Genomic DNA, 72,089 nt, shown 5'->3' on the forward strand with positions numbered 1-72,089 from the left:
TATTGGTTTTACTAGTTCAGACCTGATTATTTTCAATCTTTACAACCTTTATCAATCTGGTTGACAAAAAGTATATTACCTTCATTATCTTAAAATTTGTATTTATTTGATTACTAGTAAGGTTGAAAATTTTTCATATGGCTATCGGCCATTTATATTTATTTTGAGAATATATACTTCTTTTAATTGTCCACCCATGTACATTGTTCATTCACCCTTTTAAAGAAAGAAGCTTTTGGTCTGAGATGACCGCTGAAAATGGTTCACTATTCACCTGACCCAGAAACCCCCATGAAATCATGCCAATCAGGAGGTTCAAATCTTCATGTTCACTCTAAGAACATTTGTGAAACTACCTGGGCCATCAAGGGCGTGCCTATCCGAAACCACCAAGTGCCTGAAGGGTGTCCCTGCAGGAAGCCATGTGTGCCATTCCGCGCTTACAGTGGAGCTGGTAGGTGGTGTCCAGGCCAAACGGGGGCTGGGTGCAGAGTGCTGGGCATCTTGCTGCACGTGCTGAAGAATGCAGAGAGCAGTGCTGAACTGGGCTGAGGTGTAGATTCTCTGGTCACTGAGCAGTCAGGTGAACAAAGCTCCGAGAGGTGGTGCAGAACCTAAAGCTCACGGGCAGATGAACCCGCACATGAGCGCTCCCTGCCATCGGAGAATGTTCCTAAACCAGAAGAGGAGGCTGCACAGGAGAAAAAGATATCCCAGAAGGAACTGAAGACACAAAAACTTGTGGCCCAGGAGGCAATCCAGTATATATATTAAAAAAAAAGTCAATAAGTTTTTATCTTCTTATTACCAAAGTATTCCTTGTTCCGTCAAAACATCTGAACCAGTTGAAAAAGTCATCCAGGATCTCGTACCCCAGAATAACCAGTGTCAATGGTTTTGAGTTAGGACTTTTCCTATGTATGTGTGTGCATATGCAGATGCATGTATCGTAAACAGATGCTGGTTTTGCACACGCTTATTTGTGAACATCTCAGCTTGCTGATACATAGCTACATCATTATTTGTAATGACCCACTATATGGATGTCCCATTTTCCCAATTCTTTTTTTTTTTAATGTTTTATTGATTTCAGAGAGGAAGAGAGAGGGAGATACAAACATCAATGATGAGAATCATTGATTGGCTGCCTCCTGCAGGCTCCACACTGGTGACCGAGCCCTGAAACCCAGGCATGTACTCTGACTGGGAATCGAACCGTGTCCTCATGGTTCATAGGTCAACACTTAACCACTGAGACACACCAGCTGGACCCATTTTTCCAATTCTTGACCACTTAGGTAGTAAATCTTTATGCCTATGTCTAATTCTTAGTGGAATCGGATTCAAATGACTTGAACATCTTTATCAATATCAACTCTCTGGTATAGTATGTTGTAATGGCTTTCCCAGTTATTTCTTTAAACTTTTGTTTATTCTAGGATAGTATTAAAATTATAAAAATTCATATATTGATTTTCACATATTGAATCAGCCTTGCATTTCAGTTGTATTTTTTTTAACTTTTCCATCTGCTTTCTTTTTTGTTTTTAAAGCTTTATTGCTGAAGCACTTTTTTTTAAATCGTTTTTGTGTCAGGGTAATGTTGGCCTTACAAAATAACTTGGGGTTGAGCCCTGGGAAAAAACTATTATAAAATTATTCACAAGTAACTTTATGGGGTCACTTACCCTTGCTCTTCTCTCCCCCACAACCTGCCCAGTTATGTTCCAGTTCCCAGGGGCTCATCTTTATCATCCTCTGGCCAAAAATCTGGGCTTTGATTACCACACACTGCCATACTCTCCCATGGCTGTGCTCACGTGCATGGCTAAGCAGGGAGTTCACCTCTGGAGGGTAAACTGTCTGATAGTTCACTTGTGACCTTCTCCAATCTCTCTGCCACTAAATACGTTCGAGTCCTCACACTGCTGCTCAAAGCATTTTATCCAGATTTGACAGTTGCATTCAGAGACAGGGAAGAGGGTGCTTGCTTCATCTGATCCAGAGCTGTGACTCACAAACTGGGTCTCAGTCAGTAATTCAGCTGCAGCTCCCTTTCCACTTCACCATAAATGAAGCCCTCTCCATTTCATCTCTTTTGATGTACACTAAGATTTCAAAAATTTAAGCACCTATACAACTAAGAATCTTGCCATCTAGAAAGTCTTATTTTCCTTTTAGCCCATCTTTGTTCTCTTCAACTCCCACAGCCTTTTCTTCTCTTTCTCTTAGTCCAACCAAAGAGCAGACAGGAAGACAGGCAGGCTGCTCCGATGTTAGATCTTCAGGAGAGAGATTTTGGTCTCTACTCTGAAAGAAAGGATGCCCTTCAGGCTGTAGCTTATTTGACTTTCAGGCCTCCTCCTGACATTTCTCTGCAAACAATCAATGAAGGAAGTGCAAGTGTTGCTTTATGACCGCCCTTACATTCAATGTGGATAACCTCAAGTGTGCTAGTGCAGGAAGCACAGGATCAGAGACCTGGAAAATTCTGAAACGAAGTAATTTTAGAGATTCTCTGTGCCTCAGTTTAACAGATGTAGTTACACACGCAGATTGGGCGAGTCCACAGGCAAAATGGCCGGCATCTGAGATGTGATACAACTGAATGCCCATAGGCCAACCTGGTAGGAAAATAGGAGCAAAGGAGAAGGCTGTGGTCCACTGTCCAGAAGAGGCTTTGTCTCAAATTTATCCTCCAAGGAGTGGCCATTACACTCAGCTTTAGCTAAGTAACACCATGTAGTAACATGTCCTGTGTCATCAGATCTGCCAATTTTTCAAGAGGTCAAATTAGAATTTTTGTGTTTAAAATCTTTAATATTGGCTCAGAGACTCTAACAGAATTTGGGACAAATAACACCTATCTATATTCTGGATGTAGTACATGCAATATCCTTTCTGACTTCTGGCTCAGGAAAAGGTTAAAATGCAGAGCAAAGGAGATGGGATTCCCTTTATTTTCCCATCCTTACTTAACCATTGGCCTTAGAAAGAGATACAGCTTTGTGAGTTCTTTAGAATAAAGAGGGGTGAAAAAGGTTGATGGATAGGCCAGTAGCGTAGACCAAAATTGGGATACTTAAAATCTATCCGCACGCCATGTCTTGAGCATTTAAATTCTACAGAAAGAGGGTTGGCTAAAAACACAACTGTAGGAGGTACATGGCTTAAAGATTAAAAGCTTAGGCTTTTAAGTCAACAGAACTCTGATGATCTGACCCAATTCAAGAGACTATATTGAACCAATACAGTATTGAAAATTATAAAATTTTTTGGAAATTCTATGCTCAGGCAACAAACATTTGTCAGCAATAACAAAATATAACTACCCAATACTTTTGAATATAGTTTTACTAAAGCATAAGTCATTTCAAAGCAAAAGTAGTTTATGTCAATTCTAACATATAATACATTTAAGTCATAATATGAATTTAAATTTTTATTTGTGTATTTCACTGTAGTGCTGTGACAACAAAATGACACCTGTGTACCAGAGCATAAACACATCAACAGTAAGATGTAACTTATCATTACACCACTGCTAGAATATTTAGCTTTTTGTAGGACACATAAGCATGTAAGATGGCCACACCAAATAATTTTCTGTTTTTTTTTCCTTAGATAATCTTAATTTTTTTATCAGTAATACTTTATCAACCTCACTGTTAATAGAACTGTAAATTCTCTGGGTGATAGGGTATGGGGGCAGGGGAAAGGAATCATTCAATTGTGTTATACTGTAATAGTCGCTAGAGTAATCTCACACACACCAACAAGGAAATGTCATCATAATTAAGGGCTAGTTACTGTTGTTAGTTGCACAATGATAAAGTTCTTTTCAAAATATTGGTTAGCCCACTTATAGTATGAAAAATGCCCTCTCCACTTATGCAGAAGAAAAAAATATTCAGAAAGTTATTTTTGGCCTTGCTATGTCAAAAAGTCAACTGTACAAAGATCTACGTGTCAAACCTAAAATTATAATTTTAAAAGTCTATTAAAAACAAAGATGTCATGCATTTTTATTAATTATGCAGAGGCTTTTAAAACTGTTGCAAGACCATAGTATATATTAGCTTTTATACTGCTAATGCACAACTAACAGCAAACTTGATTAGATTAACAGAAATCTGTCTTAATTACACCTTTATATATCACACTAGAGAGACAAATGCCACAAAATCTGCAGAAACATTCAGTTCTGAGCACTTAAATGGCAGGATAACTTTTTGTGTTATAATCCATCACATATAGAATAACAAAACAAAACAGGAAAAAATTCTGCAGTCTCACATTACAAAAAATATACTGCTGTAAAATATTAAGGAGTAAAGGACATCATCTATAACACAAACAGCTAGTGTCAAAGAACAAAACCTCTAAATAAACATCTCAAAATACACATAGTAACTGAAGTACAAATACTGCATTAAATACAGTGAAGATTTAATAAGACTAGTTAATAAAAGACACAAAAATAGAAGAAACTAGGGCAACCAGTAAATAAAACCAAAATAATGGCGGGGGGGGGGGGGGAGGGATCTGAACCATTGTTTTTCCCCTAGTTGGAGCACAATTTTTGGGGGGTGTCTTTCCATTCATATAACACCTAACACTGTACATGAAGATTTTAATGTCACAGAAAAACTTGGTTCTTCCATGAAATTCTTGATAAATTTTTTAAAGTAGACATTATTATGAATGAAAAACAGCCAACAAATGGGCACCTATTATTTTTAACACTGCAGATTTACAGAAACTTTTTTAAAAGTTATCATAATCTTTTTTGTCTTTTTTCCCCTCAGCTTCAAATCCATCAACTCCATCACTATCCCTTCTTCGTTTCCTGTTGTTGTGGATGTTAAAACGTTGGCTCATTTGGGGTAACGGGTCCATGCCTAGAACTTTGTGTATCTGGCGGAATGCAAGGAGTCTCAATGCAAACTGGAACAAAGAGTCAGAATTTAGAATTAATTAATTAATTAATAATTCTTGTTAGGTTTATACCCCCATATGTAAAAACGCCTCTGCTTAATGAAAGAAATACCTTAAACAAGATTAATTTCATAACTGACACCAATTCATCCACCCAGTCAACAACTGATGAACATTTGGGATGTTTCCACTTTTTGGCTATTATGCATAATGTTGTCATGTACAAGTCTTTCATGGACATGATTTCAGTTCTGATGGGTATAAATCTACAAGTCACACTACTTTTCAAAATGGCTGCTGTTTAGACTATTCTTAACCCCTCTTTATTTTCTTTAGCCAGGATAATATATTTTGGGGTTAAAAAAAAAGGAAAGCTGTAGCAGTTTTTGATTGATCAATTTTTTTCATTCATTCATTCATTCATTCATTCGGTTCACATGTTTTCCTTTTCCATAATTCTTCTAATAGGACTAATAACTGATAATGACAATGATGATAGCCAACGTAAAGCTGGACAGTGAAAGCTGGTAGCAAAAAAATTGTTTCATTGGAAATATGGTGTTGGAGGAGAGCTCGATGGATACTTTGGATCACCAGAAAGACAAATAAGTGTGTCCTACAGCAAAGGAAGCCTGAAACACCACTGGACGCAAAAATGACAAAATGGAAGCTGTCCTACTGTGGGCACATTCTGAGAGAGAGCAGGAAAAGAGAAAGACCAAGTAAGAGATGGGCTGGCTGCATGAAAGAAGCCACAGGCATGAGTCCAGAGGAGCCACGCTGGTCTGGTGAGGACAGGACACTGTGGACATGACCTGGGTCAGAGCTGACTCAATGGCACATAACAAAGCACATTATTACAGTTACACACACTAACTCATTTAATCCTCCCAACAATCCTGCTTGAGGCAGACACTGCTTTTATCCCCATTTTACAGATGAGATGGCAGAGCTGGTATTCAAACCCAGAGGGTCTTGACTCCAGAGCCCACACCTTAATTACTACATGAGACAGCCTTTCCAATGGCAGGACAGGCTAAATTATAACAATAATTACCACAAACCACATCACTTCTGTACAAGCAGATGACATCGTTTCCCTACTGATTTTCATATATAACCTAATACTCAGATTTAACAAGACTGAAAATACTGCTTTATTTTTATATTTATATAATATACTTTAATAAGACATACATATAGTTAAAATAATAAAATTTCAGATTATAATAGTGAAATCTAGTTCAAAATATACTCCCCTTTAAGAACTTAATAAAGAAACAGAAGAATGAATCCTATACCGTATTTCTTCTAAAGGACAGTTATAAAAAAACAAACCCTTAAAGGCAGCGGCCCAATGAAGCTTTGGGATTAAGAACACACCCTTACCTGTGCACTGGATGTGATGTCCTCACGCTGCTGGTCAGTCATTGTGGCCAAGGTATCAAAGGGATCCTTCTCACAAGGATCCAGAAGGCCAGGACTACCTACAGTAATCACCACAGTGGGAAAGAAATATTAGCTTTTTGTAAAAGAAAGAAGAGTTCTGATTCAATTATCAAACATACACATCAAAAATGAAGTAAAACTTACCTTTAAGAATAATCCCTGAAGAAATGCACTCAAACACTCTTCTTAGTGCATCTCCAGGGCTCTGAGGACTAGAAGCACTGCTGATTGCTTTCTCTACTAATAACTCCATAGCCTAAAAATAAAAACATAGAACATGTGTTTAACAGCTTACAGACCAAACAACAGAATGATAAACCACTCGATAAAAATTAAAATTTTAAAGACTGAAAAAGTTACATAGAACAAATCACAAAAACAGAAAATAAAAATTGCATGTAATATAAAAATAAACAAATAATGAAAACAAAACTCATAAGACAATATAAAAATTACATTTTAAAAATATTTTATATATTTTTTAAAAAATTTTATTTACTGATTTGAGAGAGAGAGAGAAAGAGGATGGGAGAGGGAGGGGGAGACAATGAGAGAGAGAGAGAAACAACCTAAGTAAATTGTTCACTTATTTATGTATTCATTGATTGATTCTTATATGTGCCCTGACCAGGAATTGAACCCTCAATTTTGGCATATAGGGACAACGCTCTACCTGGCCAGGGCTACAATTTATTCTTAAGGAAAAAAAAAGTAAAATATATTAATAGGTTTTTTTTGTTTAAATTATTGCTATCCTTTTCTATTAAACAAGGACAGTCCTTAAAAATACTTTAGATATGTAGGGCTCACATACATTTGTTCTTTAATACCTACAGACTGATGATACCAGGGAGTTACAGGAGGCCAATAGAGAGGACTTTTGTTTTTTCTTTACAAATAATGTACATTATCTAAATTCTCATTTACTTCACAACTGAACTTCTATTATCCCGAAGGAAAATACAAATTATGCTTTCACTGTAAATTATATTTGAGACTTAAAATGTAAGCCAATGAACAAAATACAAAAGTTAAAGTATAGGTTTAGAAAGCAGCTAATCCAAGAAGTATTTTGAAGGGCTTATTAGAAAATTTGCTTTCATTTAGATTTTTAACAGTGAGATATAATTCCCATAACATTCCCTCTTAAAGTTTACAATTCAGTAGTTTTTGGTATACTTACAAAGTTGTTCAACCATAACTATCTAATTCCAGGACACATTCATCCCCAACAAAAGAAACTCCTTACCCATTAGTAGTCATTCTCCATTCTCCCTTTCCTCTACCCCCCTGGCAATGACTAAATCACTTTCTATTTCTAAAGATTTCTTTGTTCTGGATAGTTCATACAAATAAAACCATGAAAATGTGGCTTTTTGTGTCTGGCTTTGTTCACTTAGCATAATGTTTCAAGTTCACCCATCGTGTAACTTTTAACTTATGTTTTAAATAAAACTACCAATAACAATTCAGAGAAAGTAAATAAACTAGAAATACAATGAAATCCCTAAAATAATACTGAAGTTACCTTAGTGAGAATCCATTTTTAGTTGTCTGCTTGAAAAGCTCACAGATTTATTAATCAGAGGTAAAAAACTATGTCAAGGTATTCACTCCAAAGCTACTACTCAGGTGTTTTAAATAAGAATTTTAAAATGTTTGGATATGTGAAGACTGTAGTTCCAAACAAATTGGGAATAAATTATAAGAGAGATGGGAATTTAAAGAGACACATTAAAGAGTGTATATTAACAGCAGTAAAAAAAAAAAAAAAAAAATGACTACTGCTGGCAGCAGCAGGAGAGATTGGGAAAAACATTTTTAAGTGAATGTTCAAAATGATACATGTAAATCACAACTAAAAAAAAAATCACGATGTTTAGTTTACCCAGTTCAGAAATAAAAAATATTCAAAACATTTTCAAAAGATTTTCATTTTAAAATTTTAGTATTTTAAGGATTCAACTTCAGTTTTCCAAACAACCTATGACTGTATAATGAATATATCCTTGCCAAACAAATAGAGTATTATTTTAAGATGTCCAACAGACTGTGAAATCCTGAGGGAGGTCAATGTCATATATTTTGAACCCCTCTGCCTATAATAAATGGCCAGGATATAGAAAATACTCAATAAATATTTGTGAAACAGAATACTTTTGGAAAGAATCCTATCTAATAATAGACAAACATGGTAATTGACCGTACCTTCGCCACGCCTCCCATCGGCTAATCAGCACGATATGCAAATTAACCCAACCAAGATGGCGGCCAGCAGCCACGCAGCTGAAGCTAGCAGGAGGCTTGCTTACTCCAGTGATGGAGGAAGCCAAGGTTCCCTGACTGCCGCGGCCCGGCTCTGAACTCCGAAAGCAACAAAGTTTCAATTATAGAAGCTAAACAAACCCCAGATACCTGCTTTCAGCAGGCCGTGGCCACAGAGCTGGAGCGAGCAGGAGCCGGCTCTTAGCTCCAGTGACGGCAACAAAGTTTCAATTATAGAGGGTAAATAAATCCCAGATTAAAAGAAAAAAGGAGAGACTGGGAGCTTCAGTCACCGGCCAGCCTGAAAACGGCCCTCAGCCCCTCACCCAGACTGGCCAGGCACCCCAGTGGGGACCCCCACCCTAAAGGGAGTGTGGCCAGCCTGAAAACAGCCATCAGCCCCTCATCCAGGCTGGCCAGGCACCCCAGTGGGGACCCTCACCCTGAAGGGGGTGTGACCAGCTGCAAACAGCCATCAGCTCCTCACCCAGGCTGGCCAGGCACCCAAGCGGGACCCCCACCCTGATCCGGGACAACCTTCAGGGCAAACCAGCCGGCCCCCACCCGTGCACCAGGCTTCTATCCTATATAGTAAAAGGGTAATATGCAAACTGACCCTAACAGCAGAAAGACTGGGAATGACTGGTCACTATGACACACACTGACCACCAGGGGGAAGACGCTCAATGCAGGAGCTGCCCTCTGGTGGTCAGTGCGCTCCCACATGGGGGAGCTCTGCTCAGCCACAAGCCAGGCTGATGGCTGCCAGCACAGCAGTGGTGGTGGGAGCCTCGCCTGACTCCTCAGCAGCTCTAAGGATGTCCAACTGCAGCTTAGGTCTGCTCCCCGCTGGCAAGTGGACATCCCCCGAGGGCTGCCGGGCTGCCAGAGGGATGTCTGATTGCCAGCTGAGGCCCAATCCACTGGGGAGGAGGCCTAAGCCAGCAGGTGGTCATCCCCTGAGGGGTCCCAGACTGTGAGAGGGCATAGGCCGGGCTGAGGGACCCCCCCCGCCCCCGAATGCACAATTTTTTTATTATACTGTACAGCCCCCTTCAGTGCTCACAGCCCAAGGGTAATGAGGCTGGGCAATGGTTTGAGGCTTCAACTTCCTCTGGCATGGGTCCACTATGAGACACAAATTTTTGTGCACCGGGCCTCTAGTCCTATATAATAAAAGGCTAATATGCAAATAGACTTAACGGCAGAATAACCAGTCGCTATGACACGCACTGGCCACCAGGGGGCAGATGCTCAACACAGGAGCTGTCCCCTGGTGGTCAGTGCACTCCCATAGGGGGAGCACCGCTCAGCCAGAGCCCTGAGCCGTGCTCATGGCTGGCGAGCACAGCGGTGGTGGCAGGAGCCTCTCCCGCCTCCGTAGCAGTGCTAAGGATGTCTGACTGCTGGCTTAAGCCCATTCCTAAGATGTCAGTCAGACATCCCCTGAGGGCTCCCGAGCTGCGAGAGAGTGCAGGCCAGGCTGACGGGAACCCCCCCCCCCCCGCCCCAAGTGCACAAATTTCGTGCACCAGGCCTCTAGTGCAATAAGAATCCTGCTTATATCAGGGTAATAATCCTGCTGATAAAAGGGTAACAAGCAAATTACTTACTGATGCTGTGCTTAAAATATAAAATTGAATAATATATGAAACTCTCAATAAATAACTAAACTTTTACTAAGTACTTTTAGGTAATGTTAAGAGAAAAATAAGTATTAAATAATCACCTATTATCTATATGTCAAGATAGAGAATGTGTTTCAAATAATACTAAGCTTTTTCAAAATCTGCTTATTGACTGATCATAAGAAGTAGGAATTTGTTATTTATACTTGCATATAAAGGTAGATAGAAACTAAGAATCAAGAAAGAAATGAATTATTTAGGGAAAACAATAGTCAATATATTTAAACATACAATGAAACTAAGCCAACAACCTAACTTCTGAAATCATTTGCTATGAAACAAGCAATTTAAAAATATTAATTTTCACCCAGCCAGAGTGGCTCAGTGCTTGAGCATGGGCCCACTAACCAGGAAGTCACAGCTTGATTCCAGGTTGGGGTCCATGACCAGGTAGCGGGCAAGATCCCCAGTAGGGGGGGCGTGTAGGAGGCAGCTGATCAGTGATTCTCATCATTGATCTCTCTCCCTCTCCCTTCCTCTCTAAAATCAATTAAAACATTAAAAAATATATATATTAATTTTCTACAGAACATGGCTATTCTCCATGCAGATACCTACGGTTAGTAAAGCAACAAAAGTACAATATACATGGATTTATAAATTCTGAAATACATGCATTTAAAAGTAAAAGGATAACATCAAAGAAGAAGAATTAAACTACAGAAGTAATATCTAGGCTGTAATGTAAAGGATCTTGGTGGCTTAACGAGAAAAGGTCCCCATAGTAAATAATTTGAAATCAATAACTTCAACATTTGTTTTTAAAAAGTCATGAAATGGTTCTAGGTTTGCCCATTATGCATAATGTTGGCTGTAAGTTTGTCATATATGGCCTTTATTATGTTGAGGAATGATCCCTCTATTACCACTTTGCTGAGAATTTTTATCAAAAATGGGTGTTGCCTGGCCGGCATAGCTCAGTGGTCGAGCATGACCTATGAACCAGGAGGTCACGGTTCAATTCCTGGTCAGGGCACATGCCCAGATTGCAGGCTCCATCCCCAGTGCGGGGCATGCAGGAGGCAGCCAATCAATCAATGATTCTCTCTCATCATTGATGTTTCTCTCCCTCTCCCTTCCTCTCTGAATTCAGTAAGTTTTTTTAAAAATGGGTGTTGAATTTTGTCAAATGCTTTTTCTGCATCTACTGATAAGATCATGTGGTTTTATCTTTGAATTTGTTTATGTGATGTATCACATTTATTGATTTGCGTATATTATACCACCCTTGTATCCCTGAAATAAATCCCACTTGGTCGTGGTGTTTGATCTTTTTAATATATTGATGGATCCGGTTTGCTGATGTTTTGTTGAGGATTTTACTTAGCATCTATGTTTACAAGGGATAGTGACCGGTTAATACTCTTTCTCTGTAGTGTCTTTATCTGGTTTTGGAATTAGTATAATGCTGGCCTTGTAAAAAGAACTTGTAAGTCAGTCAGAGAAAGACAAGTATCACATGATCTCACTCATATGTGAAATCTAAGAAATAAACTAAAGAACAAAATAGATCCAGAGACAGAGAAGCATGGAAAAGACTGACAAATCTCAGAGGGAAGGTGGGAGTGGGTGGGTGGGTGGAGAGACATTAACCAAAGAACTTGTATGCATAACCCATGGACACAGGCAATAGTATGCTGAGGGCGGGGACGAATGTTGGGGGTGTTAGGGTGTGGCTAGAAGGGGTCAATGGGGAAAAAAAAGGGACATCTATAGTACTTTCAATAATAAAGACAAATTTTTAAAATAAATAGATAAATAGAGTAATGAAGCACTTTTCCTTCCCATCCCTAGTAATAATGCTTACGAAGTGGTAGGCACCCTGCTAAACACTTTAAATGCATGATTTCATTAAATTTTCATAACTAGGTAGTATTATATTATAATTTTAAAGATTAGAAAAAGAAAACTTAAATAGTTTGATTCCCGGTCAGGGCACATGCCCAGGTTGTGGGCTCGATCCCTGGTGGGGCCACGTAGGAAGCAGCCAATCAATGATTCTCTCTCATCATTGATGTTTCTCTCTCTCTTTCTCCCTAACCCTTCCTCTCTGAAATCAATAAAAATATATTTTTTAAAAAAAGAAAAAGAAATACTAAAGTTAAAAAAAAAAGCCGCCCTAACCGGTTTGGCTCAGTGGATAGAGCGTTTCCCGGTCAGGGCACATGCCCAGGTTGTGGGCTCGATCCCTGGTGGGGCCACGCAGGAAGCAGCCAATCAATGATTCTCTCTCATCATTGATGTTTCTCTCTCTCTTTCTCCCTAACCCTTCCTCTCTGAAATCAATAAAAATATATTTTTTTAAAAAAAGAAAAAGAAATACTAAAGTTAAAAAAAAAAAAAGTCATACAATTATAAGGTAAAAAGACTAGGACTTGAACCCAGGTCAGTTTGGCTCAACTCCTGTTTTGTGTGTGTGTGTGTGTGTGTGTGTGTGTGTGTGTGTGTTTTAAACTATAACTATATTTCAGTAAATATCCTTATCAAGAGTAAAAAAAAACCCAAAAAACCCACATAAAAATCAGTGAGATTGTGGTGACATAGGTATTTTCATTTGGTAGGAATATAAACTGGTAAAACCTTTTTTAGTACACAACTGGAAAGCGCAAAGGCATACACCAGCAATGTCAGTACTAAAGATTTACAATAGGGCTCTTATACTTAAATGAATGCATTAAAAAATATTCAGTGCGGCTGTTTATCTGTAATGGACTGGAAACAACAGAAATACCTAACACGAGGAATTCTGGTTAAATAATTGTAACAGTAACAATTATCCTCTTCACCATTGTAATTTATTATACACTAAGCACTATTCCGAGCTTTTACATACATTAACTAGTTTTAATCATCATAATCACTGTTAGGAGATAGATATAACTATTATTCCCATTTTAAAAATAAAGATGGTTATATCATTAAAGTAGGATTTTGAGTACCGTTACAACAGGTAATTGTATATACAAAAGCCATTTCTATATTCCAGTTGACATAGAGCAATACTGATACATGCATGACAGACTTCTATTCTTAAATCCATTTGCAGAATGATATATATATATGTATTATATTTATGTATTATATTTATGCACAGCACCTTACTTTATACTCAAAACTTTTTTTAACACTTTAAAATATATATTTTTTATTACTGATTTCAGAGAGGGAGGGAGAGGGAGAGGGGGAGGGAGAGGGAGGGAGAGAGAAACATCGATGTAAGAGACAAACATTGACTGGCTGCCTCCTGCACATCTGCTACCCAGGATCGAGCCCAAAACCCGGGCATGTGCCCTGTCCTGGAATCATGCCAGCAACCTTTCAGTGCACGGGACTGCGCTCAACAAACTGAACCACACCGGCCAGGGCTAAAAATTTTTAACATCTGAGGTCATAATGCTTATCATTAAGAATTTAATGAATTCTGATCACAAATAAATACTGAAATACCCATTTGTCACTGCTTCTACATAGCACTGCTATTACTGGCTAGTTTAATCAAACAAGGAAAAATTAAAACCAGAAAAAGTTATAATAAATATGTTGCAAGATATTTTTCAAATCCTAAGTTAGCAAAACTCTACTATATACAAATCTGAGTTATCTGGCTGAATTGGTTGACTTTTCTAGGAAAAATGTAAGCTACCAAAATTAACTCCAGGAGAGAGAAAAATTGATTAATCACAATAGAAGAAATAAAAACACACAAACTAACCCTAAAAAGATTGGGAACAGATGATATCATGTGAATTTTATAAACTGTAAAGGAACAGATAGCTGTGATACTACTAAAACAGTTTCAGAATTTAGAGAACAAAACTTCCAAATTGTTTTTGTTCTGTTTTTTTAAGAGAGAGGAAGGGAGAAAGAAACATCGATTTGTTGTTTCATGTATTTATGCATATTGGCTGTTTCTTGTATGTGCCCTGACTGGAGATCAAACCTGCTCCCTTGGCGCATTGGGACCACGCTCTTACCAACTGAGCTAGCCGGCCAGGACCCAAATTATTTTTATAGTTAGTTCATTATTGATTCAAAATCTGACCAAGAGGACAAGCATAAAACTACAGACATTGTTTTATGTCACTATAAAATTTCTAAATAGACATCAGCAAACAGAACTTAACAATTTATTAAGGCTGTCATATACTATTTAAGACTCAACTCTGGAATGCAAATGTAGGTAAATATTGAGAACACCTATTTGTATAATATATAATACTAACAGATTAAAGGAGAAAAAACTATGCATTCATGTCAATAAATCTTGTTAATTTATGTAATAAAGTTCAATTTCCATTCCTGATTCAAAATTACTTAACAAACTAGGAAAAAATTGATACTTCTAACATGACAAAGCTAGTATCTCAAGACTGCATCATGCTAAATACAATTAACACACTAGAAGCATTTTCAATACAATTAGGAACATAACATGCATAGGAAAGTATTATTTCTTTCATTCCATATTTGTTGTAGATGAATCGATTAAGTTAGAAAAAGAAGGCAAAATATCACTTTTACATACGATTCCTTTAAAAAAAATTTATTGATGGATTTCAGAAAGGGAGGGAGGGAAGGAGGGAGGGAGGGAGGGAGGAGAAAGAAAGTATGGATTTGTTGACCCAGTTATTTATGCATCATTGGCTGATTCTTTCATGTGCCCGACCGGAGATCAAACCCACAACCTTGGCTTTTTGGGATGATACTCTAACCAACTGAGCTACCTGGCCAGGACCTACATAAGATTCTAAGACTAGAAAATCACAAGGGAATCATATGAAAAGAATTATTACAAATAAAGGAATGCAGTTAGGTGGTGGGTTACAAAATTAATATACAAAAGATAATAGCATATATATATATATATATATATATATATATATATATAATAACTAGAAAATACAACGTGAGAAAAAAACTGATAAAATACTTAGGTACAAAGAAACAACATGCATAGATCCTATTCAAATCTAAATAGGTACATAAAATTAATTTCAATAAGTAGGATATCCCATATTCTTGGCTAAGAATAGTTAATGTTATAAAAATGATATTCCCCAAATTAACCTACTAATTCAATGCAGTCCTACTTAGAAAACATCGTAGAACTTTGAAGAAAATTAACAAAATGGTAAGTCAAGTTCATTTGGAAAAACAAACATATGAGAGCCAAAAAATTCTTCTGTGCAAGATGGTGTTTACAGTGGGGGTTAGAGAATGGAGAGGGAGGAATGTGATGAAGAGGACCATCAGAACTGCAAAACACACTAGGAAGCTTCAATAATTAAGAGTTTAGTATGAAAGAAGACAAACTAAGGAACAAAAGACAGCTGCAGAAACAGGCCCACGAAAACGAAACGTTGGTTTATGACAGGGTTTCTCAACCTCAGTGCTGCTGCTGACCAGTTTGGACAGTGTCTCCAGACATTTGCCAAATGTCCCGTGGAGTGCAAACTGCCTCTGGATGAGAACAACTTGTTTATGATAGTGATGATATTTCAAAGAACAGATGATCATTATTTTAAAACCGCTAAATAATATTGAAATAATTGGCAATTGTCTCGTAAAACATGTAGCTGGATCCATCTTTAATCCATTTGTAATTTTTAATTTTATAAGCAATAGATGTATAATTTATCCTGGTAAAAACCAAACATTATAGTTCTCTATTCTAACCATCCCTTCCTCCCACTCCTCAGAGACAAGAACTAGTAGACTGGAATATATCCTTCTAGGAGCTTTTGCTAGGTATTTATATATACACATACACTTGTAGAAAATAAAATTTGATCGGAAAAAAAAGAAAGTTCTGAAGAAAGCATGTGTGAACTAATTGATGACCTAAACTACATGAGGAGTTGATAAGTAGAATATAAAACCCAGAAGTCATAAAAGATTAAGGAGTCAGAATTTGTAAAAATTAAAAAATTTTTTATATAGCAAAAATTTCATGAAGTTGAAAAGCAAATAAAAAGACAGAGAAAGTAATTTTCCAATACAAATGGGAGCTAATTTCTTAAAGAAAGGATATAAATTATTAAGAAAATGAGTAACAAAGGAAATGGCAGTTAAAGAGAAAAATAATTACAAATGCCAGCAATCATTGAAAGAAATGGACATTAGAAAAGGAAACACGGTGTTTTACTTATTATATTGTTAACTAGAGGCCCAGTGCACAAAAATTTGTGCACTGGGGAGAGACACCCCTCAGCCTGGCCTGCGCCCATTTGCAGTCCAGGACCCCTTGGGGGATGTCCACCTGTCGACTCAGGCCCACTCCCTGGGGGTTCAGGCCTAAGCTTGCAGTCAGACATCCTTCTGGCAGCCAGGGAGCCCTCGGGGGATGTCCGACTAAAGGCTTAGGCCCCCAAGGGATCGGGTCTAAACCATTAGTTGGACATTCTTAGTGCTGCCACAGAGGTGGGAGAGGCTCCTGCCACCACCTCTGCGCTGGCCAGCCATGAGCCAGCTTCTGGCTGAGTGGCAATCCCCATATGGAAGTGCACTGACCACCAGGGGGCAGCTCCTGCATTGAGCGTCTGCCCCCTAGTGGTCAGTGTATGCCATAGTGACCAGTCATTCCCAGTCTTTCTGCTGTTAAGGTCAGTTTGCATATTACCCTTTTACTATATGGGATAGAGGCCTGGTGCACGGGTGGGGGCCGGCTGGTTTGCCCTGAAGGTTGTCCCGGATCAGGGTGGGGGTCCCGCTTGGGTGCCTGGCCAGCCTGGGTGAGGAGCTGATGGCTGTTTGCAGCTGGTCACACCCCCTTCAGGGTGGGGGTCCCCACTGGGGTGCCTGGCCAGTCTGGGTGAGGGGCTGAGGGCCGTTTTCAGGCTGGCAGGCGACTGAAGCTCTCAGCCTCTTTTTTTTTCTTTTATTCTGGGATTTATTTACCTTCTATAGCTGTCACTGGAGCTGAGAGCCTGCTCCAGCTCTGAGGCCCGGCTCCAACTCTGAGGCCGTGGCTGGCTGAAAGCAGGTATCTGGGGTTTGTTTAGCTTCTATAATTGAAACATTGTTGCTTCCAGAGCTCAGAGCTGGGCCGCGGCAGGCGGGGAACCTTGGCTTCCTCCATCACTGGAGCAAGCAAGCCTCATGTTCGCTTCAGCTGCATGGCTGCCGGCCGCCATCTTTGTTGGCAGTTAATTTGCATATCCTGCTGATTAACCAATGGGAAGCGTAGCGCAGGTATGGTCAATTACCATGTTTGTCTATTATTAGACAGGTTTATATAGGATGTCCCTATTTCCCCCCTTTTACCCCCTCTACCCGCTCTTGCCCCCCACTTCTCTCTGGCCATCATCATACTGTTGTCTGTGTCCATGGGTTGTGCATATATTTTCTTTGGCTAATCCCTTCTTTAAATTCACTTCTTTAAATTTTTATTTTCAGATAAGTGCTTATAACTACACTATTATATATTTTCTATTATATCATTTAGAATTAAGATATCTTTTAATTGAACCCTTGTAAATTTTAGCACAATTTAATATATTATGCTAGAAGCAATTAGGAGATTTTTCATGTAATGCAGATACATTTCAATTAATATTTTATTAATTTTTAATTTTTTAATATTTTAATTTGAAATAATCTCATACATGTAAAAGAAAACTATACTACAGCATATTATATGTACCCTTCACCCAATTTCTTAGGTGTTAATAATTTAAACATAACCATTATACAACTAACAAAATTTGGAATATATTTTTCTTATAATCTCTTTAATGTTACTTAATCCATTTACTTTGTTTTTGTTAATCTTCACCCAAGGATATTTTTCCATTGAATTTTAGAGAGAGTGAAGGGAAAGGGAGAGACACATTGATTGGTTGCCTCCTGCACATGCTCTTACAGGGACTGGGGATCAAGCCAGCAACTGAGGTACATGCCCTTGACTGGAATCGAACCTGGGACCCTTCAGTCCACGGGCTAATGCTCTATCCACTGAGCAAAACAGGCTGCAGCTTAATTCATTTACTTTTAATCTATATGTGTCTTTATATTTAAAGTGGGTTTTGTTTTTGATTCACCCTCATAATCTGTCTTTTAATTGGTGCATTTATGCCACTGACTTTCAGAGTGCTTACTGATAGAGTTACTGCCATATCAGGTGGCTTCTGGGGCTTCTGGGGCCGGCCTGCGACCCGGGATCAGATCCGATCACGGGCGGCAGGCAGGCGGCTTCTGGGGTCGCACACGGGGGACTGGATGGCAGCTCGCACTCACGCTGTCCCGCCCTGCCTGCAGTATGCAAATTAGACGCCATCTTTGTTGGCGGTTAATTTGCATATTGTGCTGATTAGCCAATGGGAGGCGTAGTGAAGGTATGGTCAATTACCATGTTTGTCTATTATTAGATAGGATAAGTATGATAACATCCCACAGTTAGTGAGGGTATGAAGGAAACCACCACTTTTGGAAGTTTTAGCACATGTCCTTTCACCTTGGAATTCCAGCCCTAGTAATTTATCACGTGTATAGTACTTAACAAAACTTTGACAAAATGAACATTTAATAGCAAAACACTACAAACCCAAATGTCCACTAAATAGATACCAGTTAAATAAAATATGGCATGGCCATACAAAGGGAATATCATGTAGTCAACACAGAGAATGAGGTGCCCTTCTCAAAAACTCCAAGATGTATTTTGTAAGCATGCTGCAAATAATGAAAATATTATGATCACTCCTGTGAGAGAGAGGGAGGGAGGGAGGGAGGGAGAGGGGTCGGGGGGGAGACTGACTTAAGGTAACCCTGGCTATTCAACTCACAAATCCAATCCAACTGTGGAATCAAAGGGTTCAATTATATTTTTGAATGACTCCCTCTCTATCTCAATTTATTCTACTCAGGAACCAAAGAGGTACACATATCAAAGAGATACTTGTACATATATAAAAATAAAAATGTATGTGATGTATATGCATGTCCTTTATCCCTGGAAGAAATCACAACAAACTGTTAAGATTTAACCTGCCTTAATCGCTTCCTATTTTGTGCCTTTCTGCATTACATGACTGTCCTACCATTACATACATTACTAGAGGCCCAATGCATGACGCTTGTGCAAGGGGCTCGGCCCTCGCAGCAGCCCCGCCCACTGGTCATTCCAGAAGGTCACCCTGGAAGGTCATTCCGCCATCCGGTCTAATTAGCATATTAGCTCTTTATTATAGGATTTCTTAATAATGTATATATCTGAATTTTTAAAATTCCTAACCTTACCCATTATTTCAAAGAAAAATGTCAACAGAACCCTGCAAAGGGAGATTAACAGCTCATTTTTAGTCTTTGTACTGCTGTTATATAAAAGCCAATTAATAACTACTGTCACTGTGAGACCAGCAGAAAAAGGAAAATGCAAAAAAGAAATAAATATTTAAGTATAGATTTTTAAATATTCAATTCTTACTGAAGATTAAAAACCCTAAGACCTCCAGGTTTTTTCACCAGAAGAGGAAACTATATTTAGGAAATGAAAATAAAGTTAAGTATGAGACTGTAAACACTGCAAAAGTATTTCCTAAATGTTCATTTTTGACACCATACAGTTACATGCTACTTACCCAGCTTGGAAAATCAGACCAAGTTGGAACTCGCTGACAAAGGTCCCGGAGAATACGTATGATAATCACACAGGACTGTAGACCATTAGCTCTAGCCTTGAGAGCAACACAAAAACCAATTGAATTAATCTTAGAAATACGGAAATTATCCCTTGATGAAAAAAAGTTAAAATACCGCTGTTCAATGGAAGCTCAGATAAAAATGAAACAAAAATAATCACACTTGAAATTGGATTCAATGAGCTGCCATTTACAGCAGTATTTTATGCCAGGGTTAGTATTTAAAAGCTGGTATTTTAGGTCAAAGTAAACAGATTATACAAGAATAATATTTCTTGATACCCTGTGAACCTTGACCTGTAATCACTTAAATCAATAAACTTAAAAAAAATCTGCCTACATTAGAAATAAAAGAAAAAGTAAAGAGCTAAAAAGTTTGTCTAGGGACTGAAAGGTTAAAGAAATCTGTTTGGTTTCCCTTCTGTGCCTTTGCATGACTGCAAAGTCACTAAACCAAACAGCTACTTCCTCACCTTTCACTCCCTACACGTATTAACTTAGAGAAAGAGGGGGGAGAAGGGATCTTAAAACTATACAGAAAGCTTTAAACACATATTCCATTATGTAAAGCAAAGTTAATCTGCAGCCTTATGGAATATAATATATATACACAAACATGTGATGTTCCTAAACAAGTCAACTTTAAATATAGCTACTAAAAATAAAAATAAAATAACCCAAACTACAAAACACCCCCAAAACCTAAGTTCATTGTCAAATAATAGTAACTGCAATATGCAGATCTTCAAACCCAGCTTTCTATGTCAACATATTTTCTGAAATTTAATTTAAAATAGTGTTGCTTGGGCAATCTTTCAAAATGTTTAAACACAGTTAAACATGTTGTACTGAACTACTCTCTCATAAGGCTACAATAAAAAAGTAAAATGATGTTCCGAACCTGGAACCACTTAGCGTGGCGTAGAGCAGCCAGAGCGTCAAGGCATTTTTGCCTGTCCAAGACGTCCGGTGGGTCTTTCACCATACCCGAGGTTACATCTAAAATGGATTGAATTGGCAAAATGCAGTGAGGAATGGGTGTTTGACCAGGTGAGCAAGACACTTCCTTAAAGTAGCATCAGTGTCACACGAGCCATTTGAGAGTCTATCAGCACTTTAACGTACCCAGGGAATTATTTTCAACAAATTTACATATTCCAACATGACGACCAAACGGAGACTTAAACTCTTAATTTAGAAATATAATAATTTCTGCAAATATAAACCCTACCCACCAAAATAAAATCAAAAGGAAGGATTACTGGACACAGTGCACCAGCACAAAGATGACAAGACAAGAGGGAACACAAAAATCCACCTTAATAAATGAGAATGTACAAAACACTACTGAGTTTGTTCAGTATTTTAAATGGTCATAGGTTATTCTGGGGCTAATATAGCGAAGAATTAATGATAAATATGGAATGACAACCGAGTAATGATCATAGAAAAAAATAAAGAGGCATTAAACTTCTAAGAGTTTAATACTTTCTCTTCCACAAGGAGATTTTTAGTTGTAAGGAATACAAAATGCCTTTTAAAAATTCAAAGTTCCCAAAAGGTGTTCCAAAGAATAACTGGAGAGAAACAATGGGTAACAGAGAAAATGGCAGGAGAAACTAGCATGGTTAAATAGAGTAAGTATAGAAACAGAAGAGATGGACTAAGCAGAGCACTTTGATGATAGCATGTAAGGCCTGAGGTTATAATAATTGATTTTAATCAGATTATTATATTAAAACATGAATGAGCTACATAAAACTTGAGAAGGAAATCTGAACCTAAACCAAGACAAGAGGTTAACTTTACATTCACAAAAGTAGTTGGAGGGCCAGCTTTATATTCACCTAAACATATCTGTAAAATGTGTTTAAATATAACAGTAAATTTGCTGATCAAACTATTCACAAGTAAATAGCAATTAAGCCCATCAAATTCACAACTCTTGATGATTTTTAACAGTATAAATATTTTCTAAATTATAGGGAAATTATATACCAGGCAAATAATCTATTGAATTTAAGTCTTCTGGTAAAAGAGCACCAGAAGGTGCGTTTAGGATATAATCTAATAAATCACTGAGGATACCAAATGGATGAGAGAAAAAGAAGTATGTGATAAAAGCAATAGTGATAAAATAAACGATGATTTTATTTTAAGAGTACCATTGCAACTCTGGGCAAGTTACTTGATTGCATATTTTATATGACCATTCAGAAGTCTTAAGAGATACTTGTCCGTATTTTGAGTAGATAACATATAAGAAAGCGTATTTTAAGTGATAAAGAATTATATTGCCTATTGTTAGTTCTTATTCCTAAAGTAATCAGATGGCACAGATTTCTCAGAAGACAGTTTAGAAGGGAGATCTACTGATAAAGAACACTGTGTCATATCCTAAGAATGAACACTAAGAGGAATCTGGGTACTCAAAAGAAACTATCAAGACAAAAATAGTAGTTACTTTTTAAAATTAATAAACAATCTCAAAACCTGCAAGACCAACTACTGAATCAAGAAATATATTGAACATAAGAAATGGGCTATTCTGAGATAAGAAACACAGGAAAGCATGGCTAACTAAGGAAGGAAAGAAGAAAGGAAAAAAGTACCAAAAAAAGAACAAATCCACCCACTCCTCAAAGCAGGGTTACAGAACATGCTGAAAGACCCTCTTCCCATGTCCCTAATTACTTACATTATTTGCTAAAGCTAGAATGCAAATAGGTGACAGTGTGCAATCTCTTTCTAAAAATGTTTCTAAATTTCTAATGTTAATTCTTAATGTTATAATTTCCTCTAATATGTAAGAAAAATTTTCTTTTTGGATACAAGCATTCAAAACTTTGAAAATTTTAATTACTGATACAATTTCAAAGATGCCAAGACACCTATTGCAATTTAAAAACAAATTAAGAGCTAGAAAGTTTCTGTTAGAGTGTGGATTTTTGCACCCATTTTATACTTCAAGTGGATTAACCCCTTAGATATACTGTACTAAAAGCATACTTGTTGCCTAATACCCAGTTAAAACAAAACAAAAATGGGTTATTTTTTAAAAAATTCTTACCCTACATGAATGTATTTCATAAAATTTAAGGGGTTAATCACTAGTTAGAAAACATGCTGTGTCCACACTATTTTATGATTAAAAGTTAATAGGAATATATTAATTTAAATTAACATGGTTATGTAAAATATATAATCCACCCAACCATTTAAAAACTAGTGTGAACACTGCTCAATTCTAGAAGACACAAAGACAAAACAGAACAGCCACACAGAGGACAATAAATGCCAGGCTCTGCATCCACAATCTCTTCTGAATCAAATGGCAGGTGTGACACTGAGCTTTTGAAAACCTTGGTCAAAAATCCTTCCGATGTCTTGGCAGCAACCCCTGACAGGAATCAATCCCCTCTGCTAGAAGGCTTTGGACCGGGCCTGACAAGCTACAGGTGAAAAAAAACACACACAATACTTGACTTGCTGCAGAAAACACTCTGTAGCAAGGGTTAGAGCATTTTGAACATTTCAAGCCTCAAGTCAATTAAACTTTTACTTAATATTTAACTGTCAAACACTGTGCTGTAAAATAGATCCATCATGCGTTTAACAGTTATTTGGACAATTTAATAATTTCCTTTAAATAATTTTTGGCATTAAATGGGATCATTACGCATTAAAGAGGCTACCACACTATGCGCAAGTCTCAAGTCTCGTGATTTACAATCACTCTTCCGGCAAAGCCTTCCTTAACCCCTGTACTAACTCCCCAAAGCAAGCTAGAGGCTTTACATGATTTTAAGACACAGAGCATTGGGAGCTGCAGTGAGAGAGAATACATACCGTTATTCTGCAGCAAAAAAGAAGCACTCTTCATAATGAAGCTAAAGAAATGGTTTACTGCACTAATCTGCAGCAAGGAACACTCTCTCAATGTTTCTATACTTTTGCACATCCAACTTTTCAGCTCAGTGTCTTGAAGTAAAATCTTTCAATTTTGGATTGATCATTTCTCTCAATATAATATTTATGAAATTCAGAACAATAATTCTAAATCAAGTCTGGGTCAGACAAAAATATAATTTTGTTTCCTTTAAAAGGGATAGGTTATTAAACATTCTACTACAACTATGATACCTTGACTTTAGACTCTTGAAACATAAATGACTTGATACTGCACAAATTAAACAGCCTAAATGTAATTGAACAAAATATGCTCTAAAATAAAGCTAAATGGCTATACAAGTATAATTTCACCCTAAATATAGCACCTTTATTTATAACATAATACATTAGAAGATTTTCCCCCCGAGCCCTCAGAGTCATAGGCTGCATATGAATTGACCAGCTTGACTCAGGAACTGTTTCCAGTAATGTCCACAGCCAGACCTTGAGTGGAAATTCATGCTCATATAAAAGATCCTTTATACAAAATCCATTTATTTTTAAGATGCAAAGCTTATAGAACATACAAGTCCTGATATGGTCTATATACAAAGTATGCAAAATTAGACAAGTCTCCCAATGAAGTTTTAAATGAAATGTTCTTTTTCTGGGTAGTAAAAAGCCCAGTGCCTTAAATAAATTGCTTTGCTGTAAGAAAACAAATTTAAAGTGACAGTAATTGAGAGCCTACTGATGCTATTTTAGACAAATTTTAACATTCAATATATAGTATTCTTTTCTCCTATACATATATCACAAAGAAATACTAGTGTAGACTTTAACTCCATAATCAACAACAACATGAAAGGAAACAAAGTAAATTTTATCTGACCCATAAAACAACAGAACCAACATATGGCAGACACTGACCATGCTTTTTGGCTTAAGCTTTTGAAGCTTTGAAAATGTTACAGAACAGTCCCTAAAGCAACATTGCTGGCACCAGCAGGATTTCATATTCTACAATTGTAAAGTAAATCCTGAACTGTACTAGAACTCACTAACTACACCTACCCCATCTGTTTTTCAATATCTCTAGTATAATAGTGGGGTCAAATGCCCATGTCTACATGCAATAGGATACTCTGCATTTATGCAAGTGCTCCAAACCAAAGAACAACCTCAGAGAACTAGAAATATTTTTACCACAGGACAAGCCAAATCCATGATTACATATATAACAATGCCTCTAAAAATATAACTTATGAGTGTTTAACCAATTTTACTTCTGAAACTCTTGTCTTTTTTGTAAGACAAGGCAAGAACAAGAACTTCTTAAAAGAAGTTAAATTTGTGGCCCCTTACAAGCAACATTTAATTTTTTATGTGTTGCGACTATGCCAGTAAGAATAATTTTGAACTTCTTTTTCCAGAAATCTGAGGTTAGCAAGAAAAGAAAAAAATCAAGAAAATCAGTAATACCATGAGTGTTTTATATAAAAGTACATTACTAAGAAGAACATTTACTTTCTGCAAAATGATCTTAAGTAAAACTGGCTGCTACATTAAATCAAATCCATCAACTTCATATGTAATGCCAGCATGTTGCCTTCTAGGGCTTAATGCCATCTCAAAGAGTAGGTAAATGGAAAAAAAAAAGTTAATAGAAAAATAGAATGTTTAATGGCTTTCCAACCTCCTTCCCTCATGTTCTCTTCTCGAATAATTGGAGATGTTAGGGTGATAGTGACTTGCATTTTGGGTTCCACACATGAATTCAAAATGATTGCCGCTTCAGACACAGCACATTTTATGTCATACTTCTCAGGACTTATAACCTATGTAATGAAGAGTACAATAATTAGCTGGACCTTTTACATTATCAGACAAAGCAGTTTCATCATGGCTCTTTCATTTTCTCACTACCACAACCATTTTATAAGGACTAGATCATATACTACTCCCCTTGGGGAGCCTTGCATTAAATGAAAATAACATTAAATTATTGCTCCACCTTTCTTCTAGAATCGTTTGAATTTCCTTATACCTGCTTCTGTAATATGGGAACAGTAATTCTTATAGGATTGTTAGAGGAATAAATGAATTAACTATATAAACACTTAAAGCAGTACCAGCCTGGTATATACATAGTAAGTGCTATATAAATGTTAACTATGATGATGATGAAGAATTCTATTACTCTTGCTTATCCACTTGTACAATACGTACAGATTGATTTGGAAAAAATATTCTGCTTTTCGCTTAATTATTTAACTGTTAGTTAAGATATAACATTTCCTGCTCTGTGGTTTTACTAAGCACCACAATTAGGATCAAGATGTTTCTTGCAAATTTACATGATTCTTTCAAGGACCTCAAACCTCTTCTTCGCTCTCCTCATTGTTCTAGCAGTCTCAACCGAGTATCGGTAAGAAGTAGGCATTGCCAATTCTGTTGGCTCCTAATACTTAAAGACTCATCCACAATAAGAAATTTCATCTCTGGAACAAGGGTAATACAAAGCAGACAACAGCTGAAGCTCAATCGTGTGCTTCATTATTCCTTGCTATAGTTGCTCTGCTGTGGTCAGGTACTACTTATTCTGACTCATTACAATACAGTGGGGCCTTGACTTACGAGTTTAATTCATTCCGTGACGGAGCTCGTAACTCAAATTACTCGTATGTCAAATCTTAAAGTGAATGAGTGAGACACGTGATGCTGGGCTGATGTTGTGGCGTTCACTGTGACGTTAGCCGCGCCAACTAGCGGTGTGGTATCTGAAGCTGCCTCGTAACCCGAATTTTAGCTCGCAACTCAAAGCAAAAAATCGGCCGAGAGACGGCTCATATCTCGAAAAACTCGTTAGTCGGGACACTCGTAAGTCAAGGCCCCACTGTATCAATAAAATGTCAGTCCTTGGATTTAGAATGCCTAATTAAATTGCAAGGTTTTAAAATAAGTTTTATACATAAAATTATTCAAGGAATCTGTATTTTAAATCTCAGCCTGAGATTCTAACAAGCTAATGTATAAATCTTAAAAAATTCAAACAATTGCTTTTGTAGAGCCAAAAGGGGATATTCTGTCAATTGTGTATTGCCATGATTTAATAAATGGACATTGGAGAAGAATTCCTACTGTTATAATATGGAGAAAACTTAAAATAACTACGATAAACTAGGGAAATTCAAATCGGAAAGCTTATTTTCTTTATTATATTTTATTAAAAACATGCATTCAAGTAAGTAGCCAAGAGGTTCATGATTTTTAAAAAGTTAAGCTTGCTATACGTGGCCTTTGTTTAAAAAAAAATCACTTTCTGTTCTGAACAACTGCCTTCTCTCTGATGATTCAAATCTTAGAAAAAGAACACAAATAGGACATGCAATTTTACATTTTAAAATAAATTCCTAAGATGGCTTCATGCCAGTTACAAGCACTATAAAACATAAAAAGACAAAGTAGAAAATAGCCCTACTAATTCGCACAACCAAGAATAAAATTCAACGTGGAAAGTGAAACCAAAAACTTAAAGGCTGGCTTAGGTTTAAAGCTGAAACAGTAAGTTAGTTCTGCCAAAAACGTTTGAACCAGACAAGGGGTAAAAATGAACATTTCCATAATACTTACAGCAAGCTGTTTGGGCAGGTTTTCTGCGATACGGGTTAATAATGTCTTGGAAGGCTTCTCTGAGCACAGCAAAACAAGGTTGACATTTCTATCTCCTCGGAGAAGTAATCCTTTTGCCAACACTCCCACTCGCAAAACTCCTTTTAAAGCTCTGCAGTAAAATCAAATTATATTATGTCTCTCTTCTCAACGAGAACCATGATAGTCTTTGACCACACAGAGTAAATTAAATAACTTTCTATACTATTAAATTTTCCATCAACTACAGTATAAACACATTCAATATTTGTAGAAGTACCTTTCATCTAGATAAGAAATATAAATAAATGAAGAGTTAAGTTATCATAGGGAGAACTGAAAAACAAAGAACATTAACACTTCTGTGTCACGTTTTACAAATTAGGATAAGAGTCATTTCTAATATCATACAAAAATATTTCCAAATAAAGGGAACATGAAAAGTTAATAGATCATAATGTAAAACTTGAAAGATGTTGCAAAAGCTTGGGTTTATTCAGGCTTTATGGTCAATGCACTAAGGAAAAAAGTTGATAAAACAAATACAATGTAGGACAGACGCAATCCTATATAATAAAAGGCTAATATGCAAATCGACAGACCAGCAGAATAACTGGATGCTATGACATGCACTGACCACCAGGGGGCAGACAGTCAATGCAGGAGTTGCCCCCTGGTGGTCAGTGTGCTCCCACAGGGGGAGCGCTGCTCAGCCAGAAGCCCTGAGCCGGGCTCATGGCTGGCAAGCACAGTGGCGGTGGCGGGAGCCTCTCCCGCCTCCGTGGCAGCACTAAGGATGTTCTACTGCCAGCTTAGGCCTCTCCCCATCAGTCAGACATCCCCTGAGGGCTCCCGGACTGCGAGAGGGTGCAGGCTGGGCTGAGAGACGTCCCCAAGGGCACGAATTTCATGCACCGGGCCTCTAGTAAGTAAATAAAAACTAATAGCATATGAATGCAATTAGAAAACTACAAAGGCAGCTTTGAACACAAACTCAAAATAGTTTTATATAAATTTAAACAAAACGTGTAAATTTAGAAGGCTGGAGATTGTATGGAATTGTGTATTTCTTGTTTTGGCAAAAAAGAGGTGACTACACCAGGCATCTAACACAAGCATGATAAGCATGTAGATCCACACCAGTTTTCAGTCTTTATAACTTTCATTTCAAGTATAAGTCCATGAAAGGAAAAGCAAAAATATACAAAGTAGATAACTCTGAAGACATACCTGTCTTTACCTCCCTCTTTCTTATCATCTCCTTCCTTGTTCTTGCTCTTCTCATGTTCAGACAAACTGTCTGAAACAAGTTTTAAAGCACGTTCAGTGATAGAAACAATTTTCTGAACTGCCTGTAATTCCTCTTCAGTTGGGTAAATGGTTGCATGTTTTGTCATTACATAACGGTCATCAGATGAGTCAGGACGTCGTAAAGGCTACAGAAAAAAAAATTACTTCATTTAAAAAATGTTTCCTGAGCAAAAGTAAATTATTATTTTTAAAATACACATATTTTCATCATATCTTTTCAATAACAAAGTCGATTATGCAAAATGTCCATTTAAAACTATCTTCTCCTTTTTTCTACTTCAGTAAAAACAAAAATGCAAACTATGGAAAGTTATACTACCTAGAATATGTAAGTATATACATGGCCTCAAAACAAAATTATAATACATGCCATCTCAAGTTACAATACTTTTTTTTATATATTTTTATTGATTTTAGAGAGGAAGGGAGAGGGATAGAGAGAAAGAAACATCAATGATGAGAATCATTGATCGGCTGCGTCCTGCACGCCCCCCACTGGGGATCGAGCCTGCAACCAAGGCATGTGCCCTTGGCCGGAATCGAACCTGGGACCCTTCAGTCCGCAGGCCGACACTCCATCCACTGAGCCAAACCGGCTAGGGCAAGTTACAATACTTTTTTACTCAACTTTAAAAACCAGTGATTCAGAATTCTTTTGCTTTTAATAAATGTTTTACTGTTGCTTATTCTGTGTAAAGACAAATGAAAAAGGTTAAAAAGGAGGAATTTGCTGTTTTCTTCCAAGTGCTCTCCAGAAAACAAAACAAGCAAAAAGACCCTCTTGTTTTCTGTAGTCTGAACACTTCTATGAAATGTTCCTCACCCCACCACCCATGTCTCTTCTTTTAGCTAGATTCCACAGAACACACACTCTGAGATTCAGATCTTTCCTCTAATTTTCCTAATTCATCAACTGTAGTGCTAATCTTGAACTAGTTATGTACTGCCCCTTATCCTGCACTCAATTCAGAAGTAGTAGTAGGTTTTAGATGGTCAGGATTAGAAAGAAAAAATATTCTAAACCACTGGTAAGGGAGAGATAATCAGTTCCTGCTGATCTCATCTAAACAACAAAGGCAAGACAATCTCTTATTTGGCAAAGAAGCTCTACTCCCATTTAGCTTACGTTGAAAGAAACGACTCAGAAATTCTATGAAGTTCCTTATACATAAAGACAGGTGCTAAGAACCTGTAATAAGGGGGGAGGGGGGAGGATTCTAAATCAGATGAATTTACATTGTGATTACGAGATTATTAAGTCTAAGAACTAGCTCCCCAAAACTGTTATCCTCCCATGCTGAACAAGTCCTATGTTTTCACCCCACATAAATGAAGTGGACACTCACTGCCGGCCCCTGTGGCTGAGGAGGCATGCCTGGTCGGACTCCGAGAAGGCCTAGCGGACCTGGGGGACCATGAGGATAGCCACCATCAGGCATTCGGCGGCGATCATCCCAATGATGTTGTTCTTCCTCCATTCTTCTCCAGTACATATCCTCTTCATAACGTCTGAAACACAGAGAGTGACATTACAAGCCTATAAGAAAATGACAACCAAGAACTTACATTAATGACATAAAAGGCTATTTAAAAACCCTAATCAGCCTTGCTAACACCTTTTCCCCTCTGATTTCCTTTATATGCTTTCATTTAGAAGTAATACAAGTGAATACAAATGAAAAGAAAAAATGAGAATACAAAGAGAAAGCAAAACAAAATTTCAGTCTAAAGTCAAAGTTGAAAGAACAAGCATCAGGAATCTCCGTTCCTTCCAACCTCGCTCTCTTCTCTTTAAGGGAGAAATTGTTAACTTAAATGCCTGCCTAACGGGTCCAGACCAATAATGTGTGTGAGTGAAAGATCCAAAGCAAACACTTAGGAATTTCTTCATGTATCCAAAGAAATATGCTCTCTCCTTTTATTTTTTATTTTTTTTCCTTAGAGAGAACCTCTTAAGACTACCTTTAATTTTTTCCTCTATGATACAGGTAGAAACAAAGACATTTCTCTACTATGAGGAACAACAATAGTATACGACAATGATAAATGGCAACTCACGTTCTGTCTCATTTTGGGGAATATTACAAGTAATGGAGACTATGGTAAAAGTAGAAAGTGCATGTTCTGGCTAGAGACAACAGTTGTGACTTAGCTCTTATTAATTATTGCCATAAGGTAATATATATAATTCCAAGGCCACCAGGATTTTAATGTTTTTAAAATTTCTTTGATGTTGGTCTTTAAGTGTTAGTTCAGATTTAAAAATACTATGTATACCAAATAAAACACCCATGGGCTGAACTTGGACTGTGGACAGCTAGTAGATAGTCTCTGCTTTAATGGTCAACACTTTCTAACTTCTTTTCATTATCTGATTCTCTTTCACTTCTATCCTCATTTTCAGCTTCAAACTAGGAAATCAGTAACTCCCAAGGGAAATCTAATTTTTATAACAATAAGCTTTTACTAAATTTTTTTTTAATACAGAACATAAGTAGTATGCTTCTCAAGTAGCACTGTAGAAATTACCAATTTTGTCAGATTGAGAATACAGTGCTTTTTAAGTCATCCAACTTAGGACCACACTTTCAATGTTATTTAGGCTTTGAGAGAGAAAAAATAAACAGTTTGAAGGCTCTCAATGCCAAATACTTTTATAATTAGCAACTAATCAGTTTTGAACAGTTATTACAAAAGATGTTTAAGTTAAATAAGGGCAGGGAACTTTATCCATTGTTTACCAATTCACACTCAATGCCAAATACTTCAGGCACATGGTAGGTGCTTAAGTAAATATGTATCAGTGCAGATAAAATAATTGCATAATACAGGAATAAAGAATTTCCAAAGCATGACAAAGGCAGAAACTTCATAAAGAATGTGACTTAGTCCTAGCCGGTTTGGCTCAGTGAATAGAGCGTCAGTCTGCGGACTGAAGAGTCCCTGGTTCAATTCCAGTCAAGGACACATGCCTGGGTTTCGGGCTCAATCCCCAGTAGGGGGTGTGCAAGAGGCAGCCAATCAATGATTCTCTCTCATCATTGTTTTTTCTCTCTCCCCCTCTCCCTTCCTCTCTGAAATCAATAAAAAATAAAAATAAAAGAATGTGACTTACTGGTAGATTTAAATATATTTTAAAAAATCAATACATAAATAAGAACTACTTAAAAGTAACATGTTAATAATGACTTAATATCTATAACGTAAGTGTCTATATGAATCAATAACAGGTAAGTAAAAAACTAAACAGGCAATTTACCACAGAAGAAATTAAGTGGTCAAGCATGAAATAAAAACTCAATTTGCCAGGCATACAAACAATTCAAATTGAAACACAAATGGCTTTCACATTTCACACTCTCATTGGCAGAGATTTTTTTTTTTTTGCAGAGATATTTTTTTAAAGAATCGTTTATTGATTTTTAGAGAGAGAGAAACATCGACGTGAGAGCGCAACATCCATCAGCTGCCTCCTGCACGCCTCCCTACTGGAGATCGACCCTGCAACCTGGGCATGTGCTCTGACTGGGAATCAAACTGGCAACCTCCTGGTGCACAAGACGACATCCAACCAACCGAGCCACCCCAGCCAGGGCTCGCTCATTGGCAGAGATTTTATTTTAATAAGTTCTAGCAGCAGATCTCAAAGTGTGATCCAAGAACCCCAGATGGCCCGAGACCCCTTTCAAGGAATCAATGACTTCAACATTACTTTCATAATAAGGTTAATACATTATTTTGCCTTTTCCATTTTCATTCTCTTATTTGTGTACAATGGAGTTATCCAGAGGCAAAATGTGGTAATCATGACATATTGAACATAGATGCAGATATGAGAATTATGCTGCCTTTTTTTAAGTCAGACATTAAAAAGATTTGCAAAAATGTAAAACAATGTCATTCTCATGATTCTGGGGAAGAATATAGTTATTTTATAGTTAATTTTCATCATATACTTATTAAATATATTTAATCTAATACTATAATTGTTGAATGTTATTTTAACTACATTTTAACTATAGTTTAAGTCATTTAAAAATTAAATTCATAAATATTTAAACTTTTCAGTTTTAATTTCTAACGCAGTAAATCTTGATATAACCCACTTAAGCAAAAACTCACTGAAGTCTTCACATATATTGAGCACAAAGAGTCCCGAGACAAAAAATTTAAGGACCACAATGTTATACTATCTAGTACAGGCCGAAGTATGGGTATCTTTAAATCAAACATTTCCATTTCTGGGATTTTATTATTAGCAACTAATCATGATTTATAGCCTCAAGGATGATCAATGTAATTTTAATAGGGAAATACTGGAAACAACCTAAATATCTAACAATATATAACTGGTTACACAGAATATTTTACCTCTGTACAAAAAAATACTATGCTGCCTTGGAAAAAAAAAATCCTGGTTTAATTTTTTTAAAAAAGTTGATATGTAGCATTGGCCTGTGAACCATCACGGTTCAATTCCCGGTCAGAGCACATGCCCGGGTTGGGGGCTCGATTCCCAGTAGGGCGCATGCAGGAGGCAGCTGATCCATGATTCTTTCTCATCACTGATGTTTCTATCTCCCCCTCTCCCTTCCTCTCTGAAATCAATAAAAATGTATTTTAAAAGGTTGATATGTAAATGGAAAAGTGTGTTATAAAATATGCATACATTATGCTTTTGTTCATATTTCTTGAAATTACATTTTAAAACTGGCCCACAAATACTCATTCATAGCAGCAGTATTCATTATAGTACAAAAGTAGAAACACAACTGTCCATCGATTGATGAACAAAATGTGATACAACCATAAAAAGAAATGAAGTACTGACATACACAATAATATGCATGAATCTTGAAATCATTTATGCTAAATGAAAGTAGCCAGACAAAAAAAATACCAACTATTGTATGATCCCATTTATATGAAATCTCCAGAACAGGCAAATCTCCAGAGACAGAAGTGTAGTAATTGTTGCCTACAGGTAGAGGGAGGGGTTGCTAAAGGTTTCGTGGTTTTTTGGGGAGGTGATGACAATGTTCTAAAGTTGACTGTGGTGATGACTGCATAACTGTAAATATATGTGAATTGTACCATTTAAAGATATATCACTTAAAACCAATAAAAATGAAGATCTCTCTGAATGAAATGTTTCTCATTTCTCCTTCCCTGTAGCCTCTAAACCAGCAGTTCTCAACCTGTGGGTCGTGACCCCTTTGGGGGTCGAACGACCCTTTCACAGGGGTCACCTAAGACCATCGGAAAACACATATACAATTACATATTGTTTTTGTGATTAATCACTATGCTTTAATTATGTTCAATTTGTAACAATGAAAATACATCCTGCATATCAGATATTTACATGACGATTCATAACAGTAGCAAAATTACAGTTATGAAGTAGCAACGAAAATAATTTTATGGTTGGGGGTCACCACAACATGAGGAACTGTATTAAAGGGTCGCGGCATTAGGAAGGTTGAGAACCACTGCTCTAAACTTTCTAGAATAAACTGCCTTCTTAAAAAACACACTGTTGTATTATAAAATGGCCACATTCCTATGACCCAGAACCAGCTTGTAATGCTGACGTCTCAGTAAGCCACAGGCCCTGCTGGGTGCTATGTGGTACCTGTGCCCTGGAAGAGTGTGGGCTCCCTCTACATCCTCTAAGTCACCCCAGAGGAGGGGGAAAAAAGATACCATGTTTTAAAAGTCCAGTACAGTTATGACTACAGATAGTCCTTGGGTTACATCGGACTCGACATACGTCGTTTCGTCGCCATCTCCCATTTATTTATTTAAAAAAAAAAAAAGTTCCGCCATTTCGATGTATGTACATATGTGCTTTATGTTTCTTATTTATTTACCACAAGTAAAGGTCAGGAATTGTTATCTTTCTTTTAAATTTTTTTTACTGTTTCACTTCATTAGTGCTGTGTCTGTGCTCCATGTGAGTGACGTAGATGCTTATGGAGGTGAGTCTGACTTATGGCGAAAATCGCGTTATGTCACACCGTAGGAACGGATCTCAGACGTAACCCGAGGACCTACTGTATTTTAAAATTACTAGCCACCAACATTGAAGAACAGATTAGGGGAAAAACTGAATTTCTGTTTTTGGCAGTAATTCCACACTTCTTGATTTTTTAAACGATTTGTAAATTGAAGCCTCCTATTAACTTGACAGTCACATCATTTGAAGAAATGAGAAGTTGTCGTTAGATGATAAATTTTAGGGAATCTAGGTTCTCCAAACCTCATTTGATGTTTCATTACAGCTAGTTGCTGTCAGTGAGGGTATACTTACATCTTAAATCCAGTGACTATTTGCATTCGAAGCCACAAAGATCTTTTGGTACAAGAGATCTTTGGACCAACTAGCTAAATAGAGGACCGAGACTATAGTGAAATTAAAACTATTTGTTACCCTTAATTTGCTTTTATTGCCTTTTAAGACTATCAGCCAAAGTGCAAGGTTTGCTCCAGCAATCAGTTCATCATTTAGATCAGGACCTCTACCTGACAGCAGGGAATGCTGGCAGATCTTGAAAATCAGTATCAAACACATGCCAACAAGAAACCCACTTCCTTTTTTGGTAACTTATTTGGGAAGGAGCACCTAACATGCAAACGCTGGAATAATCTCTTGCTACTCAGACATGTTAGGCAGCACTTATGATTCCTCATTTGTGAGAACTACCCTTCAATAAAACAAAAGGGGTGTGATGAGGTGGGAGCCCAGGCCACTTGGTTAAACATATTTTTAACAAATTAGAAAAGATGAAATGCTTTCTTATAAAACCATTAAGCATGGCTGAAGTATGAGGTATATGATCTGTATAGTATGTCCCATCAAAAATATTTATTACTAATGCTTTAAACTCCAGAGTAAACATTCATTTAAAATGGAGTTCACTGGCTCTAACCAGTTTGGCTCAGTGGATAGAGCATCGGCCTGCGGGGGGACTAAAAGGTCCCAAGTTCGATTCCGGTCAGGGGCCTGTACCTTGGTTGCAGGCACATCCCCAGTAGGGAATGTGCAGGAGGCAGCTGATCAATGTTTCTCTCTCATCGATGTTTCTAACTTTCTATCCCTCTCTCTTCCTCTTTGTAAAAAATCAATATATTAAAATAAATAAAATAAAATGGAGTTCACTGGGCAGATTTTCCCTTTAATATTAGATAGGAATATTCTTTATCATAAATTTAGGACACGGTTTTGTGAACTGGTAAAAAAACAAAAACAAATGTAAATATGTAAGAATGTTTATTTGTTGCACATAACTTTTTCGGTATAATATAAATGTATAAGTTACCTGTGGAAAAAACAAAAAACACTAAGATGTCTAGGCTCTACCAAATCTTATATTCAATATTTTTAGCATGTAGCCAAATGTTTTGCTTGTTTTAAACTGAGGCATTTATTTATAACATTAAACTATTTCTTCACATATTTAATACATGTAAGATACACTTAACCACATAATTCCTAATACCAAGGCAATAGTCAAATATTAGAATAGCCAATAACTTACTCTAATGCATTTCTTTTCTGCCCCTAGGACAGGGGTCCTCAAACTTTTTACACAGGGGTCCAGTTCACTGTCCCTCAGACCGTTGGAGGGCCGGACTATAGTTTAAAAAAAAACTATGAACAAATTCCTATGCACACTGCACATATCTTATTTTGAAGTAAAAAAACAAACCGGGAACAAATACAATATTTGTGTTTGCATGTGGCCCGCGGGCCGTAGTTTGAGGACCCCTGCCCTAGGATCTTCCTGAAAAGTGAAAATTAAAAGTACATGAAATAAATCTGGACTGCTTTGAATGGGAGTCACATACTTAGAATAGCCATTTTTTTTTAAGAAGGCTGAATCACTTATGCTACTAAAAGCTAAAGAAATTACCTCATTTCCATTCTCCAGCGCTCTTCTTCTTCTCGTCTCCGCCAATACTCCTCTTTCTGCATTTGCTTCCTCATTTTCTCTTCTTGAATCTTTCTTGCTCGAATACTGGGCTTTACTTCTACTTGCAAATCTGGATTGACTTTTTTCTGTTAATATAGACAAGACATTTCAAAAACTAGCACCCCCTTCCAACAATCTACACATACAATCCCACATATTCTTTCATCATAGAGATTTTTTAGTTACAAATTTCCTATTATATAAGAGTAAATTCAGCATATAAGTTGAATCAGAGGAAAGATTCAGAATACATTAATATTCGTTTTCTTCCCACCCCTAAAATTCTTAATTATTCCAAGTTTAAAATTATATACTTAGTATGTAAAAAGTACATGCCTTAGTGCTGACCAATAGAAGAGATCCTTAGGGGACGAATGAATATTTAACTTTCCTTTATTTTTTTGTAAATAGATGATTCTAAATGCCTAAGTGTGGAATTAAAAAGTTTCTTTTCATAAAAAAGTATTGCCCTTTAACAATTTAATTTTCACCACCACTGTGTTTAAAGGAGAAAACATGAATCTAATGCATTAGATTAGTCCAGCCTAAGTAAAAACTTTACATATAATATTTATATTTAACTTAATGCTTGAAGTGTTTTCAATGAAGAATTCCTCATCTCAAAATTCATTTTAGTGGGAATTCTACCAAGATAAAGTAGGTAAATGGAGACCTGACACTTCTTTCAAAACACTTTATTATGTGAAAAAATTATCTTTACATGATTACTTGATCCAAGCAATGTTATAATTTAGCTACAGTCACTGAGAATGATGAAATATGGTTATAATCTTCTTTCCTAAGTTTAACAAACTGATCAGTAAAAATCAAACATCTGAATCTAAGTGAGACATAATGTGCTAATCTTGGAGTGGGAATTCATGGACTCAGTGAGTTATGTTTAGAATCTTTATTTTACATTTAGAATGTTCCAAGCTGTTTTAAAAAAAAAAGAGAAAAAGTTGAAATTTTTACTCACTTTATATTGAAGTCTGTGTCTTCGCCCTTTTAAGTGCATTTCCTTAGCATTGGGATCATTAAAGCTGCACTCGCATAATTTACAATGGAATCGAATTACTTTTCCCTCATCGTTTCGTACCTTGATGCAGGGGGGAAAAAATCCAAGAGTTATAATGGAAATGTTACAGTTGAAGATTTCATTCATATGGCCTCCCAGATTCTCTGATAAAAAAAAATTGTGAAGAATTAAGAGGAAAAAACATAGGCAATGTCTAAAATTTTTTAAAAGGATGATCTATAAAAACAAACTGTTAGAATTTTCTAACTGTAGTGTTAGCATACAAGATGTTAGCATGTATTTGCTTTTGTAATTAACTGCAATTTTAATACTTTTATCTGTATGTAAACATTTAAAAACAATTAGATACCTTAAATTCTCTAATAAATAGTTACTGAATACCAGGTACTGTTATTGAAAATGAAGATAAAGATGATTAAAGATAAAGCTCAATGTAACTTCGTGGAAAATCAATGACAATTTTTTCTAACCGTACAACCAGTTAGGAAGACAAGTAGACTAAATCTTATTAAGAAGTTTATGATGAATACTATGTTCAAATTGTCAGGGCAAGCTTTAAAGACCGGCTTTGAATGCATCTATCTGAAGTTTGGAATTACTTTATTATCATTGGAAATTATGGCATTCTGGAGGCATACATTTTTTCAAATCTTACTCTTTTAAAATAAATTGTATGTGAACTACTGATAAACTGCATAACCTATTTTTCTACCTTGTAAACAAAGAACTCAACATAACTTGAGAGAAAAAGGATAAAGGAACAAATATTTACCAAAAATCTACAATATGCTAGGCACTTTATTTCATTCAATCTTCACAACTTTGTTAGGGAATAGCCAAATTTTATAGATGTAGACACTGAATTTCAGAGAACTTATATATGTTCTACAATAAAGAGTAAAGACTAGTGCTACATCACTCCATGTTAGTCTTTCTACTAACGGCAAATATTTATATCAAGACTCTCTGATGTTCCCTCACTCCTCTACTTACTGAGCTTACTTTTCGATAGAACAGGAATAATTTTCTAATCAGCTTGAAAAACCAAATAAACAGGATCTTTTAAATTAACAACCCTGCCCAGCCAGTGTGGCTCAGTGGACTGAACATCGACCCATGCACCAAGAGATCACTGGATCATTTCCTTGTCAGGGCACATGCACAGGTTTTGGGCTCTAACCCCAGTAGGGGATGTGCAGGAAGCAACTGATCAATGATTCTCTCTCATCTTTGATGTTTCTCTCTCTCTCTCCCTTCCTCTCTCTGAATGAATAAAAACATATTAAAATAAATAAATAAATAAAAAAGAAATGAACAACCTTAATTTTACACATGAAACTAAGTGATTGTTAGAAAAAAAAGTATTGGCTTTGTCAAAATTTTTGGTGCTCGCAATTTTTAAAATTTTTATGTTCAGGGCAGTTGAAAGATATAAGAATGTCTACCAAATAAATAGAGAGTTACTTTACTGTTTTAGCAGGGAAAGAAATAACAAAAATATTGTAATGTTACTTAGACAAGCTTAAAGGACATGCTTTTTAAAACCCTTAAAAAGACCCCTTTGATATTCCTTCACAAGTAACTTAAACCTAATGGACTATAATTTAATTTTACATGAAAAACACGCCTACAACAAAGCGACACCCTCTTCCCCTTTCCTCATCTCACAGCAATAGTGTTCTTGAATCAGTACCTCCTCCACGTAGTCATGGCCCACTGGCTGCACATCACTCTGCAGAGCAGCCAGAGAGGCAGGCGTGACTGGTTCTGACACTGTGTCTGGCTTCACTTCTGGGATCTGTACAGAAGGAACAGGAGTGCCTTTAACAGATTCTGTTCCTTTTAAGTCTTCTGTTTTATTTCCTGTTGATTGCAGCTTATTACCACCTAGAAACGCATAAGAGAATTACAGTAATTTTAACTTTCGTTTTTGTGTAAATGTGTAACCTGATACAACAAAAACTTCAGACAAAATTATCTTTTCTACCAAAAGTTAAACTCCTGCTTGTCACACAATGGATCAGAAATTTGAAGAACCACATAAACCACTTGGCTTCTTTACCCTATTGAAACACACATCTGGATTTTCCCCTTCTTCACCACCCACACTCAACACTCCTCTCTGTCCCCACTATGGTTCTCGTAACATCAAGTACCTAAAAGTAAACAGCAAGTGCCTGAAAAGCCTTATTCATACTGGTATCCCTAGTTCTTTGCCAATGGAACTGGGCACTGTCCTACATTCTGGTAATATAATAAGAATAAAACAATGTAGCTGCTTCTGAGGTGCCAACAATTAAGGGAAGAAACAACTAATTATAATACAATGTGATAAGGGCTGTACTAAGTATGAATAGAGTACTGTAGAATGCAAAGCAAAGAAACCACTACCCTTTAACCTGATCCAGTTAGAAAAGGCTTCACCAAGTGTGTGACACTTGAGCTGGGCTTTGAAAGAAGAGTAACGAGTATGAACTGGCCAGGCAGAAAGAAGAGAATAATGTCTAAACAAAAAGAATAGGATGTACAAAAAAGCACAACAACATCAAGTTAAAAAGACTGCAGTAAATTTAAGGAAGCTTCAGTATTCACTATGAATTACTACCTATGTAGAGATGATGGCCGATGATGAGGCAGGGGCCCGAATGGGAAAGGCCTTGATGACATAATTAAGGAACATAGAGGTTTTTTTCCCATACCAAGAGGAATGACACTGAAAGCTTCTAATCAGGAGTCTAATATAATTTGATATGTATTTTCACAAAATGACTTCGACAAGTGTTGGAGAGACTGGATGCAATAAGAGACAAAGCTCTGAGGAGCAGACTTTTTTTTTTAAAGGAGAGGGATCTGTTATATGTTTTTATTGATTTTTAGAGAGAGAAGGAAGAGGGCGAGAGACAGAAACATCAATGAGAGAGAAACATCATCAATGGGCTGCCTCCTACATGCCCCCCCACCCCCCCCACTGGGGAACAAGCCTGCAACTTGGACAAGTGCTCTGACCAGGAATCTAACCCGTGACCTCTTGGTTCCTGGGTCGACACTCAACCGCTGAGCCACACTGGCCGGCTGAGGAACAGACTTTGAAGGCCTAAAAACAAGGCAGTGGCTATGAAGATGACATTTTCTTGGGGGGTAGAAATATTGTAGTGATAGAAACAAAAGGACAGGTAAACAATTAGAGGAGGCAATAAATAGGAAAAAATGTCAGTGAAGTTTTCCCAGCAATTTTATGAGATCATTTCGTGTACTCTTGTAATAAGACAATGGGTAAGGAGACACTGGTAGGCATCGATAAAGCTGTTCAGATCATGACCAGGGATACCTAAAATATGGCTCTAGACTCAGATGGGGGTTTTGAGTTTGCCCAAAAGATTTTAAAGTTACTGTACACATTGGAATGGATGAGACCACTCATGAATACTGGATGAGAAGAGTAAGATGAGAACATAATCAGAATCTTAGGAACACCACCATCCAGTGAACATGAAGGCAGGAGAAACAATAAAGATACCTGAGAAAGGGGTGGGTAGACAGACAATAACTAGAGAGACAGAGACATATCTTAAGGTTTACGGTATAGCAGTCAACTAAGTCAAAAGTTAGAGAGGTCTACAGGATGAAACTGAAAACTGGCCACTGAATTTTGCAATTAGGTTTTTGGTGATTCTTGAAAGCAGTTTCAGAAAAGGGTAGAGTGGAAACACTAACTGACTGGAGACTGGATAAGAAGTATAGAAGATAGAATTAGTTTAGCAGCTTGAAAGGATAACCGGAATGGGAAAAGATCTTTTTTAAAATTTAAGACCATGAAAGATAAAGGTATACCTGCATGGCTGAAGGGAAGAGAGAAGAAACCATCAGAGGACTGACTAAAAATTCAAGAAAAAAATAGAGATATGTGATTAAACAAGGTCCCAGAGAAAAAGGGAGGAGGTGGGTACAAGACCATAAGCAGAAGGGTTAGTCCTGGACCGGAAGAGAAATGTTACTTTGATGGAGTTGGGAAGAACATAAAGAATCTTCAGTACTTGCCAACAAAGTTTATTTTGGGTGTAGATGTCTTCTTGGCAGCCATACTTGTAGGCACTGCTGACACTTTAGTGTTGGATGTGCTATTAAGAGACGAGTTTCCTGTAGCTGTAAGACCTTTCACTGAAGAAGTTGCAATTGATGAAGTATTCACAGTACAATTGCTTGCTGCAATGCTTGAAGGAGAGGCAGTCGGTTTTGTAACAGACACAGCTGTTGAAGAAGTAGCTTGGCTAACAACATTTGGTTCTGTTGAAGGAATGGGTTTACCAAGTTTTGTGTGTAATTTAACCACCTACAAAAAAATAAATAAAAGCACATTTATTTGTTGGAAACTCAGAATATAGATTTTCAAGTTCGTCTAAAAGAAATTATAAAATTAAAATACAAATGATATTTTTTGCTATATATTTTCATACACAAACTCATTATTTTCCAAATAACCTCTATGAAGCAGATAAGGAAACATATTCCACCTATTATCAGTGAGAAAACTAAGGCAGAGAGAGATGAAATGACTTGGCCACATGCATACCAACCTACGCTTAAGCATGACAAAAGGAGGAAAATAAACATACAATTTTCCAATTGATAGAATAAATGATCTAGTTCAATCTAAAGACAGGTTTCTAGTCTTCTTTTATATATATGTTAGCACATAAACAAGGCTTATCCCACAAAGTTCTGGAGCCACTTTTGCTTACACCGCTCCCCCCAGCTCCCTACTGAAAAGGTAAAAAACAACAACAGAGGAAGACAGAAGGCTGTGTGGGAAAAACACCTACTTTCTGATGCTTAGCACCACGAATGTGGGCAGCATATGCATCTGCTCCTGTACAAGACACATCGCAGAGCTCGCAGCGCAGCTGATTCTGAGTCCCACGAGCAGAGTTGCTGCTGCTGCTGGTATTTTGTGAGGCTTTCAATGCAGCTTCTTTTTTTTTATGTTTCTGTCCTTCTAAATGTTCTTTGTAAGTCTGTTTCAAACAAAAAGGATACATTTTGTTTTATTAATTTTCTAGATACAAAGTCATTTAAATTATTCAATTCTCAAATCTCTAATACTTATTTAAAAAATGAGCACCAAACAATTTTAAAAGCAATTTAAGAAAAGCATGTGGGACTCCCTACACACGTGATACAGCTGTGGTTCTCTGTACCTTATTCATCAAGAATACATTTGTCTAACACTTTGATTCACAAAGGACTTTCACACAGAGCCATAATACCAATAGAAGGTCACTGCTTTCAGTTTCAAGAATTTGTATCTTGCCCTAACTGGTTTGGCTCAGTGGACAGAGCGTCCGCCTGCGGACTGAAAGGTCCCAGGTTCAATTCCGGTCAAGGGCATGGACCTTGGTTGTGGGCACATCCCCAGTAGGGGGTGTGCAGGAGGCAGCTGATCGGTGTTTCTCTCTCATCGATGTTTCTAACTCTCTATCCCTCTCCCTTCCTCTCTGTAAAAATCAATCAAATATATTAAAAATAAATAAATAAATAAAAGAATTTGTATCGCCGAAACCGGTATGGCTCAGTGGATAGAGCGTCGGCCTGCGGACTGAAGGGTCCCAGGTTCGATTCCGGTCAAGGGCATGTACCTTGGTTGCGGGCACATCCCCAGTGGGAGATGTGCAGGAGGCAGCTGATCGATGTTTCTCTCTCATCGATGTTTCTAACTCTCTATCTCTCTCCCTTCCTCTCTGTAAAAAATCAATAAAATATATTTAAAAAAAAAAAAAAAAAAAAAGAATTTGTATCTTGCTCTGGCTGGGTAGCTCAGTTGGTTAGAGCATCATCTCCAGGCACCAAGGTTTCGGGTTGGATCCCAGTGAGAGCACATGCAGGAATCACCCAATGAGTGCATGGATGGGTGGGACAACAAATCCACCTCTCTCTCAAAAATCAATCAATAAATAAAAAGTTAAAGAACAAACAAAAAAAGGATGTGTCTTTTATTGGTTATGTATAATGTTGAATAAAGAATACTAGACAGTGGTCATTATAGTAAAATTATACATTAAAAACTGTCTTGAATGCAGACAATTAAGAATGCAGATTTATTAAAATGAGAGGAAGTAAATATGGATTGCTGGTTAGTTTGTTTGTTCTTGAGTGGGGCCCAATAGTTACTCTTACATATTTTATTTTTAGAATTGTTTTTAAGACAGACAAAAATTACCATAAAATTATATATTTATCATAGAATTTCCAAGCTGGATGGAACTTTAGAGATTACCCAAAATAATGACTTTCTAATTTTCAAACAAGAGAATCCTTTCTATAAATAATAGTATGCACAAGTAAGGAAAATTGCTGTTTTTGAAATGAAGGAGAGATCTAAGACTCAGCCATTTGATTCTTCTCTAGTCTGTGGCAGCCTGAAGGGTTCTGTGAAGCAAGTAAAGCCTCAATTATTTAAGACAAGTTCCTATTATAGAAGTAAAGACATAAAAGCCCAAAGAAGTTAAGGGCTCTGACTTGCCCAAGGCCACAGTAAGTGACAGAGCCAGGACTGAAACCATGGACCCTTAATCCTGAACCAATGACTCTCCCTCCTTATGTTCACACCTACACTCTCATAATCTCAATATTTTTCTCTAAGGCTCATTTCATTAACCCCTTAAGGCACTGCATCTGACTTGTACAAGTACCCTTGGCCTGTTCTTGTGTAACCATTCAGATACTCCAAATCAATGGTCAGCCATATGTATACTCATTCCAAATATTGTTGTTAACCCACCACCCTAGAGTCATGTTCTATCCTTTCATATGGGTGCCACAGATTCAGTAAATCTCTTAGGTTTACATTTGTCACTCATAGCATCATCCTCTCTACAACACCATCATAGAGTAGGATACACTCCTCGAATACTAAGACCAACATCCTTGCTCCCTTTCATGTTTAATCCTGGTCACTGTAAATATTCTTTATCTATCCCTTCTCCTCCAACCATGCAATCACAATGAGACCATTTCCTATCGCACTCAAAATAGAGTGAAAAAGGTTTTATGTAACTAGCCACACATTAAAATATTCCCTAATTTGATGTCAGTAATTCAAGGAATGCTGGTAACTTAAAAAGTAACGTATACAGATGGGGCAGCGGTGAGAGACAGAAGAAATAATTAGAGTCAAAATCTGGTCTCAATCAAATAATATACTTATTACCTGCCAAATGGCTTTTCAAATTTTTAAATAAAAACTAGACACTCTGCCCTGGCTGGTTTGGCTCAGTGGATAGAGTGTCGGCCTGTGGACCGAAGGGTCCCAGATTCGATTCCATTCAAGGGCACATGCCTGGGTTGTGGGCTCGATCCCCAGTGGGGGGAGGGGGGGGCAGGAGGCAGCCAATGATTCTCTCTCATCATTTCTCGCTCGCTCTCTCTCTCTCTCTCCCCTCCTTCCTCTCTGAAAAAAACATAACAAACAAAAAACTAGACACTCTTAAGGAAAGTATCCTATCTAATAAAAGGATAATATGCAAATTAACCATCACTCCATCACAAAGATGGTGGCGCCCATAGCCACAAGATGGCGGTGCCCAGTCCTCTCAGCCCCGCCAGAGTCCCCCAGTCCCAGGGGGGGCAGCCGCTGAGAGCGGGCAGCGTGAGTGGCCTGGTGGAATGCTTGCTTCGTCGCCACGGCAACAAGGCAAGCGTTCCACACCCAGCCGCGGATGGGCCTCTGGGCCGCAGAGAGCCTCTGGGCAGCAGGCACGGAGCGGCCAGGCCCCACAGAGAGCTACTGGCGCATGGATTTGTGCGCAAGGCTACTAGTTAACAAATAAAGTTGGGGAGTTGTACTAATTAGACTCATGCCTAAATCACATATTTTAAGGTGTAGCAACCAGAATAAAAGACCAAAAAATGGGGGGGAGGAGGGAATAAAGGTTCTGCATGCTACATTAGTCAGTATTTTTGAAAAATTCACTTCCCTACACCTTTCTTGTTTCCTGAATTCCTACCCTCATGGAGAAGATTATATAGAAATAAGCAATACCTTATAAAGCAAATATAAAAGTCAGTCTTATTAGAAGCATCCCAAGAATTGTAGATTATTAAAAGAATTTTTTTTTAATTCCAGAAACACAATTTTTCCTGCTAGTTATAGGCTCCAAAAACTAATACATTTGACAAAGTTCTTTCATCTTTAATGTAAGTGTGTAAACAATTATCTTTATGATCATCCTTTTTCAGCTGTAAAATTCTATATATACACTCATATACAGACCTTGAAGAAGAGATAGGAAAATCAAAAATTTTGTATAAAGTCTTTTAAAAGCAAGTTATAAATGCTAAAAAAGAAATAAAAATTCAATCTTTCCCCCAAAACCCAATTAAGTCAAATATAAAACTTTTAAGCTAAATTTAAGGTTTACTTAAAGAGCAAAGTATTCTTCTTAAATAAAAAAAGCTCAATATGCCCATTTTACATTTACATTCATAATCATTTTTACAGGTTTTAAAAAAAATTATCTTTATTGTTGAAAGTATTACATACGTCCTACTTTTTTCCCCATTAACCCCCTCCACCTGGTACCCACCCGCCCTACGGTTTTTTCTTAATAGAATTCTTATGTCTTAATACAAATACCTTTTCAAAAATGGCCATTTAATGAACTATGTGTATTAGCTAAACTCAGAGAAGAAACTGGAAACCTTCTTTGTAAACACGAGTTATAATATCAACCATATTTAACTGTTAAAAAATAACCACTGAAGACTTGTGGTAAAACATACAACATAAGTACCTGTGGTCCAGCACAGCTGATCTTACAAACATCGCAATAGTGAATCTGGGGTGGTTTGGGAGGCTGTTTTGGTTTCAGTTGCTTATTTTGGAATGGTGCTTTTTTAGTAAAGGTGGTCCCTGTCCAGGCAGCTGTGGCAGCAGCAGCAGCAGCTGCTGCCGCTGCCTGCTTCTGTTGCTGCTGCTGCTGTTGGTAGTAGGAGGATGCAGCTGAATACACTGCTGCTTCATAACCTGAATAAGATGTACCTTACAAACAAAGTAAAACAAAGATTTTGTTACATAATTATACAAGGCCAAGCTGAATGTTACAAATTTAAATCCCATAAATTCTGTTAATAACGGTAGGTTTACACATGCATATTTACAAATAATGTATCCTTCTTGAAAAACAAACCTAGAAAACATTTATCCTCCTTTTATATATAAGTCAATCAACAAGTATTTACTCAACACCTACCGGGTGTTGGGGAATAGAAAGAATGTGTAAGGTATAAGATTTGGTCCTTGTCTTAAAGAAGCTTGTAGTTCAGTTGGAGGAATGTGACAGAACATTTGGTAACCTATGTGGCTACAGAACTGGTTACTATTTCACTGTAAGAGTGAAAGGTAGATGAAAGGTAACAGGCCCACAGATTACTTGGTTAATTACAAAAGGAAAGGGGTATTTTTACAAAGGAGAGATTTGGCAGTCACTACTGTGGAGAGCGGCCACAGTGTTTGGACAGGTTCAAGCCTCGGGCTAATGAGAGGGCACAGTCCTCCCATGGCCATGTGCAAGTCCCAGCTTGGAGGGCAGAGCCCTCCCAGCACAATTATAGCCAACAGCTATCGTTGTAAGCTTGAACCTATGGTCCGAACCCGTGATCACATGTTTCTGAGTGATGTGGGCTTGATAGAGTTCAGGTGCATGTAATTGAGTAGGATCGAAACCCACGAGAATGCTGTAAACATCTTGACCACGCCCTTACTTTGCCTCGTGGAATCTGCTATAAAATAAAGACTCGGCTTGTAGTCTGTGGCCCTGTCGCTAGCTCTCCATCAGAGAGGACAGCGTCCCACCCAGAACCAGCTTTCTTCTCTTGTCTGTCTTTTCTCCATCCTTCACCGCCCCCTCTCAGGGTCACTGAACCTGGCTGAGCTGGCGCGGTACATAAGGCGCCCAATGTGGGGCTGAGTATGCCATGGCCGTGCCGGCTCGCCACACACCACTTGAACCAGTGATTTATACTTGGTATCATCAATAAAGCATAAATGGACATTATTTACTATGTGCTCCTGATATGATGAAATGGGAAGTTTGTTTTGTTTTATTGGCTAAAAAGCTGCCAGAAACTAAGCATAAAGAAATCAGATAAATCCAGATTCTACAACTGGCCTAACTCTTTAAGACAGTGGTTCCCAAACTTATTTGGCCTACCGCCCCCTTTCCAGAAAAATTACTCAGCCCCTGGAAATTAATTTTTTTTTAATTTTAATAGCAGTTACTCATCGCCCCCAAATGCACCTGTGGCCATCACCGCCCCCCTGGATCGCTGCAGCACCTACCAGGGGGCGGTAGCGCCCACTTTGGGAATCACTGCTTTTAAGACATGGGTTACCAACCTTTTGGACCTCACGGACCAGTGGTCCGCCGACCACCGGTTGGTGACCGCTGCTTTAAGAAATGTCAAGGTCATGAGAGAGAAGATAAAAATAGGGGATTATTCTACATTAAAATAAAACACCCTCTAACAACACATGACAACCAAACACAATGCATGATCCTTGATTGGACCCTGAATTTAAAACAAAGCACAAGCACACAGAAAGCCCAGCCATAAGATACATTTGTGAGAAACTAGAGAAATTTATTAGATAATCCATGTTCAAATCCTTTTTCTGACACGTGCAATGTGGCTATTTAAAAGAAAGCCCTTAGTCTTAGGAAATACATGCTGAAAAATCTGGGCAAAACACCATGTCATCTTCCATCTGCAACTTTTATACCAGTGTATTTCTGAACCATTTGAAAATATGTATTTTAGAGGAGAGATAAAGTAATTATGACAAAATATTAATAAATCGGTGAATCTAGGTAAATGGTATACGAACATCTGAACTATTATTTCAACTTTTCTGCAGAAAGAAACTTTTCTAAAATAAAAAGCTAGTGAATAACATTAACCAAAGGAATGATAGCTATATCTTCATATTTAGTGACATGAAAAGACATTCACAATAAGAAAGTAGTTTACACAATAGTATGTATAAGACAAATTCTTTTTTATAAAGAAATCATGAGGTTTAGGTATGTATATTCCCATGGAAGAAAAGTATACGCAGTAAAATGTTAATGACAGTTAGTGTCTAGGAGTAGGTGTCCAGTGATTTAATTTTGTCTTTTTATCTATAGTTTCTAGTTTTAAAATAATGATGTATTACTAATCCTATATAATAAAGATGTAATATGCTGTGAAGCGTAACGACCGGCCGTAATGACAGGATCACGGATCAGCAGGAGGGTGGGGCAGCGAGCTACAAGCGGGCGATGGAGAGCTACAGGAGGGGGCAGGGCAGCAAGCTATAGGGGGGTGGCGGGGGGGGGGGGGGAGCTACAGGAGGGTGGGGCAGTGGGCAGAGAGCTACTGGAGAGCGGCAGCGAGCTACTGATGCACGGATTCGTGCACAGGGCTACTAGTGTAATATAAAGAAAAGGATACCATCATACTCCGTATTCTGAAGAAAATGTGAACCTTTAAAAAGCAACTCTCCACTCCTATTTCATTGGAATAACTCCAGTACAGTTCTAACTGGTTAATCAGATACAGAGAGGCAGGAAAGCTCTATCTGGGAAGTCCTAAATGACAGATCTGGGAGTAATCACATCTCCTCACTCCAGCTCACTTCCACAGGACTGTCATAGTGAACTTAAACTCTGCTCCCATTGCTCCTTTCATAAGATCTCCTCTTGGCACCCTTTCTACCCACAAGATAAAGACAGACTCCACAGCCCTAGCCAGTGTGCTCAGTGGTAGAGTGTTGGCCTATGCACCAAAGGCTCAGGCTTCAATTTCAGTCAAGGGCATGTACCTCAGCTGCAGGTTTGTTCCTGGGCCCCGGTGGAGGCGTGTGCAGGAGGCAACCAATCGATTTGTCTCTCTCATGACGATGTATTTTTTTCTCTCTCTCCCCCTCCCTCCCTCTCTTTCACTCTCTGAAAAGCAATGGAAAAAATATCCTCGGGTGAGGATTAACAACAACAAAAAGACACTATAGCAGAGCCTACAAGGCTTTTTCACACTGACATTTCCAGCCTCTTCTCCTGGTATTATCCCATATATCTTGTGTTCCAGGCACAATGAACTCTCATTCCGCAATACTCTACGCCTGCCTAATTCCCACTGTATCCCTACCAACATAGCATTTGGCATAGAGTAAGAGACCAAAAAAATCTCTTAAGAAATTAAATAGTTAATTCAGTAGCTAGGATTCTAACACAAAGTATCAAGAGGTAAGAACTGAAATTACCAATGTCACCTTAAATCCTCTACAGAACAAAATAGGGTATTAAGGAATAAATAAAATGCAAAACAATAAACCATACAGTAGTACCAGAAGATTAAGTGTCTACAAAAAAGTAATGTGTGACTTTAATTACTGAAATACTGAGGTTACCTCAGCCAGAAATTAGCAAGAGCACTAGACATAGCAAGGTTTCAGTAATTATAGTTCTCTAAGAAAAATATATGATTATTTAAGGAAAATGAAACTACTCTGTCCTTCTGAGGTGTGTTATATAACCATTATCTTATGAATGTTTACAAGTGTTAACCAGTATTGTCAAGATTACTTCTTCCTGATAATAAATATGAAATACTAGCTCCTTGGGGGCTGAAATAAAGAATATAACTTGTCAGCAATATTCCTTTAACTTTTCAAACTCATTTGGAAAAGTCAGAAAGAGAATAGAATACTACTAGTAGAATACTGTTATTTTTTCTAATTGCAATGCTAGGCCCAGGACTCATGACTAGCTTTCAAATGTCCAAAGAGCATTAATGTCCTGCTAAAATCTTCCTGGCTTTAAAAAAAACAAACACACAAGCAAACCATACAACTTAGAAAGTCTTTCTAGTTTCTTGATTTATTTAAACACTTTTTATCAGCTTACCAGAATAAGTGACTGCCGTGGTACTGTAAGTAGCACTCTGGGTGTAGGATGGCACCACAGTAGCTGCAGCTGCTACTGGCTGTACGGTGGAAGATACAGGATAAATGGAGAAAGTAGTGGTAGCTGGACTCGGTGTCGCTGGTTTTATGGCTGTCACTTGTCGAGTTTGCTGGGCTTGTGTATACTGAGTTGCACCTTGGCTATAACCTGCTTTGGGGGCTAAATTAAAAAAGAGATATCAGAAAATTAGAAGGGTAAACCACTTATAATATTCAACTTACTGTGGTGGTCTGGAGCCAAACCCACAGTATCTCCAAGGTATGCCTGTAGTTACTATACCAACATCTTGGAAAACTAGAGAAAGTAGGTTAAATGTTAACTGTAAATTAGATGCCAGTAATTTCTTCTTGGCAAAAGGGGTGAAATTCTTATTACCAATTGAACAAAATATAACATCTATATAAATTACTATCCCATCCCAGATGCTTTCCATATATTTCCAAAATAATATTTTGTAAAAATTTACAACTAACTGAAATAGCAGTACTACTTAAAACAGGTATTAATAAATAAAGTTTTTGAAAAACGTGTGTGTTTTTAGGCTAGCCTACTTGAAAGTTAGGCTTAATACTGGGAACAGAAGAGAGAGGACCTCAAAGTACATATTTCAATTCACAGTAAAAATTTCAATGTTTAATTATATGGGACTTGTTTATATATCAGCCATCACACTTCATTGACTTTTCCATAATTCCAACTCACAAGGTGCTAACCATTCTTCCAATGCAATAGCTTGAGTGCAGCTACTCTTAAATGGCTACCACTAATGTCTCTGCTAAACTTTCTGCTGCCTTTGACCATATTCAAAACAAATCTTATGAGCTTTAGTACTAATCAATAATTTAATAATTAGTCACTAATTAATGATCACCAAAGCATACAAATGTCATTTCTAAGAAAGCCCAAATACCACCGGGGCAAACTCATTTTATGCTCAATTACCAAAAGGTAGCTTAAGTAAATAGCACCTAAGAGCATAAAATTATCTAGAGAGAGGAAGGGGGAAAGAAAGAGAGACAGAGAAAGAGCAAGAGAAAGAGCACGCGAGCATCGATTGGCTGCCTCCCACATGCACCCCGACTAGAGATGGAACCTGTAACCTGGGTATGTGCCCTGATCAGGAATCAAATCCACCATCTTTGGTGTCAGGATGACGCTCCAATCAATTGAGCCATACCGTCCAGGGCAAGAGTTTAGAAAACTAAAACTGTGTAGTTAATGTCAGCACTTACACTAAATCAAGGTCTTTTGACTCTCAGGCAACTCAATACTTTTAAGCACAATCTAATTTTGATAATTAACCAGGAAATTCACAATAGACTGCTGTACCTGCAAATCAGAGATGAGACTATAAGAAAATTCAGGGTCATTTTAATTCAAAATCTTTTTAAACCACTTTTAAAAATACCTAACATCTTAGAATTAGAAGTACCCTAGAGAGATACAGGTCCACTACCTCATTTACAAATAAGAGAACATATAGTGGTAAGCCAATTCTACTCTTTCCTATCCAAGACTCCACCCACACTCTCATGCTCCTTCAAAAATAATGAAAGTAAAGGAGCTGCCTACTTTCCAAAGCCCAGAGAGCTTTGTTTTAAAAGTTGTCAAATCTCTGCCCTAACCGGTTTAGCTCAATGGATAGAGCGTCGGCCTGCAGACTCAAGGGTCCCAGGTTCGATTCCGGTCAAGGGCATGTACCTTGGTTGCAGGCACATCCCCAGTAGGGAGTGTGCAGGAGGCAGCTGATCGATGTTTCTCTCTCATCGATGTTTCTAACTCTCTATCCCTCTCCCTTCTTCTTTGTAAGAAATCAATAAAATATATTCTAAAAAATAAATAAATAAAAATAAAAGTTGTTAAATCTCGCCCTGGCCAGGTGGCTCGGTTGGTTGAAGCATTGTCCTGTACACCTAAATGGTGATGGGATCGACCCCTAGTCGGGCACATGCAGGAAGCGGCTGACCAATGTTTCTCTGTCTAAAAAAATCAATAAAAACTTATCTTTGGGTAAGAATTTTTTTTAAAAGAAAATTGTGAAATCTCTATGAAAAAATCCATCTTTTAAAGACTCCTACTATATAGGGTTCTTTGCAAACGAAACACCGCCTGCATTTGAGCCCACTGTATTATCCGTGGCTGGTTACAGAATCAACTGCCATTACAGATCAGGGAAAGAGGATTTAAAGATATGGGCCCACAAAGAGTCTCTACTGGTTACAAAGGCAGTCAGCAGCATGTCCTGGGCATTTCTGGCAAAGACAAGAAGGTGGCCAAAAGGTACCACCACAACCTCTTTTGTAAAGCTTATTTCAGCAGGAAGTGAACTGTAAGCTGAAGACCAGGAGAGAAGGGCATGATTATGAATTGCTTCCATGGCCTTCTCTTTGGGACTCAAAGGCATTCTAGCAGAGGAAGAGAAAGACATGGCTAGAACCTGTTACACTGTGTAATATAACACAATCAGTTTAGATTAACTTCATTAAAAAGACGCTAAGTAATATATTTCAATAGTGTACAATGAAACTGTGAAAGTTAATAAAACCCACCTGTCTGATAGTAGGTTTCAGCAACAGAAGGCTGAGGCTGGGCAGCGGCAGCTACAGCAGCAGCAGTTGCTGTTGGTTGTTGGTAGTACTGCTTACTATCGTAAGCTACAGCAGGAGCCGTGGATCTTACATACGAGTATGAGTCCTAAGGAAAAAGAATGAAAGAAAACCTTGCTATGAGGAAGAGGCAGTAAATGCTCCTCCTCTTTACTATACAAAAGTATAATAAAGGAAATTAAAAAACCAAATATATACTTAGACCTAGACATGAGTCAAATTCAATTACAAAGGGGATACATTTTGGACTTCATTAAATAAGGTCAAAACCATTTCAAGCATCATGTTTAACTTTTAAAATCAGAAAAATTAGCAATGCTTATTTTTTAAAAATTAGTTTTATTAAAAAACTCATAGCAACTTTTCCTTAAAAATGGATCCCCTAGTAAAGAACGCCTGTGTGAACTAAATTTTGTGTTTGCTCCAACTTTTTCATTCTCCCTTATTTACTACTGACATTAACATAGTAATGAATAGGAGCTTCCAGATGGAGGAGAGGGGAACGGAGGTGCCAGGGAGAAGGCACATCCTATATAATAAAAGGGTAATATGAAAATTGACCCTAAGGGCAGAACGACCGCTGGACCAGTCACTATGAGGCGCACTGACCACCTCTTGGCCCCTTTCCCCGGCCAGCAGGCTCCGATCACCTGATGGCCACCCGTGGCGGGGGCAGGGCCAGCGAGCGGGCGGGAACAGGCTGACCTCTCGGGTCCCTTTCCCCAGCCGTCTGACACCGATCACCCGTCTGACACCGATCACCCGATGGCGAACAGGGAACCAGGGGTGGGTGGTGGCGGGGGGCGGAGCCAGCTGCAGGTAGCTGGGGAAGATGGCCCTGATCGCAGGCCAGGCCTAGGGACAGTACCAGTGCACAAATTTTGTGGGCCAGGCCTCTAGTTATATATAAATCTCCAAGGCAATGAAGATCAAGGTGAACTAGGTGAATTCCTGTGCTGCATAAACTGAGGGATGAGAAGGCATGCAGATAGAAAGGCTGAAGAAATAGGCAGGGTGCAAAAAAAGATGGGCTTCATACACCCTATTTAAAAAAATGGAATTTATTATATTCTGTCTCTGGACATAATGAAGACAATCGCAAAAGTCAAAAGGAATTCCATGTTAGTAACTTGCCATATATTATAGCAAATACTAATATTGTTAATTCATATGTCAATTTCTTAATTCAAATTCCTATAATTAGAAAGAATATAGAAAAACCAGGCCAAGTCCAGAAGGATCAAAGTTTAAAAAACAGATCCTAAAAGCCAACAAACCAAAAAATGGGTTAATTTGCACAGTAAAGGAAACCATCCACAGAATGAAAAGACAACCCACTAATGGGAGAACATATTCGCAATGATACATAGCTTGGGCTTGTAGTCCTCAAAATAGGAGGCACAGCTGTGATTCCAGTGGGCAAATAATGCCACAATACAAACAAGGGGCACTTTCCCTATTATCTTAATTTTTCTTAAAAACTTGGGGTAAAATTAAAATATTTAATCAATGTAAATTTTTCAAAATTAAAGCAAGCAGATATAGTGGAATAGACTAGGGGAGATTATTAATATAAAATGCACAGCCCGGCCAGTATGACTCAATGGATAAGCATCAATGTATGAACCAGGAGGCCATGGTTCAATTCCTGGTCATGGCACATGCCAAGGCTGTAGGCTAGATCCCCAGTAGGAGGCGTGTAGGAGGCAACCAATCAATGATTCTCTCTCTTCATTGATGTTTCTATCTCTCCCTCTCCCTTCCTCTCTGAAATCAATAAAAATATATTTTTTTAAAAAAGAAAAAAAAAACAACTTACAGTAAGGAAACGTAATGCTTAGAATATGCCCCTAAATTATCTAGGAATACACATTTACTTTTTTCTATCATTACAGGTACATTTTGAAAGATCCAAGTTTGAGAAGCACTGGCTTGGACAGGATACCATACATTGAGGACACTGAAGCCTGTATGTTAAGGCTATTGAAACTAATAGTTTTCTTACCTGGTAGTTTTGTGTAGTAGCTGGAGGTGGTGGGGGTGGTGCTTCTTGTTGTCTCTGGGTATAACCATAATCCGTTGCTGTGTGTGCAGTGGGGTAGCCTCCATAAGCAGCAGCTGTTGCAGCAGCTGCAACAGCTACAGGAGCAGGCCTGGCAACCGCAACTGTAGCAGCTGCTGGTGCATAGGCAGCAGTAACTGTGTGAGCAGCTACTGGAGCCTGATGGACAGTGTAGCTAGCAACTGTAGTTGGATGAGAGTAGGCTACACCCGAAGCTGGCTGCTGGCTATATTGTAGAGAAGAAGAATAAACATAATACAATTTATTAAAAATCTAGGAGTTTAATCAAATTAAATAAAAAGTGCATTTTCAAGGAATTTACTCATGGACTACAAAAAAACCACTATTTTATTTCAACTTAACCTCCCAATCAATACCATATTTATTGTTACATACTTTTCATTCCTTAATCTCAATACATTAGATAATCACACATTATGTTTCAGATCACAGATCAGATCACAAAGCAGGGATGACAAACTGGGATAAGAAGCAGTATTAGGAAGAAATGAAGTTGATCAAACTTGAAATTTAAAAAAATATTTGTTGTACCTAAAGTTCTTTATTATGCTCTACAGATTTTTTAAAAAAACTCTACAAAGAGATGTTAAGAAAAATATTGTATTCTAACTCCAATTATAGAAAACATTTAAGGTAAAAACTATTACCCAATTGACTTAAGAAATACTTCTCCCGCTCAGGCTAGGGCAGTGGTTCTCAACTGGGGGAGATTTTGCCGCCAACCCCTCTTGCCCTCCACCCCAGGGACATTTGGCCATGTCTGAACATATTTTTGATGGTCAAACTGCAGAGAAGTTGATGGTGGGTGATGAGTGCTACTGACATCTAGTGGGTAGAGGCCAGTGATGCTGTTACACATCCTACAATGCACAGGATAGCTACTCACAACAAAGAATTATGCAAAGAGTGTCAATAGTGCTGAGGTTGAGAAATACTGCTCTAGGATACAAAATCTACAATGCAGAATCTGTTATTTTAGATAAATTTTCCAGATTATAGGCATAATTTCATTATGCACATTTTTCTCTTTAAAATGTAGCAGATGTTGCCAAAGAAGATATAAGTCAGATGTTTTGCAATCATAACCAGTTAAACCTCAAAGAGGCAAAAATTTTCCAAAATCGTAAATCAAAAAATTTGCAGCCAAAATTCTTAAAATAATTTTTACTTTAACCTTTACATTGAGAGCCTATGTCACATAAACCAAGGCCTAAAGATGTTGGCATATTAATAAGTTTATTTGTTGTTCTATGATCTCTGAATAATACACTCACAATTACGTGCTAAAGCTTTATTACCAAGACAGAAATGCCTTCTAAAAAAATGACAGTTCCAACAGTTATTTAGCTGACAGTGTTTAGCTGACCATAGTTATAATGAGTCAAGAATAAAACAGAATTCTTCACTGGTGTTCACAATATCATAGAAACATGGCATAGAATTAAATTTTGAGACCATCATATTTTAACTGGTATTATGGAAATCGCTGATAATTAGCAATTATTAAAAGGGAATCACTATGAAGCTTACAAGTTCATATAAAAAGTGGAGGACCTGGGGACATTCAGTCTAGAAAAGGTGATATGATTAGCTGCCTTCTAATATACGAGACTTACTCCATGCTGCTCCAGAGAACAGAACTAGAACCAATGGATGGAAGGGTGGCAGAATTCAGCCCAATATGAAAAAGAAAAAAAAACAAAAACACAAAAAACTTAGAACAGAGTTCAAAGAAACGCCTATAATTTCTATTTGGATGAGGTTTTCCATATTTTGATGTTAAAATTAGCTAACATTTTCTACATATATGCCAATTATAAGACAGGCAAAGGAAGTTTCCATTGTAATAATGGGAAACTGGTTTGGGATTGACATTTTCTATGGATAATTCCACATCCTTAAGAAAAAATGCCAGCAACAGCTTCTTCAAAACTCCTAGAACTATGAAAAAGAATTATATTAAAATATAAATATACCAGTTCAGTGAAGCTTGTATTTAACATTCACTAATAAGATTTTACACATCCAGACTACACTGCATACATAAAAGGGGTTTTGATTATGTAAAAATTCAGATAATATTGGATTCCTATACTATTTTTATTCATCCTACTACTCTTTATCAAACACCTATTCACATTTCTTTCTCCCCTATGTTTGTCCTATTGGATAAAAAGCAGGGTGGGGATAGAATAGAAATGTCAAGTCAACTAGGCAGGCAATTTGACTTACACTGTCTCATATAATTAAGAGTCCATGTGACTTAGGATGAGATGACCATATGCTCTGGTTTATGCCCCTATCCCAGCATAATTATTAGTAGTATTCTCTTTCACTCTCCTATGTGTCTCAGTGTCAACAATAGATTTTACAGTCAGCCTTCCAAGAAACCATATAAAAAAATGCCAGTGCATTTAGCAATTACCACATACATCTATCTCTAAGGCTGCTTAACCTAACTCTGCTCTGTATAGCCAGGTCCCTACCCATCATCTGGACTGACCATATCCTCCACCAAAAGCATCATGAACGATAATAATCCAGTCCCAGTTCCCAGGGTAGTCAAGGCGAGGGCAGCTGACTGCTTGCTGTTCAGAATAAAGATCCTCTGGGCTGTCTGTCGTCTTAGACCCATCTGGGAATTTCTCTTTCTGTTTCAAATATCCTTAGAAAATCTGTCCTTTACATGACGTGGATGACCACACTGGACTGTACCAATTCAATTAAGTATCCAGTTGATAAGTCTAAATAAAGAAGTTAATTTTTAAAAATCCAGGTCAAATCAAGTTCAAATTCATTTAAGTAAAATTTGTCTAAGTGGAAATAGTTCAAATCAAGGTGTTTTCTTTGCCTAGCTTTGGATAGAATAAAAGGTGTTAAATTATATCCCTACATAAAATGTGTGACTTACAATCTTTAAATTATTTCTTAAATAAAGCAGAATATAAAGTAAATAACCCAAATCTTGTGCCATAAAAATACATCAGTAGCCCTGGCCAACGCGGCTCATTGGTTATAATATTGGTCTGTACACTGAAGGATCTCGGGTTTGATTCCCAGTAAGGGCTCGTATTTAGGTTGCCGGTTCAATGCCCGGTCGGGGCACATGCAGAAGGCAATCAATCGATGTGTCTCTCTCACATTGATGTTTTTCTCTCTCTACCCACCCTCCTCCCTCCTTTCCATTCTATGAAATCAATGGGGGGAAATACATTTGTGAAATATGAGAAGACTTTCATTTACTAACCATCCAGTACAGCGGAAGCTTCTATTTAGATAATTATATCCTTTGTGAATAAATTAAATCTAATCAGCCTCAGTCAGTTTTTAGCCAGAACAAATAAAATAATAAATGATGAAACAAACATAAAAAAGTGGGTAAAAATGGTTAAGACTTGGGGTTTGGGTGGTGGGTCCCTACGTGTGCTCAGCATGCATCAGAGTAGTGCTAGTTCTCTTCCGGGCCCATTTCCCCGGGACGCTGCAGGATGCTCATCCACAACTGCAAGGTGTTCAGGTTTTGTAAATCCAAATGTCATAGCAACTTTAAAAGGAAGTGCAATCCTCCCAAGGTCAGGTGGACTAGAGCATCCCACAAAGCAGCCAGTAAAGAGCTTACAGTGGATAATTCATTTGAATTTGAAAAACAACGTAGAAACAAACCTGTCAAATACCAGAGAGCGCTGTGGAATAAACGACGGATGCAATGAAGAGCTGAAGAGATTAAACAGCAACATCAAGCTAAATTTATAATGAACAAGTTAAAAAAAATAAAGAGCTACAGAAAGATCAGGACATCAAAGAATTCAAGCAAAACATTTATTTCATCCGGGTCCCTTTTGCATGCAAAGGAAAGCAGCTAGGAGAAAAAATGATAGAGAAACTACAAGAGGATGTGGACATGGAAGTTGTTTCTGATCATCTTACTGTGTAACTATTTCTAAGAGCACACTGGAAAATCTCCTTTAGAGGCTTAGATGCTCTAAGTTATTGATTTATTTTTTACATAAGGTGACTCAAAAGGTGATTAAAAATACATCCACATTACTATCTACAGATCATATGGATGTTACATTGCATCTCAATGGTAAATCTTCACTGATATACTTATGTAAATAATGAATATTCTGTAAATACAAAGTGAACTGTGGACATAAAATGATTATGCCACTTAGATAATGGCATCAGATACATTTATGTAATAACTAATGACAAACATTCATGGCTAGTGATATATAAAATAAAATTTTCTTTGCAGTTAAAAAAATGTTAAGAAATAACTGAAGAATCAGACATAAAATGAAGGGTGTTTCTCTTGGAAAGAGAAAGAGGAAAAGAATTTAGGGGATTATTAATATTAGGGAATTATTAATATTAGGGAATTATTAAATCCACCTGCTTACCAAAAAGTGAAGCCAGCCAGAGGGCTTACCAAAATAGATAGCCAACCAATCTGCCCTCGCTGATTTGGCTCAGTGGATAGAATGTCGGCCTGCAGACTAAAGGGTCCCGGGTTCGATTCCGGTCAAGGGCACATGCCCGGGTTGCAGGCTCGATCCCCAGTAGGAGGCGTGCAGGAGGCAGCTGATCAATGGTTCTCTCTCATCATTGATGTTTCTATCTCTCTCTCCTTCTCCCTTCCTCTCTGAAATAAATAAAAATACATTTTAAAAAAATGACCCTGTGGAAATAGACTATTTCAAGGCAACAATTTTCAAAAATTCTAATGTGTATCCTTAAAACAAGACTTTTATACTAGTTAGAAGATAAAGTCGAGGGATACAGACAAGATAAAGATATGAAAACTATAAAAGGAGAGAAATCTAAGAGGTCCAATATTCAACTAGAAGGAATTCTAGAGAATAAAGAAAAAAGCAAATGAAAGAAATAAAATTTCCCTCAAAGGGAGGCACAAATTTTCAAATTCAAAGGGCCTACACAGTGCAAAGCAGAATGAAAGAACCACACCAAGAGACATACAGCATTTCACATCTCACAACAACAAAAAAGATCCTTCAAGTCTCCAGAGAGAAGATAAACAGGTCACCTACACACACCTAAATGTAAATCAGTCTCTCACTGAGGCTAGTAGCTAGAAGACAATAGGATGTCTTGAAAATTCAAGGGGAAATTATTATTAATGCACAATTCTGTACCCAGATAAATTAAGGAAGAATACATATTTTTCTTGGCATTCAAGGACTGAAAAAGTTTACCACCTCTATACTACATGATAATGTATTTTTAGGGCACTACACAATAGTGTATTTTTTTAAACCAATCTAGAAAAAGACTGTAAAATCCTGCAAACATGGATCTAAACCCAGGAGTGAGATGAAAGCCCAGGTTAGCAGCTGTGTAGCAGCCCAGAGAGGCAATGAGCTTAGAGTAGAATCAAAGGAAGGACAGAAGCCTCAAGGAGCAAGACGTTTAGGAAAGAGGACTGGACAGTAGGCAGTAGACTGGGAGACTGGAAATATCTTAAAATATAATCAAGGCACCAACAAGATTGGGGGGGGGGGGGTAGTAAGAAAACACTTCAGGAAATATAAAACTGCTCGATCCCAGTAAAAGACATCACATTTTGAGCAATTAGTAGGGTGTAAAAAGGAAGAAATTCATTTTAATTGGAGCCTAGGAAGAGGCTTCTATTAAGTGGTACAGGGCTGTAAAAGTGAAACATAGGAATTACAATCATAAGACAGTACTTGGCTTACAGTATGTACTATTTACACAGTCATAATAGTAGAAATTTTTGCTTTAAAGTTTTAGAATCAAACTAATATACAGAAGATAAAATTATAATGTATAATAAATTCAACAAATTAAGTCCTAGAAAAGCATATTATTTAGTGATACAAAGTTTAGATATAAAACCAGAATGGGCAGAATTGGGAGGCAAGGAGAAGAAAAAATAAGGGAATGTTGTTTTCATTGTAAGCCCTCCTACATTACTTTATTTTTTACTTATTTATTTTTGGTTAATCCCCACCCGAGGATATTTTTCAATTGATTTTTAGAGAGTGGAAAGGAGGGGGAGAGACAGAAAAAGAGAGAAACATTGATGTGAGAGAGACACATTGATTGATTGCCTCCCACAGGTGCCCCAACTAGGACTGGGGATCAAACCTGCAACCAAGGTATGTGCCCTTGACCAGAATCGAGCCCGGGACCCTTCAGTTCGTGGGTCGACACTATCCACTGAGCCAAACCAGCTAGGGCCACTACTTTATTTTTAATTACATTATGTATTACTCTGGTGGGGGAAAAAAAGCATAAAAGCATTGGAATAGAATTCTTAAACTGACAACTGGAATGACTAACAAACCCCAACTTTAAATACTTTTTCTAGTTATTCCAACTCCACTCTAACTTCTATGTTCTGGCCTCAACCCTTATGTCCAACTCTGAACCTATTTTTAATGCTTTCAAATTCCATTACCATGATCTGGCTTTACATTATACTAAATTTATAGTCACAACTGAAATTAAAATAACTTATGAACAATAGCTTGCCATATAAATGGCATCTGGTAACAGAGAAAACATTTCTATACTTCCTTTAGTTTCCATACAACAGTGGTTCTCAAAATGTGATCCAAAGACGGCTAAGGGTCCCTAAGAGGATTCCTAAGGGACCTTTCAGAGGGTCGAGAAGGTTCCCTTTTGTAATTACAGATTGCCTTCATATATTTTAACCCAAACAACTTATTACAACAGACTGAATGCAGAAGCAGATTTAAGAATCCAACCATCTAATTGAGATATTAAAAGGATTTGTAAAAATATAGAACAATGGCTCTCGTGTTTCACTATTTTGGGGGAGGTAGGAATATAGGTATTTTTCATAATGATATTTTTGGTTAGCATATAGTGATTTTTAAAAAATATATATTTTTATTGATTTCAGAGAGGAAGGGAGAAGGAGGGAGAAAGAAATATCATCAATGAGAGAGAATTGTGAATCAGCCGCCCCCTGCACGCCCCCTAGTGGGGATCAAGCTCGCAACCCAGGCATGTGCCCTTGACTGGAATCGAACCCGGGACCCTTTGGTCAGCAGGCTGATGCTCTCTATCCACTGAGCCAAACCGGCCAGGACAGCATATAGTGATTATTCTTATTTTAAGATGATTTGATAAATAGTTTTTAAAATGCCTTATAGTATTATATAACCCATATAAACAAAAGCTCTTTGGGGTCTTCAATAATTAGAAGTATTAGAGAGGTCCCAAAACCAAAAAGATTGCGCCCTAGCTGGTTTGGCTCAGTGGATAGAGGGCCTGCCCACGGACTGAAGGGTCCCAGTTTCCATTCTGGTCAAGAGCGCGTACATCGGGGCCCTGGATCAGGGCGTGTGTGCTAACAGATGTGTCTACTTCATATCAATGTTTCTCTCTCTCTCTGTCTCTCCCCCTCCCTTCCACTCTCTCTAAAATTCAATGGAAAAATATCCTCGGGTGAGGATTAACAAAAACCAAAAAGTTTGAGACCTGCTATTTCATGATACAAAACATTCACGAGTAGTCACCTTTCATTTTTCTGCTTTTTAATTACCTTTAAGCAAAATGTTTCCTTCTATCCAACAGGGAAACTGTTAGTTCCTAGGGAAAGGGGGCAGTGCCTGAGTGACCAGAGCCCCAAGTCTGTCACCTGCAGCTGCAGTATCTGCATCCAGGGCTCCAAATCTCCAAGTTTACCCAGTATGCTGCTGTACAGGTATCATTTTCTTTGTTAGCAGACACATGAAAGGCATAGGGAAGTAATGGCCTAGAACTCTGGAACTCACACAAGAAACCAGCACATAAGGTGAATTTTTAAAAAACCTACTACTTCCCCCTTTAAGGGAGAACTGTAAGGAAACTCTTGTCTCAGTCCTGGCTCTGGGTAGAGGAAAAAAGTCTCCCTAGCCCTCCCTCCCCCTAGCCCTTCCCCTAGGCTTGGGCTCTAGAATTCACATTATTTGAACAGGAAGATTCTAAGCCAGTGATGGCGAACCTTTTGAGCTCGGCGTGTCAGCATTTTGAAAAACCCTAACTTAACTCTGGTGCCGTGTCACATATAGAAATTTTTTGATATTTGCAACCATAGTAAAACAAAGACTTATATTTTTGATATTTATTTTATATATTTAAATGCCATTTAACAAAGAAAAAATCAACCAAAAAAATGAGTTCGCGTGTCACCTCTGACACGCATGTCATAGGTTCGCCATCATTGTTCTAAGCCAAGAAGTTAATGTATATCTGGGAAAGCAATGTTCCCAAGTGCCACAGAATGCATATCCCTCACTAAATGCTACCATGTTCCAAGAAACAAGAGATCTCAATAAAAAAAAAAATCACAACAAAACCTGTGAGGAAACAAGTTACCATGAGAAAGAATTTGCAGAATAAAGGTTTTCTTAAAAGACTAAAAGTATTAGAATTATTGGATATAAAATATAAAATAAGTACACTTAAAGAAGTAAAAGAGGCTATCAAAACTAAGACCAACAACCAAAAGATTGATCAAAAACAACCAGATAAAATTTTCAATCCTCACCAAAGGATGTTTTTATTGATTAAATTTAGAGAGAGAGGGAGAGAAACAGATGTGAGAAAGAAACATCAATCAGCTGCGTCCCATGCATACCCTGAACTGGGGATCGAACCCAAAAACTAGGTTATGTGCCCTGACCGGGAATTGAACTCACAACCTTTTGGTGTACGGGATGATGCTCCAATCAAATAAGCCACCCGGCCAGGGCCAGATAAATTTTTAAAAGAAGCAAACAGAATGAGATACAGTATATAAAAATTATCATTAGAAACTCAGAAAGATACTACGTAACTGATTAGACATGGCTGGCAAAAAAATTAGTGAACCAGAAAGTGTCTATAAAAATTACCTAGAATGTGCAGAGACCAAAGAGATGAAAAATATTTTTACAGATTTCAGAGAAGGGAGGGGGAAGGGGGGAAAGGGGGGAGGGGGGAAAGGGGGGAGGGGGGAGGGGGGAGGGGGGAGGGATCAATGATGAGAATCATTGATTGGCTGCCTCCTGCATGCCCCACACCGGATATCAAGCCCGCAACCCGGGCATATACCCTGACCGGGAATCGAACCATGATCTTCTGGTTCATAGATAGACGCTCAACCACTGACCCACACGAGCCAGGCTAAGCAAAATTTTATACTAGTTTTTTTGTAGTGCCAAATGATTCGATTCTAATTTTCCTATAGTAGCTACCCATTAAAATTATACCAATAATTTGATAACTATCAAATTCTTGATCCAATCTCTCTAAAGCCCTACTAACATTGCTGACTACCTCTGTCTTGATTTTTATGACATTACTTTCCTCCAGCTCTCTGCTCAACCAGTATTTGTTCTCTGGCCCTACTTTAAACACAGACATAACCCCAGTTTGTAACCACAGCACTACTTTTTTCTATTTTTCATTCATTCAAAAAAATGTTTACTAATATTTGATGTATGCCAGGCACTATATTTTATCATGTTTCAACCATACCTGTAAGCTATTTATGGTGGATCACCACCATATGAGTAATATCCAGACTTACATTACCAATCTTTATCCCTTTTCTAAGCTCCATTTCCAGCTGTCTACTGAATGTAATACTAACATTGATGGGGATGTAGTATATGCCAGGAATTGTTCTGAGCACATTATAAATATTATCTCATTTGATTCTCAAAACAGCACAATGGGGACTGTATAGGCCTCCCAAAAACGCTGGTAATGTTCTAATTTTTCATCTGGGTGATATATTACACTTCAACAAAGAATTTTTTAAAAATCTCAATCCCATTTTTTAAAAATCTCAATCCCATGAGGTAAGAATCCCATTTATAGATGAAGAAACTGAAATATCAAGTGACTGTTTGCTTCAGATCACAAGGTAGAGGGAACCAGGATTCAGCTGAGGTGGGCTGACTTCAGAGCCCATCCACTCTCAAGCAGATCTTACATTCCTGTCTTGGCTCAATACATTTCCTTTGTCTAAAATAACATTCCCTGGCCCTAGGTGGTTTGGCTCAGTGGACAAAGCATTGGCCTGCAGACCGAAGGGTCCCGGGTTCGATTCCAGTCAAGGGCACATGCCCGGGTTGTGGGCTCGATTCCCCAGTAGGTGTCGTGCAGAAGACAGCCAATCAATGATTCTCTCTCATCATTGATGTTTATATACCTCTCTCCTTCTCCCTTCCTCTCTGAAATCAATAAAAATATATTTAATAAAGTATTTTTAAAAATAAAATGACATTCCCTGGATTTTCAAACAGACAGACCATGAAGTCTACCTCAAATTCCTAGTCAGAATCCCCCAATTCTCATTTTACTATTTCAGTAAAATTTAATTATGATAATGATCATGGCATAGTTATTTCTGGGTATATCTGATCTGTTCCCACTCTCATCCCTCAGAAGTGTAAACTCCTTGAGAGCAGGGAGTGTGCATACTGTAGCTGCTCATTAAATATCATCTGAGTTACTCCCTACAAGTGTATTTTAATATACATATCATACAAGACTAATAATAAAACAAAAAAGCCCAGTGTTCTTTATTTCATCCATCTGTGCTCTATAAGTAAGAATTAAGAACTGCACTGCACAGCTTTCACAAAACACTAAGAAATGTTGTACTCAGAACAATGACTCTAATTCTGACAGAGTGGTGCCAAAGCAACTTATGGACAAGCACAGTGGGTGCACTCCTCACCTTTAATCATGCGTCTAAGTCAGGGGTGGGCAAACTTTTTGACTCCAGGGCCACAATAGGTTCTTAAACTGGACCGGAGGGCCGGAACAAAAGCATGGATGGAGTGTTTGTGTGAACTAATATAAATTCAAAGTAAACATCATTACATAAAAGGGTACGGTCTTTTTTTTTTTTTTTAGTTTTATTCATTTCAAACGGGCCGGATCCGGCCCGCGGGCCGTAGTTTGCCCACGGCTGGTCTAAGTGATCCTCACTTACTTTGTCAATTACAACATTTACAAGCCCAAGAACTGTCTTGATTAACCTGATGGCATATTTCTGAATAATCTGGCTTATTTTATTTTTATAAATACCTCTACTTAAACAGCTATACATTGTAATCCAACTGCCCATAAGCATAAATCTCTGGGCTCTCTATTTAATTCAATGATCTATTTGTCTATCTCATATCAATACCCCATTTTCCTGTTTAATAAAGGTGGATACAGGATAATACAAGAATTCCTTATCATACCTCATGACTACTTTTGGACCAATACTCTCTTCAAAACCAATATTAGAAGTCCTTTATCAAGTTACCCCAAAAATCCTGTTGAGATATTTATTGGAAATACATTAAATATATGGATTACTTAGGGAAACTGATAACTTGATGGTACTGATTTTTTTTCACTCCATGAACATAACTCATCATTTATTTATGTCTTCTTTTATGGCCTAATATATTTTTTTCCTTAAAGTGTTTGCATATCTCATTAGTTTTATTTCTACTTATTCAGTTAGTTTTGTGGCTATATATAAACAGGACTTATTTTACATTGAAACTGAGGTCTACCCATACTCAAGTACCTACTTTTAAAACATTTTACTTTAAGATTATAAAGCTCTCTATATTAAGTATATGATAAAAATCAACTAAGGAGTACTTTAAAAACCATTATAGTATTATTCAAATCTCTACTTCACAGAAAACTAGCAGTGGTAAAATGCCTTCTGAAAATCAGGGAATAGGCTAGTAAGTTTTATATTTAAATCTTTACCTCAGGGCAAATTAGGTAAGGAAACTGAGTCTTAGAAATGTTAAGTGACTGAAGGTACAGAGCTGGGATTCAAATCCCAAGTCTAACCAGCTAGAAATGCATGCCCTTTCATCCTAGTAATTTGTAAGGTAGTTTACAAAAGCACAGTAAAGCACACACCTTAAACAGCATTCTATTCAGGGATACTCTGGCTCACCCTACTCTTAAAATTATTAATAACATTAAAAAGGAAATATCGTCAACATTAACAGCAACAGTCTTTTTGGAAAGAAAATTTTCATTATTTCAAACTCACTCATGCACTATAAATCCTAAGATCTCTGATTCAACAATGGAAGAGCTGATATAATTAGCAGTTGCAGTATTTTTTTTTTTATTTTTTTTTGTAGAGCCAGTAAATTTCCATCACCATGATTGGTTTCAAAAACCTGTTCACCTGGTTTTTGCAGCTTCTCAGTAATTATTCCTTTTTTACCTTACTAGTGTTACTTTTAATCTTTCCTTCAAGACACAATATTTTATACTAGTTACTTTTATGCTTTCCTTCAAGACACAATATTCATAACGCTACATTCAAATAAAAAGTTAAAAAGAAAGAGAAGGGAAAATCCCCCCTGCTTACCCAATCAGCCTACCCAAGTTATCTTAGTGATGTGAGATAATTATAATTTAGGAACAGATTGTCCTAAAGACATCTCAAGAATCATTAGATGATATGCCTTCTTTTGACTAGCAGATACTTAAACTAATGTCCAGAAAACAGTCAAAATCCCACTTAAACATTTATCCCTTAGCATTTGCTAAGACTCAGAATATGGGGGTAAAGCAATTATTTTGCAACCTTTATGCAATCTCTAAAGTCTTCAAATTCAATAAACAGTGGATATAAAAAGTGTAAAAAATGTTGCCAACTGATTATTTTAAATAGCTAACTATACTGAAAGGTAAAATAACATTCAGGTATCAATGATACACTAAGCATTATATATAGGACAAAGAAAACTAATTCAATTAAACACATGCTAAAGATTTAGGTTATCCAGGTAAAAGACAAGTATCTTGAGTAGCTAGAAAGATGACAAGGAACTGATACGTGCAAAGCTTTTCTAAAGAATAAGGGAAACTGCTGGTTTAAAGGTCTCAAAAAATTGGTTGTGTCTTATTAATAGTGATATTTAGTGGGATTACTTTATTTTATATTAAATATACATATATTTATATATACCACAAATCAACTTTTGTATCACTGCCAATGAAAGAGTGGTAATGATTTTGATCCTATGAAACTATTAATTAGAAAGTTTTTCCTTCCTCACATTTTTTTAAAATATATTTTTATTTCAGAGAGGGAGAGAGAGAAACATCAATGATGAGAGAGAATCACCGATCAACTGCCTCCTGCACACCCCACACTGGGGATCACGCCCACAACCCGGGCATGTGCCCTGACCAAGAATCGAACCATGACCTCCTGGTTCATAGGTCAATGCTCAACCATTGAGCCATGCCAGCCGGCCCTTCCTCACTTTCTTTGCTAACCTAAGTCCTTATAACTATTAAAATAGTTTCCAAGATTTATTATAAATTAGATTTGTCTGTCTAAAAGGAAGTTTATCTTCTCAAACCAAAAAGGTACTCTACTGAATGAAGTAGATGATCTACCCAACCAAGTTCCCTTTCTGCCATGAAGCCATCTCTATTTTTTCACTGTGCTTGAGAGGTCTGCCTTGTCCCACACACCCCAAATTAACATTCTATCAACATATTTAATACATACATATACATACACAAATACTTATAAAAAATGTTTTTGATTTCTTCATTTCCAAGGGGGGGGGGCAAATTAAAGGTCAGAAAATGAAAAGATTACATCTGCAAGAGTGGCAAATGGCATAATAAGTTTATTTACTTGTCTTAAAAAAATAACACAAAGCAGGAAGAAAAGCACTCAGCAGCTGATGGAACATGTAGCATAAGAACTGAACAAATGCCTACCACAAAAATGTTTCATATGCATAAATAAATGAAAACCGTAGTTTATCTTAAAGTTATTAGTACCAGAACTTATGAGATCTTTAAAAAATCTTTTTTAAAACCTTGATTTTTAAAATGCCATTATGAATCTCAAATATTAACAAGCAATAGTCTAAGCTCCAAATAAATTTAATCAAATACCTTACATAGCTGTAACCAAAATAACTTAGAACCAGAATTAAATCTAGACTTAAGAATTACTTTCATTTCTCTGAATTCAATGACAGATGAAGCAACTACCCACAGCATCCACATATAACTGCTTAAGATTTCTTTGAGTTTGCACCCTTCAAAGTAGGCCTTAGTCTTCCATGTTTAAAAGTTACATTGTAGCCCTAGCCGCTTTGGCTCAGTGGATAGAGCATCGGCCTGCGGACTGAAAGGTCCCAGGTTCGATTCCGGTCAAGGGCATGTACCTTGGTTGCGGGCACATCCCCAGTTGGGGGGTGTGCTGGAGGCAGCTGATCGATGTTTCTCTCTCGTCGATGTTTCTAACTCTCTATCTCTCTCCCTTCCTCTCTGTAAAAAATCAACAAAATATATTTTTTAAAAAAAAGTTACATTGTAATGATTTCTAGACAGGAAGAAAAAGAGCATCCTTATTGCATTTTTTGTTTATGCTTTTACTATTAATGCTACAGTAAGACCTCAATATAACGGACTAATTCAGGTGAGGGCGTGTCCATTAAAGCCAAAAGTCCGGCCCAGCTGGTGTGGCTCAATGGTTGAGCATGGACTCAAGAACCAGGAGGTCATAGTTTGATTCCCAGTCAGGGCACAGGCCTGGGTTGTGGGCTCCATCCCCAGTAGGAAGTGTGCAAGGGGCAGCCAATTGATGATTCTCTCTTATCACTGATGTTTCTATTCCTCTCTTCCTCTCCCTTCCTCTTTCTGAAATCAACAAAAACATTAAAAAAAAAAAAAAGAAAGAAAAAAAGGCTGAGCCCTAGCTGGTTTAGCTCAGTGGACAGAGCATTGGCCTGCAGACTGAAGGGCCCTGGTTTCGATTCCGGTCAAGGGCACATGCCCCGGTTGCGGGCTTGATCCCCAGCAGGGGCGTGCAGGAGGCAGCCAATCAATGATTCTCTCTCATCATTGATGTTTCTATCTCTCGCTCTCTCTCCCTTCCTTTCTGAAATCAATATCAATATATTTTTTTTTAAAAGGGCTGAAATAGGTTTTCCAAATGTGTATGTTTAAAAATTGACAAATTAGTTCACCTGTTATATAGACACATTTGTGTAATTAAAATTAAGTATGTATGAGAAGTTCACTTTCACAGAAATTTTCGACATGGGAACATTGTTAAAACTGCTGCAGAAAGTCATGTAAAGAACAACAAAACCAATCACTGTGAGCGATACAAAGTGATCAAGTGATACAGTGTGACTGTGTGATCATTCTCTGAACATTGTTTACCAGCAATGACTCTGGGATTTAAATTTGTAGACTACTAGAGGCCGGGTACATGAAATTCGTACACTGGGGAGGAGGGGAGGAGGGGAGGGAGTGTCCCCTCAGCCCAGCTAGCACCCTCTCACAGTCCAGGAGCCCTCACTCATTACCACCTGCCTGCTCGCTGCTCCTTACCCCTCAGCTTGCTGTTCCTTAGCACTGCTGCAGAGATGGGAAAGGCTCCCACCACCGCCGCTGCGCTCGCTAGCCATCAGCCTTGGCTTCTGGCTGAGCGGTGCTCCCCCTGTGGGAGCACACTGACCACCAGGGTTCAGCTCCTGTGTTGAGCGTCTGCCCCCTGGTGGTCAATGCGTCATAGCGACTGGTCATCCAACGTTCGGTCAATCTGCATATTACCCTTTTATTATATAGGACTAGAGGCTCAGGGCACAAAACTCATGCAACGGGAGGGGAGGTCCCTTCACCTCGACCTGCACCCTCTTGCAATCCGGGACCGCTTGGGGGATGTCCGACTGCTGGTTTAGGCCCAATCCTGCAGGGGATCGGGCCTAAACCGGCAGTCAGACATCCCTCTCGCAATCTGGGACTGCTGGCTCCTACCGCTCACCTGCCTGCCTGATCACCCCTAACCATTTGCCTGCCTGCCTGATCGCCCCTAACCATTCTGCCTGCCTGCCTGCCCCTAACCGCTCGCCTGCCTGCCTGATTGCCCCTAACCGCCTCTGCCTCGGCCCCCACCGCCATGGCTTTGTCCGGAAGGTCGTTTGGCTGTCTGATCTAATTAGAATATTACATTTTTATTATTATAGTTGTAGATGTGTAGTATTTATGTGGGTGAAATTACTACAGTGTTTTTTCTAACATATGACTGGCCTATTGGCTAAAATTTGTTACAAATAACAGTGAGCCCGGGCTAGTGTGGCTCAGTGGTTGAGCACTGACCTAAGAATCAGGAGGTCGCAGTTCAGGTTCGATCCCCAGTAGAGGGTGTGCAAGAGGCAGCCAATCAATAATTCTCTCTCATCATTGATGTTTCTATGTCTCTCTCTCCCTCTCCCTTCCTCTCTGAAATCAGAAAAAAATATATTTAAAATAACAACAAAAAAGGGACTATTTAAAAAAAAATTTAAAGCAGTTAATAACAAAAAATATAACCTCTTAATTTCATTATAAGCAAATCTTGGTTAAAAGCATTTTAAAATGAATAAGGTGTTAATTTCCACATGTGATATACAAACTGGAAATTTTGTCCGTTAAATCTGAAGGTTGTTAAATTGAGGTCTGAAAAATCGAGGGCTTACTGTACTTGTTCATTTTGTTGAGCCAAAATATTAGCCTTATTG

The 72,089-nt window shown here is 37.7% G+C and overlaps 1 protein-coding gene and 1 pseudogene across 5 annotated transcripts; one reads left to right on the plus strand and one right to left on the minus strand.

Moving 5' to 3' along the window:
• Nucleotides 1-3,336: 3,336 nt before the first annotated feature.
• On the minus strand, nt 3,337-57,169 carry ZFR (zinc finger RNA binding protein). 5 transcript variants are annotated; one of them, XM_023744178.1, is made up of 19 exons: nt 57,150-57,169; nt 55,456-55,738; nt 53,394-53,538; nt 50,785-51,003; nt 46,633-46,880; nt 42,667-42,858; nt 41,885-42,176; nt 39,540-39,733; nt 37,787-37,906; nt 36,748-36,893; nt 30,178-30,340; nt 28,751-28,956; nt 27,503-27,653; nt 25,566-25,707; nt 20,880-20,977; nt 19,919-20,014; nt 6,532-6,643; nt 6,328-6,425; nt 3,337-4,947 (listed from the first exon to the last, which is right to left on the minus strand). In XM_023744178.1, the coding sequence occupies exons 1-19, from the start codon at nt 57,152-57,154 to the stop codon at nt 4,768-4,770; spliced, it is 3,090 nt and encodes a 1,029-aa protein (XP_023599946.1). In that variant the 5' UTR covers nt 57,155-57,169; the 3' UTR covers nt 3,337-4,767. The 5 variants fall into 5 exon arrangements, 3 of the variants coding, with proteins under 3 accessions (XP_023599946.1, XP_023599947.1, XP_023599948.1); XR_002826277.1 differs by lacking the exon at nt 20,880-20,977; XM_023744179.1 differs by lacking the exon at nt 19,919-20,014.
• An 889-nt stretch (nt 57,170-58,058) lies between these two features.
• On the plus strand, nt 58,059-60,017 carry LOC111823257 (annotated as a pseudogene).
• The last annotated feature ends 12,072 nt before the right edge of the window (nt 60,018-72,089 follow it).

Source organism: Myotis lucifugus, unplaced genomic scaffold (assembly GCF_000147115.1).
Source record: "Myotis lucifugus unplaced genomic scaffold, Myoluc2.0 scaffold_434, whole genome shotgun sequence".
NCBI lineage: Eukaryota > Metazoa > Chordata > Mammalia > Chiroptera > Vespertilionidae > Myotis > Myotis lucifugus.

Coding starts and splice junctions, on each gene's coding strand:
- ZFR (XM_023744178.1), bottom strand. Junction 36,894..37,786: donor GACACAGACTTCAATATAAA/GTGAGTAAAAAT, acceptor CTATATTAACAG/AAAAAAGTCAATCCAGATTT. Junction 20,978..25,565: donor AGAGAACATGAGGGAAGGAG/GTTGGAAAGCCA, acceptor AATCCATTTTAG/ATGTAACCTCGGGTATGGTG.